This window comes from Artemia franciscana, chromosome 10 (assembly GCF_032884065.1).
Source record: "Artemia franciscana chromosome 10, ASM3288406v1, whole genome shotgun sequence".
Classification (NCBI taxonomy): Eukaryota; Metazoa; Arthropoda; class Branchiopoda; order Anostraca; family Artemiidae; genus Artemia; species Artemia franciscana.
The window spans coordinates 5,364,828-5,428,276 of NC_088872.1; the positions used below are offsets into that span (position 1 = coordinate 5,364,828).

At 33.5% G+C, this 63,449-nt stretch overlaps 2 protein-coding genes across 6 annotated transcripts; one reads left to right on the plus strand and one right to left on the minus strand.

Annotated features, from left to right (window-relative positions):
* Positions 1-23,483: 23,483 nt before the first annotated feature.
* Positions 23,484-54,522, plus strand: LOC136031693 (protein arginine N-methyltransferase 7-like). 5 transcript variants are annotated; one of them, XM_065711378.1, is made up of 8 exons: positions 23,484-23,521; positions 24,820-25,000; positions 28,344-28,446; positions 34,203-34,439; positions 41,847-42,014; positions 49,018-49,962; positions 51,554-51,713; positions 53,558-54,522. In XM_065711378.1, exons 2-8 carry the CDS (start codon positions 24,862-24,864, stop codon positions 53,912-53,914), a joined length of 2,109 nt encoding a protein of 702 aa, XP_065567450.1. In that variant the 5' UTR covers positions 23,484-23,521; positions 24,820-24,861; the 3' UTR covers positions 53,915-54,522. The 5 variants fall into 5 exon arrangements, with proteins under 5 accessions (XP_065567450.1, XP_065567449.1, XP_065567453.1 ...); XM_065711377.1 differs by having other exon boundaries at positions 23,492-23,614; XM_065711381.1 differs by having other exon boundaries at positions 23,492-23,512.
* A 3,956-nt stretch (positions 54,523-58,478) lies between these two features.
* Positions 58,479-60,191, minus strand: LOC136031694 (serine/arginine-rich splicing factor 7-like; the record flags this gene model as incomplete). The annotated part of the gene is given in 2 exon segments (XM_065711383.1): positions 58,479-58,641; positions 59,940-60,191. Coding segments are annotated over 2 exon segments (292 nt in total), but the record flags the coding sequence as incomplete, so codon positions are not given.
* Between the last annotated feature and the right edge of the window lie 3,258 nt (positions 60,192-63,449).

Genomic DNA, 63,449 nt, shown 5'->3' on the forward strand with positions numbered 1-63,449 from the left:
ATTAAAACTAAAAATGTATTTAAAAAACTTCTTAAAACAGCCCTAGCATCCTTACTTCAACGAAGTTCAACCAGGACTCCAGGAGTCCTGGCAATATCTTCGAAGCTTAACCATTTTCTACCTCCTTGAAGTCGGAGTTTCCTTTGAATCCTCTGTTATATCTTCTTAAAACGTCTTCCCTTCCGTAGACGCTATGCTTTTTATTTTATCCCGTAGCCCTTTAAAAAGAAATTAAAATGTTAATATATGTTCAGAAATTGCTGCTTATCTTCGCTTTTGCTTATAATCGCATTTTGAAACGTCTCTCATCTCAAGCTGCAAAATCAGTACCACTAACGACTCATTGCAGCATCAAGCAGCCTGAGGCCAAAAAAGCCTCACGTGCTCCTCGTCCACCACAATATGCTTGAAGCCTTATCCTCTACTCCTCCCGCGAAGTGTTCCTGTTTCCTTTTAATCCTTTCAAATAATCTCTACCCGTTTGTGGACGTTCTGCTATTTGTTCAGTCCCTGATAAACAGCCAAAAAGTGTAATCTTGCGTAACCTTTTATCCTTCACCCGTATTACGGGGCTCAACTATCTAAAATTTTATTTAGTAATAGCTTAAAAAAGTGTGATCAAACCCCTTTTCTCGTAAAACTTACATATATATCTGTTGAAATTAAAATGGTACAAAAATATTGATACAAAAAATAGGAAGTTATAAAAACCATCCCGCGACAAAAAAAAAGCTGTTCACCATCTATAAAAAAAAATGATATTTAATATTATCTGCATTGCCTTTGCACTTCTGACCACTATAGTGAGGGAGTTAAGTTTTTTATTTTAAAAAAAAAGAAAAAAAAGGTCTTGAACCATCGTTTCAGGTCATGCGCTCTTTGTGACAATTTTTATAGGTGAAATCATTTAGCATGTTGCCTAGCTGTGTGGCATTGCTTAGTAACTGTGATAGTAATGAAGAGTGGGAAATGAGGACAAATATACAACTTGTATATTCGTAAAAGATATATTAAACATTAAATACTAGTTCTTTTAGGAATGTAACAAGAAAACAAAGCGGAGAGATAGAAATACATAGAAGACATTTAAAACGAGGGTTTTAAGTATAGGCAATAAAGCATTAACTAATCACTGTTTCTTTTTTTAAATAGTTTTTTAATAAATAGTGTCAGCTTCGACGAAATCACAAAAATTTACTAGTGAAAATTTTACTTTTCATAATAACGTAGCGTATCTTCTACGTTTTAAAGTTCGATATATTTCGCTTAAATTACAGGATTCACAATTTAAAAACAAAAAAAGTCTATTTCTCTATTTCCACTCCCGCCCTATCTATTTATTATACGGTCGATGTCTACGTCAATATTTCGGTGAATGTTTATAATGGCTTGTCCTGTCAGTTTAGAGCTCTTCCTTAGAATTTCCTCTTCTATTCATCCTAAAAAATTCGAATAATGACCAAAATCGCCAGAAAAATATGAACTCTAATAAAGATCCATGAATTTGCTTTAAACTAAGTATATGAGTCGAAACTCTCCTTAAAAACAAATAATTATGTGTTAGTTATTTTTGTTTTTCATTGGTATAAATGGGTGATTTAAATTCGCAGGGTTCCAAGCTGTTGTAGATTTCTAATTTGTTTTTTTTTTTTTAATCTCGAGATTTTCAGATATTCAATTCAAACGTTTAAATCTCGATACGTCTTTTGAGCAGAAAAATAAAAATTGTAAATTTGACTCAGATTTAGCATTAAGTAAGAGAATTGTCCTGTAAAAATTTCGATTTATAAACAACTAATTGTAGAAATATGACTGGATGTCATGTATCAAAATAAGTATAAAATCCTTAGTGGTATATATAGCAGTTTAGACAATATTATGGACAAATATATGCAACCGCTAGACAAAAACATAACTTTATTTTGTGGCTGGTTGGTATTGAGAAGGTAAGAAATTCTGAAGTAATATTGTAGCCGCATTCCGTTTCCGTGGTCAACTCAAGTTGTGTGAATTTCCACTGTGAATTTCCTGTCTGAATCAATATTTTATTAGTAACTGTTTGAAAAAAAATCGATGCCTTTCCACTGATTCAAACTGAGAATTCAGAGACCCATCTATACCAGCTAAGTAAGAAAAAATAACACAATTATTTACCTTCTTATATAAAATTTTTTTTCGAAAATTAAATTTCTTAAATGATTATTCCGACCTTGGAAGGAGTATTTCGACTAAAATACTTAATTTTAAGTATATACTTATACGAACTTTTATTAAAGTTCTAAAAAGTTTGGCTTTTATTTTAATCATTTATGATGAACAGAAAAGGTGATATGTCACATAATACAGAGCTTTAATTAGATGAAAATAGGCAGTAAAGTGGCCACAATTTCCTCTCTAAAATCCAACTGTTAAATCAATAATTTTTGCTTCTCATACATTTACTTTCTATTATAGAAATCTCCTATAGAACAACAATGTTGTAAAATTCGCAAAAAAGCAAACCCAAAAGACCAAAACAGACAGCCAAAAAAAATAATGTTATCAATTTCTTCGCATCATCTACTCGATGACAAATTTTTGACAGTAAAGAGAAGTGAATATTTTGCTTTTCAGCCCCGTTGTGAGAGCACAATCCTGAAATCCTGATTATCATTTAAAAAGCCTGAAGAAGTTAGGATTTTAAATTTCCCTTCTTACATTCTCAATCTGGCCCTTGGACTTGTGGCCTTAAAATTGAATGAATATTGTGTGTTTTGAAGGATGATAAATATAGAGGGGTGTATTTTATTATTCGACGGACATGGCTGATCAATATAGTGATTCATTCAAAAGCCTTCTGAGGTTTATTTAATGATTCATAGAAGAGTTTATTTTATTCATATTCATGTAAGGGGTCATGTGTTCGTGATTCATTTAAGGTTCATTTAGATCGAAACCCATGACTTTTAGAAAATGTTGTGTAATTCCAGACAGGTTTTTGTTGTAAGGACTTATTGTACTGGTTTCAAAGCATTTGAAAACCCATATTCTTGCCCCACCCCCTGTTTTTGTTAATTTTGTAGAAATAGTATGCTCCTAGGAAGTACTTTTTTACGTTTCGAAGTTCAATAGTTTAGCGATTCACGTGACCGAATTACACAGAAATTAATCATAGAACTTGCAGTTAAGTCCTAATTGCTTTATGTCTGATCCTCCCCTCTCTTTCTATCTCTCTCGGGTTATCTATCCCTCTACCTCTCTCTTTCTCTGTTTCTCTCTTATCATTTATCTCCTCTCTCTATTCGTCTATGTATCTTTCTGTCCTTTTCACTCTACTGTATATCTATAATTTCTGTTCAAGGATTGCCAGATGTTAAAGAGTATTAAAATGTTTTTGTCTCTTTTTTTTCCTTTTTTTCGTTCCTCTTTATTTGACACCTTTTTTTATAATTATTGGTAGCTAAACTTTTGTTCACGTTTGTACTATTTCTGTCATTGTTGTTGTAACCAAATAATGCAAATATATTCAATTTCAAAATTGTGCCAAGTCGATTGAAATTCTTAAAGAATTTATTTTACTGCTGATGCACTGAATAAAAAAGGTAGCCATTAGAATGTTTGGACCCTATCGAAATTGTCGCATTTTCTTCTTTTTTGTAATATTTGAATTAATTCTTCATGGCAACTGGTTTCTATAAGATTATAAAATATACGGAGTTTTTCTTTTCCGTAATGTTTGAATTATTTCTTCATGGGAACTAACTTCTGTAAGATTATGAAATATATGGAGTAGCCAACAAGATAAATATATTGTTAAAGTAGATTGTTAAATCAAAAATATATCGACAGCGCTAACATTCACGTAACATAATAGCGTCTCCTCTTAAGAGATCCTACTTAAATGTCTCGTCCAAAAATACGGAAGCAATCTTCTTCATATGTTTAGGTCCAAAAATTTAAAAATCGCGTAAAAGTGTATTTTAAGTTTTTGGTGAAATTTTGCTCATATATATCAAAGCGGTATTGGGCTAAGATATATCCAGAAATGTTTCAAGAATCCAACTGTCTCTCTAGAACTGTCTGATCTAGTTCTTTCCCTAACATTTAATTTAAAAAAGAAAATAAATACTGCCTCTAAGTAGTCGTCTAAGCATCTTTTACGTCTGAATTATCGGACGTGTTTAAAAGGTTGTCAAAAACGTATATGAACTTATTTCGATGGTGAAGGGTGAATCTGTCAAACAGAAAAAAATATCGAAGAGATAAGCGGAAATTTTAGGAGTAATAAAGACATGCTGAGTATATAGGCCAGTACACATCGCCTAGTGGAGACAATTGAGAAACAAACAATATTCATCCTTTGCATTGTCTCGAGAATGATTATGCAACTATTTAGTTGCATATTCCTCACCAATTTCAATTTTGTTATACCTTTTTTTAAACTTTACGTCAAATTCATCACATTGCTATTGTTGTTATTATATAAATATTTAAGCAACATAAAATAGCAAAGACCAATCTTTTAAAATCAGGTTTTCCTAACAGCGTACCCTTTCTTGTCTACACGAAGTCACTAACTATTTAGTGAAGCTTCACGGTAGCTTTGGCGATATGCCTTGAAATTCCTTCTAGCCAGTGTCCAACTGAAGGATAATAATTATGGGTATTCCTAGGAGAAATTGCGACATTTTCTCTACGGCTCTTCATTCTTCGCGTGTTTTATAATTAAAATACTTCCTACGTGTCATTTTACTTTTATTATTAAAAAAAAACATATGTTTATCCGCTATTTCTTTTTTGGCATATTTATTAATTGGGAATCCTAGCTTTATTGCCTCTCATTTTTTTTTCGTCTTCTTTTGTTTTTAGTCTACCAAAGATGTTGACTGCAGCCTTGTGCTTGTTAAAGTGTGTTCCTTAGCCAATAAATATTGAGTTGTGCAGTGCCTTATTACCATTGTATGTGATTACCTAGTGTCGGTTTGAATTATCGCCTTATTCACTCAATGTCTCACTTTCCCCTTTGCTTTATTTCACTTATTCTTCTGTTTCACTTACCGCAAAAGTTATCATTTAGGATCTTCTAGCTTAGTTGCTTTGATGCAAATTGTTTCGAAATTTATTTAATAAAATACAAAGTGCCATTTATGATATTTGTATTTGGTTTATGTTTCTTTCTTTTTTTGTAACTAAATCTGTTTGATATATTTTTGGAATTAGACGCTGTGTTGTGAATACAATTGCCTTCGTTGCTCATCTTTATAATATCATTTAAGTCTCATTTTCTATGCACTTAGAGGATTTGAAAGGAATATAATCTAATAAAAAAAATACATTTCACCCCAAAACATATTTAAGGCCGAACTGCCCAAATTTGACAAAGATAAAAGAAAAAGAAACGCTGAATGCCAGGTCGTTAAAATCAATCACAAAATACATATACTGCGAATATTTCGCCTTTTTATCAATAAAGTTTCATCAACATCACGAAATGACAAGGATGGGTGTGCTTCACCCACCCTTGCCAAAAATAGAGCCCACTAGAAACGTTTAATGCGAAAACGCCTCTCCTTGCCAGAGTCGACCCAGCTCTAAATGGGTACCTGGAGAAATCTGGGGAAGGTAAACAGGAAGGGTGTGCGAAAGCACAGGATGGCTGGCCCCCAACCCCCCCATTGCACTTCCTGGCTGAAGGGCCAAGAAACGGAGATCAGCACCTTCGGTACGGACTGTAAAGTCTAATGCCGTATCCTTTACCCTTTTTTTTTCCTTTTTTTACTGAGATTGTTCGGGACTGATTTTAGTATGACACTTCCGGAATTGTGTCTGTCTGTTTAACTTCAAGTTTGGAGCCTTACAGGGGGAAAAGAGGGGGCAGGGCAGGTATTGTTAGCGTTAGCTCAAATGGTGTTATGTTGCAAGCTAAGCGCTTTGTCTTAAACAACTGTTATTAAGTGTTAGTTATTTCTACAAGTTATTAACTGCCAGTTATAATTCAAAGATACGAAAAATATTTGATATTAAAAAAAAATCCCAACTGCTATGCCTAAGAAAGAAAAATATCGCCTATTTTGGAATCAAAGGAGAAACCCTTGAGCATCCTCAGAACCAAATAATATCTTGGAAGCGGATTGAACCAGTTGATAGAGTTTAAGAATCTCAGTTTGGAACTAGGATTCTAAGTTGAGTAGGTGTCTGAATGGGGAAGAAGAGTGGCTAGACTAGACATATGCCTCCTTAACTCAAAAGGTAATATGTTACAGACTATGCGCATTGGCTTTAAAAAATGTTATTAACTTGCAGTTAATTTGAAAAGAAGGTTCTCTGGGCTTCAAAGAAACGAAAAAATTGTTTATAGAAAAAATTAAAATGTTTCCTAACTACTATGTATAAAAAAGTGAAATATTTTGGAATCAAAGGAGAAACCTTAATCATCCTCAGAACCAAATAATATCTGGGGAAACGAATTGAGTCGGTAGAGTTTAAGGATCTCTGTTTTGAATAAGGAATAAGCAACCTGAAGGTTAATAATCTCAGTTTGAAAACGGCACCTCATAACAGCTTTTAAGTGAACGCAGCTAATTTGCACTTTTCCTTTGATAATCAAAGAGTATATAAAACTTAGTAAAGTGCTGAATTTATGACATCTTTTATGGTGGGAACGTGCTTGGGTCATATCTGAAAAACACTTAAACTTTATCTAATCCATGGTTCAGAGTATAGATACTAAATTTTAAGAGATTGTCAATACCTGCTTGGTGTCTTTAGCGGAATTTTGGATCATATTGTGCCGTCTCTTGAAGGTTTGTGGTGATTGACAGTTCTTCGGTGATTCCTACCGATTGCTAAAATCCATAGCTGTCACAAATTGAGTCACATAAATCCTTTTATAGCCAGCCTTTGGAATGGGTTTGGTTTAACCATAATTAAGAACAGCGAAATATATCAAGTCTGTTGGGTGATCTTGCGTATAACATGAAAATTGAACAAGAAACGCTAGAGTCTGCAAAATATGTTTTGTACAGGAAAATTATAACAAGGTTTACTTTTCCCTTTTTTAGCTTTAAAATATATATGTAATTAGGAAATAATAGAAGTATGTTAATGAAAAACAAAATCAAAAATCTTATAATAGTTTTTAAAGAAAAATAAAATTCTAATTAAATAGAAAACCTGAAAGATCGGAAATAGTCTTATAATGAGTCAAACTTTGAACTTACTGAAATTATTGTAAATGAATAAATGAAACCGAAAATGAAAAAAACTACCATTAAGGTGTATATTGATCTCCGTTTTCTATACTTTTGAATGAAATGAAAAATAGCGCTAAAAAAATGTAGAACTCAAAAAGAAAAAAAAACGTTTAGCTTCTGCCTAGCACAAATCATTAGAAAAAACATCCTGAGTTCCAAACCCTTCTAATGAGAAAAAAAATAGAGCCCTATTTCTGCTGTCCACAAGAAGAGAATTATTGACAATCGTGTTTCTATGAGCTAACGTAAAAATTGTAACTAATAAGTGTTAGTGAATCAAACAGTTCGTGGTAACGAACTGTAGTAAGGAGCGACCCGGCTCAATAGTAAACGAAACTCTAAAAAACGGAATTTCGATGCTAAAAGATATATCAAAAGAATCGAATTTTTAAGCTGATTTCAAATATATAAGTTTTATCAAATTTAGTCTTTGTCATCAAAAGTTACGAGCCTGAGAAAATTTGCCTTATTTTGGAAAATAGGGGGAAACACCCCCTAAAAGTCATAGTATCGTAACAAAAATCACGCCATCGCATTCAGCGTATTAGAGAACCTTATAGAAAAAATTTCAAGGTCCAATCTACAAAAATGTGGGATTTCGTATTTTTTGCCAGAAGACTAATCACGGGTGCGTGTTTATTTGTTTGTTTGTTTTTTGTTTTTTTCCCCAGGGGTCATCATATCGACCAAGTGGTCCTAGAGTGTTGCAAGAGGGCTCATTCTAACGGAAATGAAAAGTTCTAGTGCCCTTTTTAAGTTACCGAAAAAATTGGAGGGCACCTAGGCCCCCTTCCACGCTCATTTTTTCCCAAAGTCAACGGATCAAAATTTTGAGATAGCCATTTTGTTCCGCATAGTCGAAAACCATAATAGCTATGTCTTTGGGGATGACTTACCCCCCACAGTCCCTGGGGGAGGGGCTGCAAGTTACTAACTTGGACCAATGTTTACATACAGTAATGGTTATTGGGAAGTGTACCGACGTTTTCAGGGGGATTTTTTTGTTTGGGTGTGGGGTTCAGGGGAGGGGGCTATATGGGAGGATCTTTCCTTGGAGGAATATTTCATGGGGGAAGAGAAATTCAATGAAAAGGGCGCAGGATTTTCTAGCATTACTATTAAAAAAAAATGAAAATATAAACATGAAAAAGTTTTACAATTGAAAGTAAGGAGAAGCATTAAAACTTAAAACGAACAGAGATTATTACGCATATGATGGGTTCTAAAAATACATTAGCATAAAGAGCGAGGTATTTAGAAGGAGATAAATACTTCGCTCTTTATTCTAAATTATTTTTAGTAATTTCAACTATTTATTCTACGGCCTTTCTGATTCAGGGGTCATTCTTAAAGAATTGGGACAAAACTTAAGATTTAGTGTGAAGAACGAGGTATTAACGAGGGGACAAACTCCCTCATATATATAATCAAAAATATAAGAATATAAAAGTTTGTTACGTAAGTTAATTCTTAAGTTATGTATATTTTTTACTAATAAAAACGTTCGTTAAAAATTAAAAGTTCTAGTTGCCTTTATAAGTAACCGAAAAAATTGGAGGGCAACTAGGTCTCCTTCCCCACCCCTTATTTCTCAAAATCGTCTGATCAAAACTAAGAGAAAGCCATTTAGCCAAAAAAAGAATTAATAGCAAATTTCATTTTAATAATTTATGTACGGAGAGCCAAAATCAGACATGCATTAATTCAAAAACTTTCAGAAATTAAATTAAAAAAACAAGTTTTTTGAAATGAAAGTAAGGAGCGACATTAAAATTTAAAACGAACAGAAATTACTCTTTATATTAAAGGGGCTTTTCCTCCTCGACACCCCGCTCCTTGTGCTAAAGTTTGACTCTTTCTCGCAACTCTACTTTTTAAAACAATAAAAAACTTTAGCGTAAAGAGCGGGGTGTCGAGGAGGAAAAGCCCCTTTCATATAAGGAGTAATTTCTGTTCGTTTTAAAATTTTAATGTCGCTCCTTACTTTCATTTCAAAAAACTTGTTTTTTTAATTTGATTTCTGAAAGTTTTTGAATTAATGCATGTCTGATTTTGGCTCTCCGTACATAAATTATTAAAATGAAATTTGCTATTAATTCTTTTTTTGGCTAAATGGCTTTCTCTTAGTTTTGATCAGACGATTTTGAGAAATAAGGGGTGGGGAAGGAGACCTAGTTGCCCTCCAATTTTTTCGGTTACTTATAAAGGCAACTAGAACTTTTAATTTTTAACGAACGTTTTTATTAGTAAAAAATATACATAACTTAAGAATTAACTTACGTAACAAACTTTTATATTCTTATATTTTTGATTATATATATGAGGGAGTTTGTCCCCTCGTTAATACCTCGTTCTTCACACTAAATCTTAAGTTTTGTCCCAATTCTTTAAGAATGACCCCTGAATCAGAAAGGCCGTAGAATAAATAGTTGAAATTACTAAAAATAATTTAGAATAAAGAGCGAAGTATTTATCTCCTTCTAAATACCTCGCTCTTTATGCTAATGTATTTTTAGAACCCATCATATGCGTAATAATCTCGTTCGTTTTAAAATTTTAATGTCGCTCCTTACTTTCATTTCAAAAAACTTGTTTTTTTTATTTAATTTCGTTAAGACTTCGAAATGTTTTCGGGGAAGTTTATTAATAAATTTATTCTCGCAAAATTATAACTAGATCCCAAAATAGCAATAAAATTTTCAAATTATTGTGATGTATTTGTTTTTATGAAATTCTATATCATTTTTGTGCCTTTCTTAAAGTTTGAAATACTGTTTTGAATATTCGTTCTTCTTCTTCAGATGTGTACGGGATTAATAGATATAATGAGGGATCCATTCATCTCTTGATTTTTTTTTTCATTCACGACTTTGTTATTAACCACAATGAGGAACCCTTTCATCCTTTAGAACAGCTATTGTGGTGACCTATATGAGGTTAGCAGACCATCTTCTTTAGGATGTAGATAATTTTTTAAGATGTTCTATTCAGATTGAGCGGGGAAATCACTAAAAATAACAGTACATGAGTTTTCTTGGATTATGCATCCAGGCTATAACATGTTAAGCCTCCTGAAGCAGATTGACTGCTACTATTACTGACAACTCATTGAAACAACAAGGCGTTTGAGGCCAGTTGACCTGCACACACTTCTTATCTTAATCTATTCAAAAATTTTTCTTTGCCCTCCTAAGAAGATCTAATTTTCTATAAATTCTTTCAAATAACCTCCTAGCACCCTATTCGGGGACGCCTTACTTTTCGTTTGTCCCTAGATGGTTGGCCAAAAAGAATAATAGTACTATAGAAACTACCAATTCTCCTCAACCTAGATCATCCCATCAATTCGCCCAATTTTCAATTCACACTATTTTAAATGAAACTTTCCAACATTTTTATACTTTATATATACTACCAACAAAACGTAGTAATTTAAAACGATTTAATATTTAATAGATAGTTCGATATCAATATCTATATAATTATTATTATCTTTACCTTTTCTTCGAATAACCTCAAAATCATACCTTTTTCTAATTTTTTAATTTCTTTGCAAATCTGCTGCCGTAGAATAAAATCGTTTTGGTGCAAAGATATCAACCACTTCACCTTTAAAATTAATAGTAATAACGATTTTATTTTCATATTTAGTTTTTACACATTTCATTATATTGATTGGGTATTTTGTTCCAATGTCTAAATCTTCTTTCCTAATAGTTTGACTATTTTTATTTTCCATTTTCATTTTGCTTAAAAGTTTCTTAATCGGAAAAAATTATCTAACCGAATGATTTCCGTCGAACTTTTAACAAGTCTTCGATAGCGCAAATGGTTGAAAGGTAAGAAGTTCTAATTTCCTATAAATTCGTTCAAATAACCTCCTACCACCCTCTTCGGGGACGCCTTACTTTTCGTTTGTCCCTAGATGGTTGGCCAAAAAGAAAAATAGTACTATAGAAACTACCAATTCTCCCCTACCTAGATCATCCCATCAATTCGCCCAATTTTCAATTCACACCATTTTAAATGAAAATTTCTAACATTTTTATGCTTTATATATACTACCGACAAAACGTAGTAATTTAAAACGATTTAATATTTAATAGATAGTTCGATATAAATATCTAGATAATTATTATCATCTTTCCCTTTTCTTCGAATAACCCTAAAAATCATACCTTTTTCTAGTTTTTTAATTTCTTTTCAAAATCTGCTGCCGTAGAATAAAATCATTTTGGTGCAAAGATATCAATCACTTCACCTTTAAAATTAATAGTAATAACGATTTTATTTTCATATTTAGTTTTTACACATTTCATTGTATTGATTGGGTATTTTGTTCCAATGTCTAAATCTTCTTTCCTAATAGTGTGACTATTTTTATTTTCCATTTTCATTTTGCTTAAAATTTTCTTAATCGGAAAAAAATTATCTAACCAAATGATTTCCGTCTAACTTTTAACAAGTCTTCGATAGCGCAAATGGTCGAAAGGTGCCAGGTTCACTTTTGGAAGCCTGCATCATTTTTAGTGATTCTATATGTCAAACGAAACACAAAAAGATTGTACAAAATCTCCTTACAGACCAGTATAGCCGAGTTGGTAAAGCGATTGACTGATTATCGGTTGCGATCCAACAGTTCGACTCTCACTGTTACTTCGTGTGGTAGTTACATCTCGGATGAACGATCAATTTTTATAAACACCCTTTTTATTGATTTTTATTTAGTTTTCAAAATAACTTTTTACTTTATTGTTCACTTCATTATAATTTCCAGCAGTTGAAATCTGTTATGATTAAAAAAAAACTAATTTCAGTAATATCTTTATTTCGCACACTACTATATTGAGGTTTCAAATCTGAAATAATTTTATTCTTTTATTTGATTTCAATTCCTAATTTTACGTTTAATTCAGGTTCAGTATTGTAGTGATATTGCTTTTTGTCTTTTTCTCTTTTACATTTCCTGACCACTGAATATAGTGATCGCATTTTGATATTTCATTATTAAGTGACAATTGATGGTATTGAATATTTCCTCTTTTTGCCAGTAATCTTTAAATTATGGTTTTTGACAAATGACCGCAGTTCATTAATTGTATAATGCGGTACTCATTTTTATATTTTGATGAAAATAGATTTCTATTGTAACCAATTATTAATCACTTCCGCAATGTCTCCCATTTATTAAGAGCTAATTTTATTAAACAAAATTGCAAATCTTAAAAATAGTCAATCCTGAGAAATTTTATTGCTTGCTATTCACTATTCTTGAGAATGTGGAAATCAGTTAGTGTTTACTAATATGTTTGATAATTTAAATTTGTGTAATAGATCGAGATTTATGGTATGCGATGTAAAAGAGGTACTGCAATCGAGTCTTTAACTCGGGCAGTTTCAAAAAGAAATTATGTGCCAGTGATTAAAGGTATTTTTGCACTTTGCGGTTGCTAGAAAAATCGTTTTTAAAAGAAGGAGGCAATGGGCAAAAACCATAGATAAAATGAAGTGGTATTTGTACTGTCAAGAGTAGTGTAGCAACCAAACTTTTAGAACCCTATTGTTTATACTTTTCAGGGATTGATTTTTTACATAGAAATTCTAAAGAATATTGTTTTACTGCATCAAAAATAAAAATCGAAAGAAGTGTTGCAAAATCAAAATAGTTATTCTTTACATCATCCAGCTTACCAAATATTTAAAAGAAGACGTGTTTATATTCATAGTGTTGATAACCAGTGGTAAGCAGATTTGGTTGATATTCAAAAATATAAATGTGAAAATAATAATTTTGTTTATATTCTTACAGTCGCTGATAGTTTTAGTAAATATACTTGACGTGTTCCTTTAAAAGATAAAACGGGTAAGGAAGTTATTAATGCTTTTATGGATTTATTTCGAAATAGAAACCCTAAAAAATTACAAACAGATAAAGGTAAAAATTTTGTTATGAAAAACATTCAATTATTTTTTAAGAGTAAAGAATTTCATTGATTCTCATCTGAAAGTGAATTGAAAGATCAAATTGTTGATTAGCTTAATCAAAGAGATGATACGGAAATATTTTACTCATAAAAATAAAAAATACTGTATAGATGTATCACCCTCTTTTATTAACAATTATAACAATTCTTACCATCGATGGATAAAAATGGAATCGATAGAAGCGAGTAAAAAAAGTAAATGAAAACAAGGTGTACACTAATTATTTCCGGATGTCTAAGTTAAAAAAAAAATATCCATAAGCAAATTTAATGTTGGTGATTTGGCTAGAATTAATAAAAGTAAGGGTGTTTTTGATAAATGTTACCTGCCAAACTATACAACTAAAGGGTTTAAAATAGCTGCAGTGAAACCGAAAACCCTCTATATCGTATGAACTCTCGGATAAAACTGGTGAACTCATTATTGGTGGTTCTTAGGAAAAAGGACTCTCGAAATTTATTCAATAAACACTTTCATTCTATAAGTGAATTCGACAAAGTTGAATAAATTGTTAGTGAATTTAGGGAAAAGTAAAAAAATGCGAAGAAATATAGTTTAAGAACGTGCCTTATATCAAGCTAGATTTCGCGGATATGCTTAAAAGGTGGTTGGTTCAATCGTTTAAGAAAAAATACAAATATAAATATGATTATTGACGAGCTACATGAAAATAACACTAATTAAGAAGAAGATTACAACGAGTTAATCAATCTTTAAGCAGTGCAGAACGTTTTCAGGCAAGCAATCAAGCTCACCCAGATCAAGCTATTTCACCCCCGAATAAGCCAAATTTCACTGACAATATCGATTTTAGGATAGATGAAGAGCTTTTGAGAGAATTCATTAAGGACTATGATCCTAAGAGATTTTATTTTCAAATGCCTAGTTTTTATCTAGAAGACTACCAATATTTAAAAGATGCTTTAGTTGAATCAGGAACACTTACAGTTCTTTCCTCATGAAAAATATTTGAAACAGGTAAAATTAAATGGTTATAAATATTGCAAATTTTGTGAAGTTCAAAAATAATCTTTAAAAATAATTCAAGAAATATTTAAAAAAAATTGCAAACCTCCCTCCCTAGGCCGTATGTAATTTTTTTTTTTTTTTTTTGGTGATCTCACATCAGCCTGGGTTCTGAGGAAACCTCGCAGGTTTTTGTTTGGAGGGAAGCTAGCTGCTTCTTACTGCTTGATCTGTGACCAGATCGTATTGACAACATGAACTGCTACGCGAGGTAACAATGAGAGTCAAACTGTTGGCTCGCGACCGATTATCAATCAATCGCCTTACCAACAAAACTATTCCTGCAAATAAGAAGATTTTATACAAATTCATCATGATTCCATTGATTGACGATTTTCATGATTTAGTTTTGATTTAATAAAATCATCAGCTAATAAATGAAGAGACTTTTAAGCGAAATGAAAATGGAGAATAAATATAATCGAATTCTTAGGAAAAAAGATTTAGATATTGGAACGGAATACGCAATTAAAACAATGAGATGTATAAAACTTAACCAACTCAATATTATGGAAACCAACTCAATATTACTTTAAAGGTGAAGCGGTTGACATCTACACCAAAACGATTTGTTTCCACATCAGCTGATTTTTAAAAGAGATTTAAAAAAAATAGATAGAGGTATGATTTTAAAGATTATTGAAAGAAAAGGGAAACATAATAAAAATTATCTAGATATTGTTATCGAACTATCCATTAAGTGTTAAATCATATTAAATTATTACATTTTATCTGTAGTATATATAAGGTATTGAATATAAGCGAAATATACATCAACTCTTATTTCAGAAGACTTATTTTGATCGTAAAGATAATGATGAGAAATTGCAAAAATGTCAGAAATTTTCATTTAAAATGATGTGAATTTGATTGAAAATGGGGTAAGTTGATATGGTCGTCTAGGCGGAGCAGAATCAGCAATTTTTATACTAATAATAACCTTTGGCAATCCGTCATTCACAGAACGTTGTCTTATTCATCCAAACCCTTTTTCATTATAGCCGTGGGAAGCAGGACGGAACCATATTTTTGCAAAATTTACTGTTTGAAATAGGGTCAGTCAAACGTAATAAAAAAATCCGGACACAATTCCTTTGGAAAATACCTAACAAGTCCTCCTCCGTCTTTCGTCTCTCCATGTTTCAGAACTATTCATCACCACTGTCTTCCATATAGCTTCCATATAGCAATGTACCAATCTTGGTTTGCAGGCTTATCTTCCTATGAAAAATACCCTGAGCCTTGGCTATTCTACTTTTAATATATTTTCTTTATTACTATCTTTACTAGCAATACTACCACGTAAGTGAAGCTACCTTCTTTTTCGATCAGGGAATCAGTCAGGACTAATTTTTTTTAGATATCAGTTGGTAATTAACATATTCTTTAAAAACCATCTGAATTGCTCGGAGCAGAAAGGATAGATTAATATTTGTGTATATAATTTTGTAACATAAAGGCTAGAACAGACAATACCAAAGGTAAATCCTGTGCCATATTTTTTTATTTAATGTATCTGAATAGAGGTCAATATGGCTAAGGAAATTTTAGATTTCTTCTCAGTTACTATTTGTTGCACCTCCTCTTTTGAGTCATATGCTTTGTCTCGTGGCAGGAAGTAGAAGATACAACACAGGGAACACATCTTCCAAGGCGGTGAACCTACAAAGATATCTTCTTCATGTCCTTTTCCATAAATTGAAAGATCTATGTACTCAAACGGCAGGTTCTTTCACTTTTTTATTGCACCGGCTACAGAACTGGGATATAATTATGAATTGGGGGTCGTATTCTTGGAGCAACAATGTAATCCCTCATAAATTTGTCCCTTCTTTAAGATGTTACTGGATAACTTGAATATCATCCTATCATGATGAGGTGCGATGTTATAATTCAGGATTACATTACATTTGAACATCCAATTTACAAATTACCCACCCATTTAATACATACTCACGAATTTTCAGTAATTATTTTGTTTTCAGTTAGTAATTGTGTTTCCACAAGCCAACAGAGAATTATTAGTAACCATTTGAACAGCAAAAAAGAAAGCATAGCTTTCAAAAGCTGTATCTGAAACAGCGTTGTTAACTTGGCATGGATTGTTAATCTGAAAGGATTTGAATGTAGAGTATAGGCTACAGTGCACATATCTATGTAGTAGGATTAAACTAGAAAATATCCGTCACCAAGTATCTCGGCGCTTACAAGAGTTCCTCCTATTTTTTTTTTTTTTTTTTTTTTTTTTTTTTTTTTTTTTTTTAGCGCTTCACTGTATATTTCTCAGTAGCTGGAGCATCTTTGAAAATGGTGCGAGCCTGAATTGCTTATGATTGCGAAAGCAGAAAGATTGGGGATGACCTGGTGAAGTGATTCGCTACTATCCAATCTCACAGATATGGCTTATGACTTGACTGAGTGCCGGATCCAAATTTTTTAATAGGGGGTTTTGATTTAATTTTAACAAATACTGAAATTTCTAGTGCTAAGTTCTAATCAGCGTTGCAACAGAAAATAGCCAGAATTTTGTAAATAGTGGGAGAGTGATCCACTTGTGGGGGGGGACTGTTTGATATTCGCCACAAAATGTTTTACCGCAAAGGGAAAACCTAATAGTTTTAGCACAGATTATCATTAAGTTTCACAATACTCTGTGGGTTTACTTTGTAACATTGCGCCATTGAGCGTCAAAACTTTTTTCTTCTCGGTAAGGAAAAATGTTCCCTTGAATTTTTTCTCTTTTATAATTTTTTAGGGCCATAAAAGTGTCCTTTGAAATTTAAGGGAGGACCTCTGTTTTTCTTCTAGTAATCGGTGGAATGGTCCTATCCAATAAATTACAAAACGTCTATTACGAACTGTTTATCGTGAAACATGGTATAAATTTTCAGAAAATTGAAGGACATCAAAGGAATTGTATTTGTATTATAAGAAGAATATAAAGTAATACTTTTTGTTATCATTGTTGTAAGTATTCTGCTACGAACTTGCAGATTACGTAAATCTTGTCATCTGAAAGCATCTTTTTATGACGCATTAATTTAACCCTTACGAATCTTTTCATTATCTTTCAAGGCTCGGGTTACGTCCAGTTGGGTATAAAACTTGAATATTTCAGAACTGTGTTAAAATTATTTAAAATTATTAAATCTTTCTAGTTACCAATTTTATCTTCAATTACTGATCAAACTTCTTTTTTGTCCAGGGTCTGTTTGGAGCCAAAAGGAGGGGGTATGGTCGTTACCAGATCCACCAATGTCTTTGCTTGAATAATTTGCAAATATGCTTTTGCACATAATTTGCATATATTGCATTATATCATTTGCGTATATATTTAGCTTAATTATAAAGCTTTAATATGACATAGCAAATGACTTTTGCTGATGCCAAAACAAATGATTTTAGTCATGCACATTTCTAGGGTTTTTATTTTTTGGAGAATGTAAAGGGTTGAGTTTTTTCTTCTGATTCTTTACATTCAGTTCTCTTGTTAGCTGTCTTGGCATAATTAACTTCACTTTCTAAGAAAATTGTCCTTGCTTAGACTCTGAACGGTAGCTAACATACTAGTACCGTTAATAGAAAAGGGCATTTATAATGACCTTTTCTTCTTTTAAATATCTTTGTCGTATCCGTCTGCGGAGCTATCAACGTTATTTGCCATCTCAACTGTCCCCTTCAACAATTTAATCGATATTTTTTGCGCACGCGTGCATATTACGAAGAGAAATTTAAGAATCGTGAAATCAGCAGATATCCCAGCCAAGAAAAAAAACTAGCAAGTAATTATTTTAGTTTTAATAGTTTAAATATTTGGTTATCTCCATTTTTCAGCAAAATTTTTAAGTTTTATTATTTCATTGTTTTCTTAATGAGCTCCTCAGTATTACAGATAATAAAAATCAAACAAATATCAATAAACATTTGTAAAAAAAAAAGAATTGACTAAATTTAATTTAGCTGCAAGTCTGCATTCATGCCGACCACATAATTTCCCTCTCAGAAAAAATTGATAGATCTATGGAACTGAAATGTCAATGCGAAGCACCAAACTTCCTAATGAAATATCATCACGTTATGTATTGTTCAAATAAATATTATTTTTTACCTTGATTATCCTTATAAATGTATTCTTTATTTTCCTTTCAATTCTAAAACCATATTATCATTAATTTTCGCATTATTACGGCCAGACCAATTATTTTTCTTTTTCTTTTTATCTCTTCAACGTATTGCATTCTTCCTTATCCCTTAGACACTCTATTTGTCCTATTTATTTTCCTGTTCTCTAGGCTGTGAATACCGATACCACACGCGCGCTACTTATGAAAAGATTTAATGTCACTTACTATTCTCATGGGTTGGATTTTCTCCAGAGGAGCTGTATCGTGGTCAATCTTTGTCTAATGGTTTGAGTAGAGAGTGATCGTATTGTTTAGATATGTATGCTGTGGGGTAGGCCGACAGTAAACATACAAAACGACACAATACTTGATTTTGAAAGGTTTCTTTTTTCGTTTTATTATATTGTATTTTTTTACCTCTAGGAATTTTATTGCTTAATCTTTTATTTTTGAGAAAATTCTGAAAAATCCACTTCTAAAGGAACAGGAAGCCAATGGAAAAGTTTTTTAAAGCTGAAAGCAAACTATTTCCTTTTCCTTTAATTGTAAAACCATTCGTAATGAAGAATCGGAACTCTTTTGACACGCCAGTTTTTTTCTAAAAGTTGTAAGGATCCTAATGAAAAGATGAAATGTGATAGCTTGGTTGAATAATTGCAGTGCAATAATAAAAATATTGAGCACTTCAAGCTCTTCTGTAAGTATCATTACGTGTAATCGCTAAAGCAAATGAGAATGTGGGACACCTACCAGTACCTAACCCTGAAACCGCCGGTGAGCCCATGTACCCGTTTGATGGCAGAATGATCTAACATTCTTAGTATCTAAATTGGCTGAATTTGGTTTAGTTTTTCGAAAGAATCAGATTGAAGTGAAAAAGGCCTAAAGCGCAAGGAAAATCAGTGGCAGGTGACAGAAGAATAATACTACATATCTCTACTTCTTGAGATTGTTTCAATTTTTGAAAAATGATTTATAGCCGATTGGTGGATTACTTTATAAAAACAGTTAATTTTTTCATTCAAGTCAATTTGTTTGAGAAAAATGTGTCTACGGATTGTCTAGATGTAGATTAAAAGTTGGCTTTAATTTTTATGTATATTGTAAAATGTTTCATCATGTTGAGCATGAGAGTTTATTGGCGAAGTTTGGGAACACTGAAATACGTTCTAAAACTCCTAAATTGATAGTATCATTTCTGGAAAAAAGAACGCCAAGAGTAAAGTACAATCTTGCTAGACAAGAAGATAGTACAGTGTGAGGTACCACAAGGATCTGTGCCGGGTACCTTCTTACTTCTTTTATATATTAATAATCTTTAATACATATCTTAAGACGCTAACAACGCTAAAGTGCAATGAAGGTTATTTGTGAATATAACTTCCAGCATTTGCTGATGACACTCAGTATAGAGTTGGTTCAAAAAAAGAAGTTGATTTCAAAAGTGGTATGAAAAAAAAAACAATGGTGACAATCGAGAAATGGATGCCAGGGAGCAAATGTTAATTAACTAGAAAAAGAATGTTCATATTATGTGCCACAAGTGCATACTACTGTCCCTGGATTGAAAGAAATTGAGTCAGAAAGCGGACATGTAAAATGAACAAACATTAAAAGGCATCTTAATGACATAGTAGATGTCATTAAGATGACATCTCAAATCAAGAAGACTCATTAAGATGACGTTTCAAAGATTATGGCAATTATGAATATTAAAATTTCAAAATATGTTAAAATTCTTTGGAAGTAGACTAATTTTTCCCCAAAAAAGTAATTGTAATGTATTTTTCTCTTATTCATCCATGTTTTTTGTATTGTGTCACAGTTTGGTCGTTCACTAGCCATTTATACCCGCTTTTTTTGTTACAAAATACAATAGTAGAAATGTCGACCAATGGTTTGCACTGAAATACATCTAGGTATCATTGGTTAAAAATTTCAGTGTTTTTGTTTTGGCTAAGTTTTATGTAACTTTGCTTATGTATATTTTTTCTAATTTATTATCTGTGTGCGTTTCAGCATTTTTTGGAGAAAGGTAGTATAGTTTTGAAACTAAAAACGTTAAAATAATTAGAACACTGGTTCCAGTTAGTATCTAAATTTTCCACTGGTATATAGGCTCTGAATTCCGGAAAGAAGGCACTTAAGAAATTTGGTGTTTATTTGGGGTGTATTTGTTTTAGTCATTATCCTGGAGACGAATTGAGTAATTACTTTTATATTGACCATTTTTATAGTGGGCTTTTAAAACAGAAATACATTCATATGTTTGATTTGGATGGTGAAATTTTGGAGTATGAGTGTGTGATCCACTTTAATGTAAATATAACTATTTTATAATTATTTATTAAATTAGTTTGAAAGGGATGGGGGAGAGGGAGGTAAGAATTTTTTTCTGAGGAAGTGCATTAACATTTAACCTGTGCTTTTTGGGTCGTCAAAATACGTTAATATGTGTCGAAACTTCTTTTAAATATAAAGAGCAATGTTTATTTCTGTTTTGTTAGTGTTATTGACAGATTTGGCTGTCTTGTGTTTTTGTGACAATATGTTAATAAAATTAAATAAAAAAAAACTAGTTTTTAAGCTGAAAGTAAGGAGCGACATTAAAACTTAAAACGAACAGAAATTACTCCTTATATGAAATGGGTTGTCCCCTCCGTAATCCCTCGCTCTTTACGCTAAAGCTTTTAATTGTTTTAAAAAGTAGAGTTGTGGCAAAGAGTCAAACTTTAGCGTAAAGAGCAAGGGATTGCGGAGGGGAAAACCCATTTCATATAAGGAGTAATTTCTGTTCGTTTTAAGTTTTAATGTCGCTCCTTACTTTCAGCTAATTTTTTTTTTATTTCATTTCTGAACGTTTTTGAATTAATGCATGTTTAGTTTTGGCTCTCCGCACATAAATTAATAAAATGAAATTTGTATATTAATTGTTTTTTTGGCTAAATGGCTTTCTCTTAGTTTTGATCAGACGATTTTGAGAAATAAGGGGTGGAGAAGGAGGCCTAGTTGCCCTCCAATTTTTGGTTACTTAAAAAGGCAACTAGAACTTTTAATTTTTAACGAAGGTTTTTATTAGTAAAGAATATACGTAACTTAAGAATTAACTTACGTAACAAACTTTCATAATCTTATATTTTTATTATGTATACGAGGGGTTTTGTACCCTCATTAATACCTCGCTCTTTACACTAAATCATAAGTTTTGTCCCAATTCGTTAAGAATGACCCCTGAATCAGAACGGCCGTAGAATAAATAGTTGAAATTACTAAAAATACTTTAGCATAAAGAGCAAGGTATTTATCTCCTCCTAAATACCTCGCTCTTTATGCTGAAGTATTTTTAGAACACCTCATATGCGTAATAATATCTGTTCGTTTTAAGTTACAATGCTACTCCTTCCTTTCATTTGAAAAAAACATTTTCATGTTTATTTTTCATTGTTTTCTTATAGTAATTCTAGACAATCCTGCGCCCTTTTCATTGAATTTTTCTTCCCCCATGACAGATTCCTCCAAGGAAAGATCCTGCAACATAGCCCCCTCCCCTCAGCCCCACCCCCAAACAAAATAAAATCCCCCTGAAAACGTCTGTACACTTCCCAATAACCATTACTATGTGTAAACACTGGTCAAAGTTTGTAACTTGCAGCCCCTCCCCCAGGGATTGTGGGGGAGTAAGTCATCCCCAAAGACATAGTTTTTATGATTTTCGACTATGCTGAACAAAATGGATATCTCAAAATTTTAATTCGTTGACTTTGGGAAAAGAATGAGCGTGGGAGGGGGCCTAGATGCCCTCCAATTTTCTGGTCACTTAAAAAGGGCACTAGAACTTTTCATTTCCGTTAGAATGAGCCCTCTTGCGATATTCTAGGACCCCTTGGTCGATACGATGACCCCTGGGACAAAGAAAAAAAACAAACAAACAAATAAACACGCACCCGTGATTTGTCTTCTGGCAAAAAATACAAAATTCCACATTTTTGTAGATAGGAGCTTGAAACTTCTACAGTAGGGTTCTGTGATACGCTGAATCCGATGGTGTCATTTTTGTTAAGATTCTAAGACTTTTAGGGGGTGTTTCCCCCTATTTTCTTGAATAAGGCAAAATTTTTCAGGCTCGTAACTTTTGATGGGTAAGACTAAACTTGATTAAACTTATATATTTAAAATCAGCATTAAAATGCAATTCTTTTGATGTAGCTATTGATATGAAAATTCAATTTTTTAGTTTTGGTTACTATTGAGCCGGGTCGCTCCTTACTACAGTTCGTTATTACGAACTGTTTGATATGAATAAGATTAAAAATTTGATCCATATCACAAGTTTTTTTATATATAAACTGCCATTTGACTGTGATCTAATTTGGATATGGAGATAAACTAAGTCAAGTGAAGAAAGACATGGTTTTCAGTATAAGCACTTCGGTTGGTTTTATATGGCTATAGGCATTTGAAGATAAATAGCTTGGTATATACTGTCACTTTAATCCGGTTGCCCTACAATTAAAATTCCAGGGACCCTCATCACCAGACCATACCATCATTCCTAACCACGACTTATTTGCGTTCAACAGAGCTTATTGCAGCTAATTTTTGTAAATGGTTGAATAAGGCTGTGCCTTTCTTATAGCTCTTTTACGCAAAGATGCCCGTATCTTTTTAATGATTCAGTAAGCCCCACTCTCTATTGGTACTTTTTGCGGCTCAGAAAGGCAAATGAGGCGCATTAGAAGTGTTGTTTTTTTTATAGAAAATTATTTTAACCCTACCAACTTCACTTAGAAAAACCATAAGGAAGACGGAACTTAAGAGTAATTGTTTTGCTCTATTAATTTCGGTTTGGTTTGCACATCAAAATAAATTTCGTGCAAAAAAAACCTTTAATACTGACTGAAAATGTGGTCAGCATATAAGGTTAATGATACATAAGTGTACCAAAAATTTTATCTCAGTGAAAGCAAGAATATCAGTCAATTGAGCTCTGAAGCACAATACACAAATAGATTATTGGAATAGGTTTCAATAAGTGCTTTTGAATGCAAATCGATAATCGTAATTACCTATTGAAAATTAATCCTTCGCCAAGCAAACGTGGGAATGGACCTTAAGGCAGAAATTTGAAATAATTCTAACGTGACAGTTGGTCTTGTAATGATAGAAAAAATAACATATTGTGTTGTTAAAGAAGAGCTTTTGAAGTTTTCTGGGAAAAAAGTGGTTTCTAATAAGTGTATCTTGATTGTAATTAATTATCTTACTGCAGTTGTCCTATCAATAAAACCTTCGTTTTTATGGGACTTTCTTGATTGTGAAGATTCCCAAATATTTAATTTTATTACTTCTTTAAAAGATAAAAGTATTATACCAGAAATAATAGATGTTCTTGTTTGCCAGTATAACTCAGATCTTGACTCTTTTGATACAATAAAGGAGGTTTATGTCTATAATAAAAATGCTCTTCAGGTCCAGAATGCATTACCACAGTTCTTTTCTTTACCATTAGGGAATCCCATTGAAATAAATTATGTTACTCACATGCTAGACAAATTTAGAGAAATAAACTCAGTTGCTTGTAGCAAAAGCAGTTCAAGACAACTTTTAGTTTTCCACTGCCAGCCTAATTGTCAAGTTACACTTGCTGGTTTGTTCTTAGGCTATCCAATAGTTTATGTTTTATTGGAAAATGCCTGTTCCAGCAGCTTAGACTTTGCACCAGTCTGTATCCAGTTGAAATATTTTGACAAAGTCATCACATCTTTTACATGTCCATTCCCTCATTATGATAATTACAGGGAAAAAATTGATATTTGGTTTCAGGAAATTAAGCAACTATGTCCAAATATTTGTATAAACTTAAATAGGGTAGATGACTTACAATCTGTTTCCATTGCTCTCTGAATGTAGACCTATTAAAAGTCTTAAAAATTAGAAATAAAAATGATGATGATGGATTATGCTAGATCTGTTATTAGACTAATAACAGCTTTGTGTTATAACCTTTTTACAAATATTCAGCTTTGTGTCATGTAGATAGAGTTTACCCATTTAGTTAAAACATACTTTTGTTATGTTAAGAAAATATTTTGACACCCTCTTGCAGCAAGACTTATAGCTCAAACTTAATTTTAGGCAAGAGTTTTAGTATAAGATAATAAGGGCTATATATTCTAATTCAGCTGATTAAAGACAGATTACAATATCTCTTGGAAAGTTTAAGTATCATAGCAAAATTATTTGAAATCCTGCTCTCCATAAGAGTTACAACCTTCTGTCTGGTGTCCTGGTGACTAAGCTCATTTGATGCATATTGCTTCTAATCTTATGAACACAATTTGAACAACAGAGTAAGAATTCTTTTCAGAAACTTGATAAAGGTCTATGTAAGCTTAGGTAGCAAATACACTAATAATACTAGAACTAATTTTGACTAATTGATGCTATTAAAGAAGAAAAAATTTCAAGAGAAATCAGACTGTTCCAACATTCAAATGGTTTTTCTGCAAGGAGTCACAAACCTTATAGAGGAGAAAAAATTTGAGGAGGCATTAGAATGTTTTGCTGATAATATTTCAAAAATCAGCTATGCTCAAAGAAGTATTTATGAGGAGGAAATTGTTATCTTGGCAGGTAAATTTAGGCTTTGTATTTTATTAATTTATATCCTATCATCATCTTTATCATTAAAACTTTAAAAAATGTTACAAAATTTACCAAAGTAAGATAAAAAAATAATACTTTAGAAACAAATTTGGGCTATATATTTGCATATTAGGGGCTGGAGATAATGTATAGTGGGTCTGCATGTCCAATGTGTTATGTACATTTATTCTGCACGTTATGTAGGAAGAATTTTTTCTAACTTCACACTATCTGAATTGTTTACCCCCACCCCCTCTAATGTGCAAATGTATAGCCCAAATTGTATATTTTCCATCAATTCTGTCACTTCTCTTTGCCTTGTCTCATGCTAAGCTGAAAGGAACTAATAATAAAAAAAAAAAACAGTTCTATAATGAATCAGTGAATGAACAACACAAGCAGTTGGGGGTTTATCATACAAGTGCCAAAGGATGTCCTCAAATCTTGGCTTTTGCTAGGTAGAGCATATTTGATCTAATCTTCTGTTGCAGGTATTCACATTGAAAAGTACAAATAATGTGCTTAAAGGGACATGGTTGTGTTTTCCAAGGAAATGGTCATTTTGTTTCAGTATTCTAAATAGGCCTATTGCACTCATCAGTAAGAATGCTGGATCTTTAAGTCCATTTTTATCACTAAAAGTCACAAGTGTATTTTGTGAGGAGTTTTTACATATGTGAAGTAAAGGATACCTAATTGTAAAATTAAAAAAAAAACTTTTTCATATGCTGACCAATGGCCTGTGTTGTGCAGGTACTGATTTCCTGATTCAATGCCTTTGGCTGAGAGTGCAATGTGTGTTTGGTGGCAAATCACCCAGCACTTTGGATGTTTTTCCCCCAGATTTCTCCAGGTACCCATTTAGAGCTGGGTTGACTATGGCTGAGCTTACAGGGTCACACCATTGGTCCCCATTCTGAACCAAATAACCAGAACTTGAACCCTGACCTCATGATTTCAAGTCCAGAGGGCTAACCACACAGCTGGGGGGGCTCATGCCCTAGTTGTAGCTTAGGAAAAATATTCATTAATTTTTTTTGTTGTCCTAAATTAAACACCTTTACTTTTGCTTACATTACATAGAATTCCATCTGTATCTTCTATTAATTAAAAATATATGGACCTGGTAGAACCTGGTATGTTAATTAAGTGTCTGGTGTTTGATTTCCTTTGTTATTTAGGAAAAAAATTGCAAAATCAAATAGCATATTTGAAAAGGCATCATTGCTTTCTTGTTTTCTTAAAAATGTTCTAGAATTAGCAAGTGACCAGTTGACCTGTCAGCCATATCCAACCATTAAACTCATTTACTGCATGTGCCAAATTACAATTTCTGAGAAAAGTGAAAAATCCTAATATAATTGTGCTGTTCCAAAGCTTTATGGAAAAAGTCCCTAAAAGCTCAGATGTTTGAAAGCCATCATATTAGCTATACATCTTTAAAACAGATGTTTAAGAATAGTTTGTGTTAGGCTAAGTTTTGAGTTTTCTTTACATCTAGAACAAAAGAAAAGTGTCTTAAATGAAAATAAAGATTGATGTTAAAGCTTGAATGTCAACCTGAAATTGTGCTTTGCATGAGAGGGGCTATAGTCTGCTCGACACTCAACTCTTTATGTAGAGTTTTACTGGTACATTCCTAAAAGCATTTCTAAATCCTGTAAATGAGACAGCTAATAATTGTATACTGATTGCCTTTCAACACATTATTGTATATTGTGTTAATTAAAGCAAATCTCATTAATGGGCTGTTTCATTCTTAAAGCATTATGTAAGCTAAACTTCTATTGCATTGCTCATGTGTTGGAGTATTCATTCTCAAAGTAGTGAGATGAAATATTTAAACTTTACAACACAGAGAAAGGGCTGAAGAGGCAGAGGGAGCAGCGAATTTACTCATCATTTGCTGATAATTTCTGTTTGTTCCATGTTTTAATAATATCCTGAAAATCATTTGAAAATACAAATATTTCCCCTATTGATTTTTATATCTCTTATGTAATTTTATTGGGGGTTTGCAGGGGGCAGGTCTAAAACAGTAGTAATGAAACTTCTGGTGATATTTTTGATTTTTTTTTTCAAGAGAGTGCTTTATTTGGTCAAATTTTGTTCTCTGCAAAAGCCCCCAAGCTCCTCCTTTTTTTTTCTACAGGTAATCAGATGAAATGAAATTAGTATTTCCTCAAAAAATTTTCTACTATAAGAGAGTTCTCTTTTCTCAGCATTCATATAGCATGCTTAGTCCAAATCTACTCCTCTAAACAAAGAGGGGCCCTGTAGGGATTGCTCTCCCTCCATTTTTATCTGAAATGTCTCTGTTGGGAGTTTCTAAAGTCAGGGCATAAAATTGCATTGATTAAGGCTTCTAGCATCCATTGCAACAAATAAATCCACTATAGTCCCTGAAAATAATATAGGGTACTGTTTTTGATGCCTTGAATAAATTAATTAAGCTGCTAATAAATCAACCCAGCTGAATCAAGATTACAAAAAAATGTCAACCATTCATTTCATACAGGCTGCATTTATGTTTAGAGGTGAAGACATCATCTAATCAAGCTACAGCCTCTGAGAAATTTATGGTTTTGGGTGATAATGTGATAATTTGGGCAATAAATTTTAATATTGATAAAATGTCTGATTTAGGATAGTTACTACAATGTCTACTACAATACTACAATGTGTTGACAAAGTAATATTAGTTTGTCAACACAAAGACAAACTAATATTAATATCTATACACTTTATAAGAACTTGTGTTGTAAATGAAAAGTTAATAACTATTTAGTGTAGATGCAAATTTTTCAGGTAATCTACTTTCTTAGGAAAATACATATCCCACCCATTTGCCCTCTCCTGGGCTAGCCAATGGCCATGGTTAATTTTTTTTTCTGTAGAATAAAAAAAACAGTTTTCCTTCTTGTCTTAGCATTCAAGTAAATTCTTTTTACATGTAACATCATTACATTCTATCGAGTAGATGTGAGATGAAATATTTATTTAGGAAAAAAGTCTATCACCAACCTAGATGGGCGGAATTTGCATTTTGGAGTAACAAAACAAAAATAAAACACACACAGAAGACAACAACAATAAACCACATGCCAATAAAGTGAGAAGAAGGGAAAAATAATTTGACATCAATAACACAAAATGGTTATGATAACTCATAGATTCCTAATAGTTTGTTGTTCTAGGGTGATGAGTGCAATTTTTTTTTCTTTAGTTGTTTTTAAAGACTGTTATGATAGTTTCTTACATACTCTTACTAACTGTTTTAACAGTGTGCCTGAATTTACCCTAAGACTAAAATAATACAGTTAAATTTCAGAAGTTGTTTCAACATATTGTGATGATGCTTATTTCCTTCAAGTACTTCAATTGTATCCACAACACCCAAAACTCTTATTTCTTTATGCCTGCATTCTTTTAAGGTAATTTGTATATATATAAACATATTATTGTTTATATTACACAAATCTATTTATGCTCTGTAATTTTTATTTGCTCCTAATTCTGAAAAATTAGAAAAAATGAGGTATTTTTAAATTACGAACGGGTGATCAGATCTCAATGAAATTTGATATTTAAAAGGGTATCATGTCTCAAAGCCCTTATTTTAAATCCCACCGGATCTGGTGACATTGGGGGAGTTTGGGGTGGGGGAACCTAAAATTATGGAAAACGCTTAGATTGGATGGATTAGGATGAAACATGGTGGGGAAAATAAGCAGAAAATTTAGATACGTGATTTACATAATTGGAACGGATCCGAGCTATTGGGGGGGGGGATAATTCTGAAAAATTAGAAAAATGACATATTTTTAACTTACGAAGGATTGATCGGATCTTCATGAAACTTCATATTTAGGTTGGGGGGGGGGGGGTAATTTTGAAAATTGAGGTACTTGTAATTTACGAAAAGGTGACCAGATCTTACTGAAATTTGATATTTAGAAGGATCTTGTGCTTTAAAGCTCTAATTTGAAATTCCAACCAGATCCTGTGACATTGGGGGGAGTTGGAGGGGAAACCGGAATTCGAATTCATGTTTCAGAGCTCTTATTTCAATCCCGACCAGATCTTTGACATTGGGGGGAGTTGGAGGGGGAAATATTGGAAAACACTTGGAGTGGAGGAATCGGGATGAAGCTTGGTGGATAGAATAAGCAAATGTCCTTGATACGTGATTTGCGGAACCGTACTGGATTCGCTCTCTTTGGGGGAATTGGAGGGCAGGGGTTCAGTGATTTGGCGAGTCAGATGCTTCTGGACGTGCTAGGACGATGAAAATCGGTAGGCGTGTCGGGGACCTGCACAAATTGACTTGATAAAGTCGTTTTCCCAGATTCGACCATCTGGGGGGCTAAAGAGAGAGGAAAAATTAGAAAAAATTAGGTATTTATAACTTACGAGTGGGTGATCGGATCTTCATGAATTTTGACATTTAGAAGGACATCGTGACTCAGAGCTCTCATTTTAAATCCTGACTGGCATTAAGCCTCTTATTTTCCTTTTAAATCAATCTATTAATTTATAGAATTTTATTAGAGCTCATACCATATGATCTCTTGGCTCTTAGCTCTTCTTGCCTTGTCACAAGTGCCATATGAGCTCTTAGCTCTTGTTTAGAGAAATGAGGAAGATTTACAGCTTGGAAAGAAGTTTTATCATATTTCCAGCTCTAATTTTTTAAATTCTCGTTCTTATCTATGTTTGCTTTAATCCTATTTAGTCCTGATTGGGTTTTGTTTCTTTTTCTTTTTTTATGATTGTGGTTTTACACCTTTTCATGGTTTTGTTTTCTTTAATTTCTTTATCATGTTTTTTCTTTGACTGTTTTTCATTGCTCTGAATGTGTTACAGAGAAAAAAAATATTTGTCATTTTCCTAAATAGCCTATTCCACTGGGTGTGAATTTTATGTCTTATTTTTTTGTCTGTTTTCTTTTTTCATCTTGATTCGGCTTCATTTTCCACGAACAAAAAAGTCTTTGGTACCTTATTCCTCTGTCCCTCCCCCACGCCTAATCCCTTAATTCAAGGTACTACATGTGACATAACTGCACAAACTTTGCCTATGTCTAGTTATGTTGTCAGCTTAAATGGATAAAATGTAGTTATCTTGTTTTTTTTTGCTGTTTTATATTTTGTTCAAAAAATTAAGAGAGGACTTATAATTTGGTTTATTTTAAATTAAATCTGCTGAACTACCGCGAAACGATTTCAGCTGCAAGTTTTTTCAAAAACAATTAACGATAAAACTCATCTCTGAAAATAATTAGTTTTGAAACAATCTTTTTGGGCTACGTCAATTTTAGAAACATTCCTTCAAGTTAAAAAATATTAAAAGATACCAATTAGAAGTCTACTAACTGTAACAGCAAAGATTTAGTCTAACGTAGCTAATCATTTATAAATCAAAATAGCTGGACAAATTTAGGATATGTCTGGTTATGTTAACAGTTTAGATGGATCTAATTGAATTATCGCTGTTTTACATTTTGTAAAAAAAAAAAAACATTGATAATTTGATCTCTTTCATCTTAAATCTATTTTCTTATAATTAACGATAAAATATATCTCTGAAAATCAAGCAAGCTAAAATGTGTTGATGGAATTAAAAAGAAAATACAAGAAAGTCCTTAGAGCTCAGTGAATTGTATTCTACTAAAACAATATATTTGAACCGATTTATGAATCAGTTTAATGACCATTCAGAATAAAATTTATTTAACGGCGAGACTCAGTAAATTTTTGTACAGTTGTTTTTCTGTTGTGCCACTAGCTGCTCGGTGTTGCCGTGAGTTTTAATGGTAGTGGAGTTTTTATTTTAGTAACGCTTCCAGACATATCGTATTGTTCTAATAAGTGTATCTGGATCGTAACTAATTATCTTACTGCAGTTGTCCTATCATTAAAACCTTCGTTGTTATGGGACTTTCTTGATTGTGAAGATTCCCAAATATTTAATTTTATTACTTCTTTAAAAGATAAAAGTATTATACCGCAAATGATAGATGTTCTTGTTTGCCAGTATAACTCAGATCTTGACTCTTTTGATACAATAAAGGAGGTTTATGTCTATAATAAAAATGCTCTTCAGGTCCAGAATGCATTGCCACAGTTCTTTTCTTTACCATTAGAGAATCCCATCGAAATGGATTATGTTACTCATATGCTAGACAAATTTAGAGAGATAAACTCAGTTGGTTGTAGCAATGTCTGGAAATAGTTGCACTTCCAGACCTATCGTATTATTATTTAGGATGTAGTAATTCTTTACATTGTAAGTGCCAAAAAATAATTTTCACCTAAAGTACTATGTACAAGTTGCATAAAATGGGGCATTAGAAAATCCCGAAATGGTCTTAATATCAAAAGAAACTACAGTTTTGGTAATAAGCCATGACGTGGGAAATTAGTGTACTCTATTTCGACATACTTCTTCAGGGTTTGGGAGGCGGCTAGTGTCAAACATTTTATTTTAAGAATGGATGTCAAGAATTTTTATTTCATCTGCTTTGAAACCTGTTTTAACGCAAATTACTGGTTGACAAATTAGTGTATTTCAGTGTTTGGTGTGTCAGTGTTCAGTGTTTGTGAGTGTTTCAGTGTTTGTATTTCAGTATAAAAGGAACATAGAGCGAGTCCAATTGTATAAAAAACAAAAAATGTGTTGATTTGTATATATTCAACTTACTTCCAGAGTTCTTTTCATCTTGAATGTCAAAATTGATTCAATTCCAATTTTAAAGTGGGTGCGGGTGAATATCCCCACACCCCTTTGTTTTCTGATGGTTTGATAGAGGTCCTCTCGAATTGGCTGACTTAAGAGAAATTTAAGGAACTTCTAACAAATTAAAATATAGGGTTGTAGGTAAGTGAAGGGGGACATTTTTGAACGATAACTCTCAAATCTTTGGTATTTTGAGCCTATTGATGGATTTGTCAAAAGTTTATTAAGGATGAGATTCAATTAACAGCAAGATGCAGTAAATTCGCTCCAGAATTCAATCAAACAAAACATCTTCTTCGACTTAAAAAAGTCTGAAATATGAATAGTTATTGAAGCCATTACAGAAATCAAGAATTTTATGTATCCTCTGAGGTCCAAGGAAACTAGAAGGCATCTAATAGGAGAATGCCCAGCTGGGGTCAGATACAATCTGGAGACATTTCATAAGTTGAATGTTCAGCTGGAAAATGTTGTTGCGGAGGGTAAGGTTGGATAGCTGACAAGTTATGGTAAGAATGAGGTAATTTCTCTGGCAGAAAAAGCTGCAAGAAATCACAGATAAAACTAAATGTGGAGGAGGCTTTGGCAGCTATTTCATCGCCGGAAGCTATATTTAAGTATGTAAGACCAGTTAACAGTTTGATGATGATTTTGTTGCCACATTAGGATGTTTGACGTACTAATCATAGACCACTGACTGATCAAAGTCCACGTCAAATTTATTACAAAATACATTGCAACTGTCACTATCTGAATCACCTCTATCCTTCTATGCAACTAAGGTTTGACGATGAACCTATCAATTTGTTTGGCCTTTTTTCCCATATTATGATGTATGACGTCACAGTTGAGCTGTCCATAAAACACTGGCCGATCAACATCTGATTCTAATGCATCCCAAAATAGTCCAAAAAAGTTACCCTCCTTCGCGTTGCAACTGTCACTCTCTGAATTACCTCATGGCATATAGCAAAATACTAAAAAAAAGGTGAGATGCTCAAAAATTATACAGTAGCGCCTCCATACTAGTCGAAACAAGAAGAAAAAGTGTCACTCAAAGCCGGCTACGCCATCTATTTATTCTCCAATGGCTGGTCATAAATAAATTCTAAAAAAGTTCCAATAAGTTGAATTTCCCTGTTGGAGGTACCGAGAAAAAGCACGCTTTTGATCGATGCACGTCAAATCATGACGAAGTTACCTCAAAATTATGTTTGAAGTTATTTACGAATTAGTCTAAGGTCTATTCAGATCATGATTTGTTTAACGACGAGATTTAGTAATTTCCCGTACAATTTGTTTCTATACAGCTAAGATTTGATGATGGAGCTCTTGTCTTTAGGTAAATTCTAAAAGAACAAAAAATAAAAAAAAGCTCTAATAAATTAAATTTCAACACTGTAGAGGCTCCATGGAGGGGGGTGGCTTTGGCCGCTGCCTCTCTGGTCTTATGTATTTTACTGAATAGTATTCTGAATAGAATAGCTCTAAAGTGTAGCTAAATTCTTTTTGACGCTGGAAAAATCTTGGTTTCAGCTATGTTTTGATTTAATTCAAATAATTTTATTAGCATAAAGAAAACTCAATATGGCAACAAGTCATACCAAGACAGAAAAAAATATTTGTAAAAACGATTGTTGTGCATGATTCATGCCAATTAATATTCGCAATTCAAAAAAAAAAAAAAATAAGACAAAAAGACAGGGTAACAACAATAAAAATAAAGAAGGAAAAAAGCCAAAAAATTGAATAAGGGAAAACACTAAAAAATATGAGAAAATAAATAAAACCTAAATGAAAAAGAATCGATATATCAGACAAAAAACCTTCTCTCGAGCCTTCAACATTACCACCACCCTGAAAAAAACGTTTCAATGCGTTTTTAAGTTATGGTACACTTTCTGTTCGATGAAGGAAATTTGAAAACAAATTCCAAACTGATAGACCTGTGTGTCTGGTCGTATGGCTCACTCTCGTTGTGTTCCGTGGCTCAGATGTAAGATTAGTAGTATTTCTAGTCAAATAATAACGATAAAATGAATTAGGCTCAAAAATATTCATACAAAAGTCAGATACAAGAGCATTCAAACACTCCTATTTAATAACCTGAATATTCGATTATGGATAGCCTTAAGTAATTATAATTACGAAATTGGATGTAACTATAGAATTTATCTGAACTTTTTTATGAAATAGTATTTCAAGCAAGACAATAGTCATCCATGGGGGGATACCGGGTTTGACCCTCTCCCCTCATTTTTTGTCTGACTCGTAATAAAAGTAACAAAACTGCTGTCTTTTGACATTTTGACGCATTCTTAATAGTTTTTGTACCCCTCCCTCTCGGGAAATGACCCCAACCCTCAAAAAAATCCTGGATACGGCCTTGCCTTCTGGCCTGCATCGTTTAGTTTTACTCTTGTTTGCTTACACTTATTCATTTGAATTCTAGAGTTGGGAAACTTCCTTTTGCACGCCGTGTCACTGAAAAAAGCCTATCTGTTTATCCAACTGATCTTCGCCTTCTTGACCTTCAAGAGAGGATTCGTTTCAAAAGTGTTGACAGGTGGCACTTTCGAATGTTAAACGATAAAGTCAGGAATCAATGCTATTATAATGCTATATCACGGAAAATATCTGGAGGATGTAAAACAGTACTTGACATTGGATGCGGAACAGGCGTCTTAAGGTAGGTTCAAATCATTTAATGTTATGTTTAGTCAGTATCGTAATTTTTGTCTTTAAAGGCTACCATAATTCATTGTATTCACTGATTTAATGGTTGTTTGAAGGTTCAAGGTTCTTTATTAAAAATGCTAATAAATTAGAAAATTCTACGTTTTGCCGCTGGCAGGGAGCAGAGCTCGTATACCACCGAGAAAAACAAAAAGCAGTACACCCTATCATTAAAAAAACAGAATAATCTGTGCCTAAAATATGTTTAAAACATTGACATGCTACTCTGACCTACCGCCAACGCACGCCCATTCGAGATAACATTTACATGACAATATCAATTATCAGGCAATAGTGGGCAGGAAGTGCAGAAAGATCTTGTCCTATCAATAACAAAATGATAAGAATAATAAATACAAAACACCTTCCTTCACCAAAAGTAAGTTATTAATAATAATAGTCGGGAAAAGTAGAATAATAATTACACAAAAGCGGATGAAATCCTCAACCTGCTGAAATGAGTGAAGTACTTCGCCTGATCACCAAAATATTTTCTTGAAATAGAAAAATTTAGAGGCGCATAAAGGTTGTTTTGGTCTGAAAGTGCTGACATCTGCTGCTACAAGTCTTTTCTGTTACTTTTGCCCCACCACCAAAATACGTTCTGGGAATAATAGATAGAATAAATTGTAGAGATTCAAGATCTGTCTTTTAGGTGGCCAAAAACTGCGGGTATCTACTGTTACATGTCTTTTGTGTTAGTGTCCGCAAAAATAGATTCTTGGAATAATGGATATAAAAATTTAGATGTCCAAAAACGGTATTTTCAATGCTTCAGACGTGCTGGCATCTACTGTTACAAGCCTTTTCTGTTAGTGATTTTGGTTGAGTCTTCCTAAACTTTCATAGTTTTCTTATTGCTAAAGAAATTAGAGGAAATCCTTTGTTACAGGGTGGGACAGAAATCCTTTGTTACCGAGTTACAGAGGCCCACAAAGTGGGCCCCTGTAACTCCGTCATTTCACCTCCTTCCGTCAACTGTCGAGCCGAAAGGTGGGAATACTGCAACTTTTTGAGATTTAATCGTGCAACTTTCTGAATCTTTTCTATTAGAGGCACAAAGTGGGCATATAGACCCTACAGCACACCCCTTCTGATGCAGGGGGAGTGAGTAACTGCAACACTTCCTTAACTAACTTTTTATTAGAAAGGTAAACAGGTTAGGCTTTAGTTTGAATCTGAATCATCCAAGAATTATCCATCTCAACGATTGTAGCATCGAAGGAGGTCCAATACCTCTCTAATGATTCCTCCCCCACCCCACCAAAAACTTTTCAAGTTAAAAGTTGGGTATGTGACACCTTTTTAAACCAAATCATGCATGAATTTTCATTCATTATTATTGGAGGCTACGGTTGGGCCCAGTTTCCTCCAATACCTTGTCCCTGTCATGAATCGCCTATGTATATACTTCTAGCTGAATCCTTTTTCATGTCAAGTCTTTTTCTGTGTGTGATTGTGTGAGTGGCGAAATACTGAACTCGGGGTGTAATGAATTTTTATTTGATATATTTGTTAGTTGCGATTTGTCTGTTTAGGAATAAAGAATGGATTTTTTGTGTTTGGATACTTTATTTGAATAGGTCGAAATTAGTCGGCACCAGTCCCCCGCCCTGTCCCAATCATTTTTGTTTGCAGTAAAACAGACAAGTTGCACCTTGTTTGAAGTGCAGTCAGAAAGATCTTTAATCTGATTACTGGAAGGATAAAATGGGAATTCATCTGCTCCACCCACAGCCAAATTCTAGACAGCAAGGTTGGCACGCTAATTTTTGTTTGAACAGGAAACATGTTAAGCAAGGATTTCTAGCCTGGATTATCGGAGGACCAAATTGGGTACATTGCTCTCGAAAAATACCTGCTCACCCCTACACCCTTTTTTTGAAGAAAGTTATGAAGGACTTTTAATATCCATGGTTTGAGAACCAAATTAGGCCCAGGGACTCTTCAAACTGTCGCCCCTCCCACCTCCAACTTTTAGCAGATAGGTAACCTTGTTCCACTTTGTTGGATTGAAAATTTAGTATGTTTTTCAGCCATTGTTATAAAAAGGACAGTCGAAACAATCGTTAACTGTTGCAGATTTAATATTATAATTAATATTAATTTAATATTATGTTCGTTTAATATAATAAAAAGTTGCACTTGAGAAACTTTTAGAAGCTGGAATTTGCCAAGCTATTTAGTGTGAGTTCTTATTGGGATTGAATTTCTCTTCGGGAACCAGATCTCCTGTCGTCCAATAAAAAGAAATTCAGTGCAAAATTTTTGTTTCAATTGACCAACTGTATATAAAGCAATTAATTGCACAAAAGTTGTAGTTTGATCCCATTGTCTCGGTCTGTAATAAAAGAAAAGGTAAGGCATCTAAATCATGTTTTCGGGTCTGATTTTGGTCAGGGTTAAAGTCTGTCTGTATTAGTCTCTGGTGCCTTAATGTTGCGGTGAGTAGATTAAAAACTCTTAAATGGACATTTAAGCTTATTTCTGTTTTAGATCTAACTGAAAGAATTCGTTTTTCCGGCCAACTAAATTTGGTTGTTCGGTCTGCATCATTAATTTTGGATTCACTTTTTCAGTATCTTAAATGAGTTTCTGTGTATATGCTGATAAAAAAAAATTCACGGTATACTCTTGTAGCCAAGTATTTAAGTAGCGTTCATTCTTTCGAGAAAATTTCTAGGAAGACATAAGATTATTTTGTTTTCAATCATTTTGCCATCATAGAGGAGTGGAGCAAGAACTCACAATCATAGGCATCGCAATAGCGCTGCCTAAGTATAGAACGATGTTGGCACAATATATTATTTATTTGTTTGTTTTTTGGTTTGTTTTTACCAGGGCACTTCGTATCGATGGAGTTGTCATAGAAACTTCGAAAAGAGCTCATTCGATTGGAAATTGAAAGGGCTAGTGTCCTTTTTAATAGTCGAAAGTGACTGGAGGGCAACTAACCCCCCTCCCACGCCCATCATTTTCCTAAACACTTCCAATCAAATTTTGTGATAGCCATTTTGTTCAACTTAGTTGAAAGGTCAGGAAATTATGTCTTTGAGGATGGCCACCCCCCGGCTCTGAGAGAAAGCGTTGTAAGTTGTGCCTCGGGGGCATATAAATTTCTTATAGAAAGCGTGGTCGTATAAAATTCGGAGGCGGCTGAAGGTGAAACTTCCGAGGCATCATGCAAGCGATGTTCGACTGACCAAAAGGCAATATGCATATGCTAATACCGCTATTAATAATGCTGCTACCCCTGCTAGTACCACTACTAACACAACATTAACAGTGCAACTACTTCTACTACCACCGAAACTACTGTGATGATAGTACTATCAAGGCTGCGTCCACGAAGGAAAGTGAGAGAATATTGACGGCCGATTCGGACTAATAAAAGACACTATTTGCATCTAGATTGTCAAAATAGCGTATCTACAGAATTGATTTGTGGATTAAGTTGGTGCTCTCAGAGAATACTTGAAGGGGAAGATCAATTGATCAAAAGGCAATATGTGTACACTAGTACTAATACTAATGCTACTGCAATATTTACTAGTTCTACAACTACTAGTACTATTACTCCAACTACTACTGTAGACTCTCGATTATCCGTGGAATTGGGTAGCGTGAGTGCCACGGATAACTGAATTTCGCAGATAACCCAAATATTAGGAAAAAAAGGTTGTAGGGACATAGAAAAACAAAATTACGCTTATTAAAATGTGTATTTAAAATAAAACAAAGGGAACAAGCAATAAATGGAATGACATTATAGTAATCAATCGAAAAAATAAACAGATCATAGTATTTTTATGATTTTGTATTTATAACTCTTTTTTTAAATTTACATTGCTGTGGTTACTCCGCATTGTGGATAATCGGGAGTCGACTGTACTTTTATCGCAACTACCTGTATGGTTAAGAGCATTAAAATGAAAATTTAAGAAGTATATGAATATACAGGTTATCAAAAGAGCAAATCGACGATATCGTAGCAATTGTTAATTGTATTAAGTTGAGTGATTGTACTGCTGCTGTGACTACTATTGCTACTATACCTAAGGGTATAAAGATGAAATTTTCATAGCATATTTCTGAAAATTCCTATTGTACGAATGACAACCTACTATTCGTATGCACGATGTCAAAAGGACATATCAGCAATATCGTAAGAACAGTTTCATGTGTGAAATTAAAACTTGCAATGCTTGTTGGCGAGGATGTTGAACAAACCAAAAGCCAATATTTACATGATAATACTACTGCTTCTGCTCCTGCAACTACTACTACTGCTAGTATTATTGTTACTGCTACTGCTACTAAAGCTAATGCTACTACTATTAACTCTACTCCTACTGCTACTACTTTAACTGCTGGTCCTACTACTACTAATAAGCCTAAGAGTATTAAGGCAAAATTTTGGGCAATGTTGTAACTGTATTGAAATAAATCAAAACACACTGTGCCCACACAGGTTGTAAAGAGGACGTACCAGCAATGCTTCAGGACCGGTTGATGGTATTAAGTTAAAATTCCATCATGCATTGAAGGGGATGATGAAAAAAAGGTGCTATGTACAAACCACTAATGCTACTACTGCTACGACACATCCTAAGGGTATTAAGGTGAAGCTTTCAAGGAATATATAGGTGGATGCTCAACTAAATCAAAACGAACTATGGTCATGTAGATTTCAATAGGGCGACAAAGCAATATAGCTATAACGGCTTACATTATTAAGTTAGGACTTTTCAGGGTAAGTTGTGACAGATTTTGAACTAAGCAAAAGACACTATGTATAGTTTTGACAATGCTTCTACAATTACTGTAACTAATGACACTGAGAGCAATAAGTTGGAACGTTTAGAGGGAGTTGGAATTAAACTAGAAAGCTGTGTGCATGCAAGTATTAAAAGGGCATGTAAGCAATATCATAGGCAGCGCTACTCTCTTTTAGCTAGTAATACCATTGATATTTCAAAGGAGGTAATTTGATTGGAAATTCAAAGTTATAGTACCCTTTTTAAGAGTCAAAAGTGTTTGGAGGGCAATTTGCCCTCTTCTTTAGCTCATAATTTTCCAAACACTTCCAAGCAAAATTTAAGATATCTATTTTGTTCAGCGTAGCCGAACGGTCTTGTAACTGCATCTCTAGGGCTATTGCGTAGGTCAACCCCCCCACTGTTATGCAATTTGCCCATTATGTTTAAAAAATAAATGTTGCCTTAAGATTAAATAAAAATGTACTGTGTATATGCTTAATACCAAGAAGACATCTCGGCAGGATCCCAAGAACTTCTATTACTTTTTCTTCTCTTAAAATGTAACTGAATCGAAGTAGTATAAATGTATTCGAGCTGTCTAAGAGTATAGATCGATTTTTTGTGTGACAGTTATCAAGTTTAATTTTTTTAGATCAACTAGAGGAGTTACTTAAACACTACTATTTGTGTCCAGATTTTTAAGAGGGTGAATGTTGTTAAAAAATCTTGAAAAATTTTCTCCAGCATACGAATAGCTTTACAAGCTATAAATTCTTAAAGGAAAAATCGAAAAGATTTAAACTATTACTTTTTTTCCCTTAAAAGACTATGTCAATATAAAACCAACAGAAATTAATTGAAAGCTTTTTTCTACAAAATAAGATTTCAAAGAAAAGTAAAGAACTCCATTAAACCAAAACGAGCAAAAATAAAATCAAATAATCTACCATGCGTATAACTTACCACAAACCAGCATCGATAAATAAATGAAACTCGAAACGAGCAGAAACTACAATAAATAACCGAGTCAAACTCAAAACGAGCAGAAATTAACATGAGTAGGGTTAAAAATTATGTCTTTCCAAGCCCAGAAAATAGTTTGCACTTTACTGAAAAAAATAAATGTTTTCACTTTTATAGCTTTAATAAATCAACATCATTAACATTTTAAAGAGCAAATATCAGCATATGTATATACATATATACATATATATATATATATATATATATATATATATATATATATATATATATATATATATATATATATATATATATGTATATTCATTTTTTTATTTTTTCAGTCAGGTGCAGATCCTGTTTTGGCCTTGGTAAGGTATAGCTTTTTAGCCCTACTCATGTTAATTTCGGTTCTGTTTTCCTCGGTTATTTATAGTAATTTCTTTTCGTTTTGGGTTTCATTTATTTATGGGTGCTGATTTGTGGAATTTTTATGCTTGTAGATTATTTGATTTTATTTTTGCTCGTTTTGGTTTAATGGAGTTTTTTACTTTTCTTTTAAAAACCTATTTTGTGGAAGAAGTTTTTTTTAATTAATTGCACATAAAGAACCAGAGCTTTTTTGAACAAAGACGCTTAAAGGCCCAATCATAATAAGGTTTTACTAATTTCGATATTTAGCTAGTGCTAATCTTGAGCCTATTAAATTTTTCATAACATTTTGTGATTGGTTGAAACATTCTTATTAGCTCAAATTTGTGCTAGTTAAGTATCTGTGAGTGAAAACTCATTGTGAATGGACTTTAAGGGTAATAGTCATCTCTCACCCCGACTGGAATATACAAGGGCTGCTGTTTTGTCAGCTGAGAGATAAATTTGACGCAGGGGAGAATGGTGCATCCCCCAATTGAATAAGTAAGTATTAAGTAAAAGAGCTCTTGATTTAAATCTGGGATTTAGAACACTTGGATAAAATTGATCGTTCAAGCTTTCAGCCGAGATCATAATAATACTGTTTGCTCGAATTTATAACTAAAAAGTGTACTCATCTTTTTCTTGTAAATTTGGCTAAAATAGATTAACTTTCCTACTTTTGCTTTCTCATTTAGTATGTGCCAAGTGTTCATCAAAATTTTGATTCAACCGTTCCAAGTAACTTGAGTGAGATAATTTAATGCCATGTATGACTTTAAAAAATTGTAATGTGTGCAGTGTTGTCATATATCATTTATTTTTTTAGTGAATGCTTTTTAACAATCTTAATGACTTTAATTAATTGAAAGAATACCAGCAGTGCCATATATAATATATTTTTGGAATGGCAGCTTTTCGGTTCTACACTGTTTGCCAATAGTGATTAAATTTACTTATAGTCAAATTAAAAACTATGAACCTGCGACAAAATAATCTGGTGGGATAATTTTAAAGCAATATTGTTACGAATTTTTTAAACAATTTCTGATCCATATATAAATCAAATTTAAAATTAATATTGCATTATTAATCCTATTCTATGAAAGAATTCTCTTTGCTTGAAGAAGTTGAGCTTTGCTTCTTATCCTTCATTGGCATCTTTGTATTGCTATTAGTGGATAAACCACATTCTGAATTTGAGTAAAATACTGACTAAATTATTTTAGCATTTTTGCGACAGCACTTGGAGCCAAGTTAGTTTACGCATGTGAAAGTTCGCAGATTTTATGCTCCGTGGCTAAAGATACCATCTGCTGGAATAAATGCAATTCAAGTATCCGGCTATTTTGCGGGGAATCCTTTCAACTGAACATTCCAGATACTGTTCCAGAAAGGTAGGAAAGCAATATGGAATTGTGGGTTTTAACCAAAGACCTGAATAAGGGCCAGATTCCACCTAATTAGTGTTATATATTCTATTCTTCGATAGAAAATTTCTATTCTACATGTGTTGTGTGGCTCCTAGTTAACGGTGACATGTGACCGGGAAATTTTTTTGAATCTGAGCTCTATTCTTCTCTATATCTCTACTCTTAGAACTTATTCATGGTTGTACCTGTGATAACATGTCTTAGTCAAAGTATTTAAAATCCTTTGAAGGCTATAGATACGTATAAGTACTTAAGAAGGAGGGTGTATCACAGTTTGTCTATGGGTCAGATAGTTAAAACACAAGAAAAGCGTGTCTTGGACCAAAAGTTTACTTAGGGAGTTGGTTTTAGACCTCAACCACATTATTGCTTCTCAGTTTTAAATACCGGGTTTCCAATGTGAAGTTGAGAAGTCTTTATATAATATATTAGGTTTTTGACCAAACTTTATCTTTTTAATTTTGTTTGTGATAAGAGAAGGATAACTGAGACAACGTAATCAATATAATAATTTAATTTGAAGGACGCACATTTCAAGTTTATGGAGCACAGATCCTATTAAGAATCTACAAGAAAAATGAAACTGCCCCCTTTTCTCCTTTTTAGAATGTTCCAACGTTAAAGTATTTGGCCATTTTGCTAGTGTGTTTTACAGTAAATTGTTGAAAACTCAAGTTATTATAAGCTTAATTAAGATTGTTGAAAATTATATTTCTGGTTATAAATAAAAAATTACTCCAGACGCAAATTTGAGGATAAAGCTTATGTCAAAGTGCTTTTGGATTCTTCAACCTTTAGGGAGGACTACCTCCATTAAAAAGATTTCTTAAGTTTTAGCTGCTTCCAAATTTCGAATGACAGCCTTATTAAAGTGTTGAATATCTTGAAAATACAGGGAAAACAAATTAGGTCTTGGCTGAAAATTGCTTCTGAAACGTTGTGAAAGAATTTAGGTAACGTTGTTTAGGGAAGTCGCTAACGTTGTTAACGGGACTAAATTCTTTTTTTTTTTGATGTCCTTGGTGCTTTAAGTTTAAGAATGATTTTAGCATCACGACCTTCGTTTCACTTTATTATTAAAAAACGTTGTTAAAAATTCAAAATACCAAGAGCAGCAGAATAAAAACAGTTTTGCCTCCCTGGACCCACTTTAAGTCTATTTATGTGTGAAAAAGAGATGATAAAAGATTTTTTCTTTTTTTCTTTAAATTGCAAAGTTTGTAGTGCAGTAATACATTTTCGTCAGTGTTTCCGTGTTGACCCTCAAAAATAAATAAGCAAAACTGGTTCGTTAAATTCTTTTGGTTGTTTTCAAAATTACAAAATTTAAGTGCTGTAACATATTTTTGTCTATGTTCCTGCGTTGGACCACAAAAAATATAAGTAAAACAAATTCTTTAAATTCTTTGGGTTGTTTTTAAAATTAAAAAGTTTTTAGGGCAGTAACACATTTTTGTCTGTGTTCCCGCGTTGAACCGCAAAAATAAATAAGCAAAACTAATTCGTTGAATTCTTTTTATTAAATTACAAATTTTTTAGGGCAGTAACACATTTTCGTCTGCGTCCCCGTGTTGAACCGCAAAAACAAATAAGCAAAACCAATTCGTTATTTTTTTTGTTGTTTTTAAAATTACAAAGTTTATAGGGCAGTAACACATTTTTGTCTCTGTTCTCGCGTTGAACCGCAAAAATAAATAAGCCGAACTAATTTGCTAAATTCCTTCGGTTTTTTTTTATATTAAAAAGATTTTAGGGCAGGAACACATTTTCGTCTGTGTGTTTCCGCGTTGTGCCGCAAAAATAAATAAGCGAAAGTAATTAGTTAAATTTGACTACGCTTTCCGCCCTTAAAAACTCAAACATTAGTAATGTGTTGGTTCTCAAAATTAGCTCCACCACCTTCAAAGAAAAGCTACGACTTTTTAAGCAATTTCGTGCCCTTTTTCTTAAGCTTTTTTAAATAATCTGTCACCAACTTACCTTTTAAATTTGGTGCCCACTACTATCAAAATCCACAAAAATCCATATGTAGGGTTTGGAATGTGTGCAGTGTTGTCATATATCATTTATTTTTGAATGTATGCTTTTTACAATCTTAATGACTTAAATGAATTCAAGGAATATCAGTATTGTCATCTATAATATATTTATACGAATTTTTAGAACAATTTTAAAAAGGCTTTTGGGTATCAAAATACACAAAACTCCATATGTAGGTCTTGTTCGTGAAAAACATGACGTATTAAAACTATAAATAGGTAGGAGAGATGGCCAAAAAAAATCTATTATTAGACAAGGAATGATTTTCATTTTGAACAAGACTGTATACTTACGAAATAGAACTAACGCTGCAGTAATTACAACAGTAAAAAAGACATAGTATTTTCTATGAATAAACATAAAAAGGTATTTATTTTAAATAAAATTCTAGAATTCAACTTGTCGTCATGCCACCTTTTGATCCTTTGACTTTTCATTTAATTGTTATACCCAATTAATTTTCTTCTTCTCAAAGATGTTGCTATCTTATCTCACTTTAGTTAGAGCCTGCTCTAAACTTTTCGCAAAAAAATATTGATTTTAGGGTGAAAAGAGGTCTGGATCTCATCGGTCATATATGTACACAAGAGGTGGGGCTTCCTTAAATTTTCAAGATTTGTCGCAAATTTTCTGTTATTTGTATGTAATTGAGGTATATCTACTGTTTTTTCCTAGTTTTCACTCCCTCCTTTCAGTTCTTCTTCAATAAAAATGTCCAGATTTGTTGCATTTTCCTTGTGTTTTCTGGAAAAAAAAATTCAGGGATGCGGTTTTTTTCAAGTGGCTTTGGAAAGAAATCCATTCTGTTTATAATTTTGCTTCTTAGTCTGTTTAAGAATTGTTCTAGAAGAAGAAGAAAAGAAAGATCGATCGCTGTTAGGCAATAGATATTCAAATGTCAATTTCTTAACTTCTTTTCTCCTTTCTTAAGGTTGGATTTTATATTTTCAGGAGTTTTTTTTATGGTGAATTGCTGGGCGAAAAATGAGATTTATTGCTGTTGCTCTGAACTGTAAAATGAGGAGAAAAAAAAGCTGGAGATGCAACTAAGGTTTATGATCTTTGTGGAGCATGTGGTTTTGTGACAAGCCTGTTAAACCGAAATGACAGTGTACTTATATCATTTAGTTCTTTTATTTCAGTTCTATCCATTCACCTCGACAAAATTAAGAATAATCAAAAGTTAATTAAAATATTATTATTATAAAGTGTTTATTCTTATCCTTTTCAACATGTATTTTGATCCAAAAAAGAATTCAAGCAAATTTCAAAATTCAAGTCGATAGGTGGACGGAAGTAAATCTCTGCTTCCAAAATGTGGAAAAATTGTCGTCTTAGGCTAAAACAATAAACTCTACGGGTGCAAAAAAAGTATACCATAATGACATATATGAGATTATATATGTTTTTCAGTTATCTGTTTTATAGGCAGGGACCTAGACAACGAAACTCTTAACATCACAGGCTTCAACGAGCTAAAGAAGGTTTGAGGATTTGTAAGAGGGCGGTTGCTGATAACCAATATATGCGGGCACAACGACAATTTTGTATATCTAAGGAAATATCACCTCATTTGCATAATCGGTGACGTCATCAGCTATATTTTCTGTTTTTCGACCTAGATGAGAGGTTTGAACTTAGAATATGAAACAAAATAAGGTATCGAGAGAGAGAAAAAAAATGATGAGCAAAATCAGATCTACCTTCCTAACAGTACGTTATTAAAACATACTTACGTGGTGACACAAGAAACCAACTTTGAAAGGGGGAGAAACAGAGCAATTGGGGTGCGCAGGAAGGTGAAAACACCTTTGCAACTCCATTTCGTTAGTGGCTTCAAAACAGGAGTCACTTGGAATAAATTAAAGTGTACAGATATTGAATCCTAGCCTCGTCAGAAGTACGTCCAAAATAAAAAAATATTGCTGCAGAAATAGAGCTCTTGATGAAAAAAAGGAGAAAGAAAAATAATCTAATGAAAATGACCACAAAATACGCATATGTTATGCTTCTTTGGGTGAATTATCACGCTTTCTGGCACAAGCACACAAAACAACACAAAATCGAGGAAGGTACAGTTCTTGGTGCACTTTTTACTACACTCACACAAGAGTTGTGAATATCCCGACGCAAACGAGGAAGTGCTCGAAACAACAGGAACAACATCTTGTCTAGAAAATTGGCATCCATAACTGAAAGGGCTTGGCAGACATGGTCATGTAATCAATAAGGCATTCCAGATTGCAAGCTGATAGCAAGAACGCTTACAATGTTCCACAAGCGTCTCCTCTGTAGAAGGCAACGCTTTCAGCTCCTTCTTACGAGGGCATAAGTGTGCTCTTAAATCATTGAGGGCAAACTGATTAGGATCCCTTCCATAAGCGCTGATTATCAGCTTTATTGCAACATCTTGGAAGGAGAACATGCTGGCTTCTGTGAAGGTTTCAGCTCTCAACTTCTGTATGGCATACTGAATCTTCTTGTACAGACTGCTCTTCTTGGCGGAAGCTAAGAATGTTTGTTTTCCTTTGGAGAAAAAGTAACTCATTGTGTCACACCCCGAAATGCAGTGAATGAACGCCAGGGAGTTCAACATTTGCTTCTCCGTTCTCCCCAGGAAAAATGTTAACGAGACGATGGAATTGGCCCACTAGTATCACAACTATATCAGTGTCATAAGCACAAACAGTCACCCTTTCAAAGCCGTTCCTGGAACAAAAGGCAACTTGCAGAGCCATTCTCGTGTCCGCTTCCTCATGTGTGCTACACAGAAATTCCTCGAAACTGAGTGAATCAACATCATTGCTTAAAGATCAAATCCTCTAGATAGTCATACACGCAAGGTGTCGGCAGTACTTAAGCTGTCTATACAGTCAAACCCATTTGCTTCACATGTTTCATAAATTACTTACATCAAATTTGCTTTGCTCTTTGTATTTTCAACAATATTTGTCCAGTTTCTAATTTTTGAGCTCGTCGAGAAGCAGTAGATTGTCGAGCAGCAACCACGTAACTGGTAACACCCACTGCAGTTCTTCAGAGATATACTGCCACCATTTTGATCAGTGTGACCAAACAGTCCGTCATACTTGTCACCCACGATATGAATTTCACTTGCTGTTTCAAGTATCCCTTTCAACACAGTTTTAAGCAATCGTATGGCATAGATTTCGACGGTTTCGTGTTCAGCTGGTGGCTTTTGGCTAACCAGTGGCATAAAGTAGATAACAAAGGTTTCACGCCCATACAAGCAGCGTTCCTCTTCGATTTTCGGGTTTTCAGGCCATCCAGGCAAACCACTGGCCTCTCTCAGAAAAATTGAAGGAGCATATGAGACGAGCTCTCTCAGGTGCAATACGGACACGGCCGTTTTTAAAGCATCATCTGCTTTTCGATACATTTTGAGCTATCTTCGTGGTGTGGAAATTACTTCGTGGTGTGGAATCAAACTGTAAAGTTTCATTCATATTAAGAAGGTCATACAAAGCAGACGAATCTGATTGATGGTGGATTCAACAGTGTGATCTGGCGGCTCAAGGTTAAGGAGCCTGGTCGCCCTTTCACAATGAATTTTATCTTTGATTATCAAGAAGGCTATAGCATTAACGTTCGCGCAATGAGATCGCATTGCTAGGTAGCGCGTAAAATCTTCGCTAGGTGCACAAGTTAAGCGCAAAGAGGGTGTCCTAGCATGGAAAGATCTGGATCACATCGGGGGTGTTAGGTTGGGGGGATGGGAGAGAACTTGCAAATACTTAGTATTTCACAGAGTATAGCTTTTTCACGCTAATGTCGATCGGTTGAAGAACTCGTAAATTCTTAATGCTTGCAAGTGCAAATTAAAGCAAGGTAAATGTGAAAATTAGAGTGGAAATATATTACCCCCCATCTACTCTTGAAATCCCTCATTTATGGAATTGAATCTGAAATTGCACTCAAGGAGAAATATTCTACTAGACAAAATGCTCAAAAAAGCTTCCCAGAATAAAAATATACCTAATCATTGTTTTTTCCCTGTTTCTGCAGATACGCTCCTTTTGCCATTGGCGCAAGGAATTTTGAATGCGCCACCAGATTTATTCGTTTTCAGTGCTTTTTTCTGCCCTAGATTCCATATTCAAACCGTCTTTAGCTGGTTGAAATCTAGTAACTATTTTTTAGTGATCTATGAATGTGCTACCAGATATATTCGTTTTCAGTGCTTTTTTTCTGCCCTAGATTCCATATTCAAACCTTCTTTAGCTGCTTGAAACCTGGTAACTATTTTCTAGCAATCTCTCTTTATCTCGGGTCCTTGACTATTAGTCTGTTCAGATTTGTTTTCAAAGAAGAAAAAGCGTCAGTCGACTAATATTCGTGACTAATAGATCAGACGATTTATCAGTTGATTCATGAATTTATCAGTGCATTACTTTTTCGGTTGATTCGTCAACTTTTTTCTTCTAGGGTGGTTTTGTTAATTTCAGATCCATGGTGGATTGCTGTGTGAAATTGCTTGAAAGCATTTAAACATGCAATTGCTCGCTTTGGATTTGTTCCAAACAAGTTTCACCAAGCAATCCACCATCAGCAATTTCTAAAACTGTCAAATCCACACTAGAAGAAACAAGAGTTGATGAATCGTCAATTTGGTTCATCAGTTGATGATTTCTAACTTGTTTCATCCATTTTTTTTTTCTTCTAGGGTGGATTTGATAATTTCAGAAATTTTTGATGGTGGATTGCTTGGTGAAAATTGTTTGGAAGTATTTGAAGATGCAATTACTCGCTTTGGAAATGTTCCAAACAAGTTTCACCAAGCAATCCACCATCAGCAATTTCTAAAACTGTCAAATCCACACTAGAAGAAACAAGAGTTGATGAATCGTCAATTTGGTTCATCAGTTGATGATTTCTAACTTGTTTCACCAATTTTTTTTTCTTCTAGGGTGGATTTGATAATTTCAGAAATTTTTGATGGTGGATTGCTTGGTGAAAATTGTTTGGAAGTATTTGAAGATGCAATTACTCGCTTTGGAAATGTTTCTTATTCCTCACTAATTATCCCATATAGGGCAACATTCTACGTTGTCGGTGTTTCTAGTCTTAAAATACGGAATGAAAACAGAGCTGTAATCAACGATGGCGCTCTATATAGCAACGTGACAGACGCACCATATAACCTTGAATTTCTAAATCCGGAAGACTTTGAATGCATAACTGATGAATTAAAGTTATTCCAAGTGGATTTTAGAAGTCTTGACTCAATAAGGAGTTGTCAAAACTATTCTGATAATATTAGTGTAAAGTGTATTAAGGATGGTTTAATTGATGCTTTTGTTGGTTGGTTTACGTTAGAACTAGATGAAGTAGAGACTTTGACCAATTCCCCAGGGACAGAGTCCTGCTGGGAGCAGGCAATATTTCCAACAAGAAAATTAGTTAATATTCAAAAGAATGATTGTCTCCCCTTACTTGTGAACATTTTAAAAGGAAATAAAAGCCATTTCGTAACTATTAAAGTAGATAGAGATGATGAAGTACTTGAAAATAAATTATTTGCGAGTTCTTTACTAGTGCACAGGCTAAATGATCCTACTTTGATGAACTATATTAAGGAATGTTTGAATTACTTACAGCAGATTCAAAACAAAAACAGTATTGTGAAAGTTTTGCTTTTAAGTACAAGTTTTTTAGTGTTAGAAAATGATGTGAACGGTGTTGATTTTTTTGTGGATAGTTGTGTGGACGTACTTTTTAGTAAAAGTTTTGCAAGAATCTCGAGAGAACAGGCTATTAAAGCAGATTTAAGATTCGATTTGATAGTTACTGAGTTGGTGCGTGAATCAGGAACATTGTCTCCAGAAGGATTTCAGAACTTGGAATTTTGGAGGTAATTTAATATGATGGGATTTTTTTTTTCTTCACATACAAAGCCAAAACACATCTTTTACAAAATGCTGTCGCACTAAGAAAAACTTTACAGTTTTGTAGACGTACGGCAATAACAATTAAAAATATATATTTCATTAAAAATGACAACATAACCATAGTCAACTCAAACTTCAAATCAATCTCTCTCATTAAAAAAAAAAACAACACAATATTTACTCCCCCCCCATAAAAAAACACATGGCAAAAAACAAAGGAAGACATTATATTCCTAAATTTTATTAGCATGCATGACACTTTTCTCTTTCTATTAATACGTAGAAATTACGGTCAAACGACGGATTGAGTTAGACAGAAAAAAAAATTCATGTTTTAAAGATTCTTTGATAAGCTATCGTTTTTAGTTCTTGTAACCCTAGGTGAAAATCTTGAAAAATCAAGGGAAGGGGCAGGCACCTTCGCAGGTTTTTTTTGGGCCCAGTAACAAAGAATAATAATTTGAAGAAGAAGCTCTTAAAAATTCAGTAATTTTTAGGATTTGGGGGAAGGGGGCCATGAGCCCCCTCCCTCACCCTGTATACGTCTCTGGGAGGGAGGTTCAAACCACGAATGGAGTGTATTTTCGGGTCAATATTTTTCAATTCTCCAGGGCAAAGAACAAAGAGAGAAATCTCAATGAAGAAACAAACAAACGTGACTATGGCTAGCAGAAAGAAGAGATAAAAACCAAAAGGATATTTGGCTCGGATGAAACCGAAGTGTCTTCAACGCTGATGAAACAAAGATAAAAATTAAAAAACCTAAGAAAAAATTGAAACCAAACCAAGGAATAGTTGCTTTGGTGTTCTCATCGAAGTAACTCTATTAGCTTCTGTGACCTATGAGGTTCATTTGTGACAATTGTAGATATTTATATTGGTTGTTTTGATTCCTTGGTTTTGGTTTTTATTTTTTTTTTAGTTTTTATCTTTGTTTCATCATCATTGGAGATACCTCGTTTTCATACAGGCGAAATATCCGCCTCGTTTTGGTCTTTATCTTTCCTTTCTACTGGTCATAGTCCCTTACATTTGTTTCTTCATTGAGATTTCTGCTATTGAGACGTCATGGATGGCCAGTTCGGCTTAAGATCTTTCAATTTTGCAAAGTTTTTCAAGTAAGGAAAAATATTTCAAAGCCGAGATTAAGCCAACTTATTTATAAGCCAGTTACTACTATCATTTGATATTCTAGAAGTTTTATTTGTTTTACAGAATGACTAGAACAGATTTGAGAGGATTTTTCAAAAATACGGATTGAAAAGTTTATCCCGCTTGCACGTTTTTTGTGGGTGGTGAGGGGCATAGCTTAGGGAGTGTCTTTTAATTAAAAAAAAATATATTCACGCATCATTTTCAAGATTAGAAGGGGTTGGGGTCTGGAATCACCCCTCTGTTGCTTCAAGTGTCTATTGCAAGTTAAGTTGAATTGTTCTCTTTTTCCTAGTTTAACGTTTTTGTCAACCTATTTTCACATCAATCTTTGCAAAAAGGTTACAAAGTATATTTTTATCCTTAGTCCTGAGTTGTTCAACCATAGTTCAAATCTTCCAGGAGCCATCTTTCGACTGGTGGAATCTGCCTAACAAGGAGGCTAGTTATCTACATTCTACCTGTAAGATCAAAGTATTTGGAATTGAATAGTCGAGTCCATGACCCTGTTCTATTTACGAGAGAAGATTTGAAGTTCAGCAACAGTATTAATGAATATAAGGTACGGCGAACTTGTTTCTTGGCACCTATCTAGGAAGATGTTTTCGTACCCCGTCGTCCTATAAGAAAATTGTGATCTCTATAATGTTTCCTATAAACTCGTACTTATCCATTTTGGTTTTTATCGAAGTATGCCCCTCTCGAAAAAATCTGTATACTGGCATGCATTTTTTAATACCTTTTTTATTGTATTTTGCCTTTTTTGATCCTATATCATTTCTATTTTAAAGAGTCTTCATTATACAGTTTCGTTTCTTTGATCGACTTCCTCAACATTGAGATATCGAAATGACATCAGACATTAGATTTAGAAATCGACTAGGGGTAGATTATACTGCAAATATGGCAACGTGCTTAATTCAGCAAGATTAGATAACCTGACAAATTCAAACTATCCTATTACGCCTCGTGATGTGACGGTTGTTGAAGAACATTTTCTAAAGAAAATTGTTCAATGCATGCATTCCATTCAATCTTGCTTGCTTTGATTTTTCCACCTTCCCTGACTAAGGCAAAAGCTCTTCCCGTTTCCATTGGTGTTGTTATTCCGCTTAATATTGCTAAATAATAATAATAATAATTTATTTATATAATTATTTATTTATATATATATAATATTTATAATATATATATTATACTATTATAATATTTATTTATAATATTTATAATATATATTTATTTAATATATATAATAATTAATTTATATATAATAATACTTACAAAAGGGAAAAAGTGGAGTACAAGGAGAAAAACAAAGAACTACAAATAACACAAAGAACACAAAAAAAAACAAAAACAAATAACACAAATATAAGAAAAAAAAACATAACAATTTAGCAAAAGAGGCGGATAAGATGATTGTTAGGACCAAGACAGATTGGCGCTTCATCAATTAAATTTGAACTTCGAAAATGTAAGTATCATTTCCGTTAATTGCTATCTAAGCTTTTTAAATTTCCATATCCCCAATTTTGATGATATGTGATGGTTGAATATTACACTCGCAAAAAGAGAAGTGAAAATTCGTACTCCAAAATTGTAGCCCTACAATTTTGTATGACAATACAATTGTCTACTCTATTTAGATTTTTTCATCGTTCCGTTTTTAACCTCTCTGACCTTTACCCTATGCTAAGATATAAGTTATCACCTATTCTCAACCTTCTTACTTTTTGTTGCTGAATTTCGAAAAAAAGTCAGAACCGGCGTATCCTTGTATTATTACGGTTTGATCCGTTTGTTTAATCATTGTTTTTTGTGTAAGCTTTTAGTAATCATACTTGTTTTCTCGCTATACAGTTATTAGTTTTCATTAAAATTGTGACAAATTTTGTACGTAATTTTGGCAAATCTCCCCTATTTTGCCTCTTGGTTGGGGGATCGAGTTGAAACTTTCTGATTTTTTTTGTGGAGGGGTAGGAGGTGACAATATATTTTGTGTTGGAGGTAAGGGGGCAAACATTTTTTCTACCATTCTTCCCTCACAAAAGAATGTGCTCTGTGGTCATTTTGCGTCCAACAGTCTCTGCTGCTATATATATATTTTTGTGTATATTATATATATATATATATATATATATATATATATATATATATACATTATATTTAAAACTATATTTAAAATTTGTGTATATATTTCAAGTTTTAAGTATATATTTTATATTTAAAACTTATATAAAATATGAATGTTTTATATTTAGATTAACGTATTTATATATATATATATATATATATATATATATATATATATATATATATATATATATATATATATATATATATATATATATATATTATTTAATATATATATTTTATATTTTCTGATTTGTTTCCTTATTCTTTTAGACTAGTCACTTCGAAGATATCGACCTGAGCTCAATCGACATTCTGTCTTTTTCAATACCGAAAAAGGCTCTAATTTTAGAATATGATGAATTTTATATTGATAAATATACCTCCTGTAAATTCAAAGTGAACAAAAAAGGACAACTGGACGCATTTTTATATTGGTTTGAAACCAAGTCCTTTTCGAATGTATCATTCAATACAAGAAATAGTCGAAGTTTCAAAAAGGCTGCTTATATAGTAGACCCTGTTGAAGTTGAAGAAGGAGATGTATTGAATATTAGTGTAAGATATTCACCGGGATATTTGAATTTGAAATTGATTAGTGTTCAGAAATGTGATAAAACTAAAAATTGATTTCTTGTCTGTTTAGTGCCTTGCCAAAATTAAATATTCCTGAATGTGTATAATTGGTTCAAAAGGTTGATCGCTAAACCAGCAGGGTAATGGTGAGTATAATGTATTTTCCATTACTTAGAGTACGACAGTGTTACCAAGAGTTTCAGAGTTGCCAATAGATCCTTTCGCATGGCTTACAATCCTGTCACTGAGTTTTCAGACCATAGAGATAGAAAAAAGAATATAGTCCAGATTCGCGCAGAAATTAAGTTTTTGGGGAAAATACTCCTATAAAAACTAACAAGCATTTGTCGGAAGTCTTTTACTAGGATGTGCTACTACTAGTACCCATTGCAACAACAAGCCTCCTAAGGCCACATCGGCTACGCATGCTCCGCCCCGATCTGTTAAAAGCTTCACTCCTTCCTACCTTCTACTAAGTTTCAGTTTCCTTCGGACCTCTTCTTTCGAATGCATCATTCAAGACAATGGGTGATCGAAGTTTTAAAAAGGCAACTCATACTGTTGGCACTGTTGAGGTTCAGAAAAGGGAATATTTTGATATTAGTGTAAATTGATGAATGTTTAGAAATTTAAATGAATAAATTTTCTTTTTTGTCTTTTTAGTTGATTGGCAGAATATCCCTGTAAGTTGATGAAGGTTTAAAAATGTAAAGGAAGTAAAACTGATTTTTATTTTGTCTTCTTATTTTATTGCCAAAATTAGATATCCCTGCCAAAATCTGTTAGAATCAAAAATAGGACAGGCAAAACAAGGAGGTACCGTAAGGATTATGTATATCCCAATGCTTAGAGTAATATACCTATTACGGGCCGGCTACCATTTTGCCGACACTTATTGGTATTTTTTTTGTCAACTATTGGCAGTTTTTGGGGAAATTTTCTTTAGTAGGGGTCGGTAGGTGGTTGAATATGCACATCTACTTCGAGACTATTGGAATTTAGGCGGCAATACTGTAAAAATTGCAAATTTAAATTGCCTCCACTTTACAATATTATATTTTCTTGAGTTTTAGTAGCCTGTATGAGACTTGTGAAGCCAAAACCACGTTATTATCTATCAGTAACTGGCACATCGTTTTTCCTTGCGTCAGGGTATATTGAATGGCGTCTACATTCTGCACACCCTAGAAGCTACCCATGACACGTGTTTAAAGTAAACATGTATCCTGGAATCAGGTTAGCCAAATTATAAGGATCGCCATGTAAACAAAATTTTTAGAAAAAAAATACTCATTAAAATTATCTCGCTGAAATTTAATATCCCACAACGCACGAATTGAGGTTTCATCTTCTTCTATTTTAAGTTTTAGGTTGATTTTGTAGCACGAAATCAATTTTTAACTTAGGCTCTAAAAAAAAGAAGTTTTGCTACTAATCAAGGTTTAAGGTAGTATGTGCCATTTCCATTTAAAAATCCTTTAAGGTGTTTTGGAGGGGGAGGGGTATTAAAGTATTTTCTCCGTCACAGGCTAGTCATACTTGCATACAAACTATGTTGTATTTTGATCGTGTTACGTTCAAGTAGGAGATATTCTGCAGCTATTTAAGATACTCTTAACAAATGGTTAACCTACTGTATAATAATGTAATATTTTACTATTATGAAATGCTCAAGGACAAAGGAATAATAAAGGCCGGTCTTCGTCTTATCTTGTTTTTATCCAATGATTGGAATTAAGTATTCTCCCAAAGTTTGTGCAGACGATAGAACACAATTTGATATAGGGCACACGGCTTCTTAACCATCCTCTAGTTTTCGAATTTTGGTAAATTCAAAGACTTTCGATCCCTTTTTTGCTCGTTACACCAAAATATAAAACACGCCATTTACTTCAAAATCCATTGCTAAGTCGATATTTCGAAGTTTGATAAATTTAGGAATGTTTAGACTAATTCGCTAGTTAAAAGATGAGCAAATCAACCAATGCGCGGTACTACGCTCTTTACAAATATACAAATCACTGCTGTCGTAAATACCATTTTAAGCCCCTGAAATAACACTGTTTCTTTTTTTGCTTTTAAAACTAAGATAAAAACACACCATTCAGTTCAAAATTCATTGCTAAGTCTACATTGCACAAGCGTCTATATCAAATGGATGTTGAAATACCCATCGAGTGGTATTTTTGTTCTCTGTTACAATACATTACACCTTCGATCCATACCTATGTGATTGCATACAAGGCAATAGCACAGCAGTATATTTATTGGGAATCGTCAAGTCGGAATTCTAATAGTATTATCGATTTACTTTTGGCGGACCACAGAAAAGCATTTGATCTTATCAAACACCTGACCTCACTAATAAATCTGAAAGAGATTGGAGCTAAAATTCAAGTACTACGATTAGTGAGGATAATTTCTACAAATGAGATGGTAATCAGTTTACATTTTGCTTACCGAAGAAACCTGCTCTGAGTGGTCAGAACTAACCTGCGGAAACCCCCAAGGAACGAAACTAGTTGCTCTTTTAATCCTAGCTTAGTGAGGATAATTTCTACAAATGATATGGTAATCAGTTTACATTTTGCTTACCAAAGATATCTGCTCTGAGTGGTCAGAACTAACCTGCGGAAACCCCCAAGGAACGAAACTAGTTGCTCTTTTAATCCTAGCTGTCATCAACCAAACCGTAGCAGAATTTGAGGAGCGTTTTAAGCTAGTTGACAGCTTGTCTATACTTCTGAAGTACACATTCCAAGGTGTTGTAGTAAACAGGATTTTGACCCGACTCTCTTCACGTACTTTATCAACAAGTGTCAATCAAATAGTCTACTAGTCAGAAATCGAGATTTATGCGACATTTATTTGTCTCTCACACAATTGTACTATCTGTCTTGACTTTTCCTACAATTAACCATGGCTTGATGCCCATAACTATTCGATCTTAATCCAAAATCAACGGAATCCATTGGACCATGGTGGTTACGGGGGACGATCTTTCTCTGGAGGAATTCATGGGGGAAGGGGATTTTTCATGAAGGGGGTGTCGGATTTCCCAGCATTATATATCCACTCAAGCGGGAAGTTATAATCTGGGATGTGCCGTTTCACTCTTTCCGCTGCAATAATACTGGGTGTGACATTTACAAGTGGTTGCTCGTCTAAGCTGCATGTAGACAATATTGTCCGCCAACGTCACTACTGAATCCAGAGTTTAACAAGTCTGGGCAGGCTAGGACTTCTCGGATCTCCAACTCCTGCTGGGATATACAACCTTCATTAGGCCTATCTTCGAGTATTGCTGTCCTCTTTGGGTTTCTCAAACTTCAAACACTGCTTACATATCAGCAGAACTAGAAGATGTCTAAAAACACCTTACTAAAATAATATTTTTACACCGCTTCAGCGATTACGAGTGCCCTTGAATTTGTAAATTTGGCTACTCCATTCGCAAACGAGAAGCACCGATCTATTCTTCCAACCGTGCAGATCAGCAAAAATTCTAGGCATTAAAACAAAATACGACCTGTGAAGTGCCGTACGAGCATATTTGTAAACTCCTTTGCGCCGCATTTTGCAAGTGTATTTAAGCAAATACCTTTTTTCGCAAAAATAGCATAATTAGACGTTCACTTTTGAGTGCTATGATAGATGTCTAAACGAACGAATGTCCTCCCTTTAGCAAGCAAATGAACGTGAAAATTCCCAAATTCAGCCAAAGTTAAGTCAGAAATTAGAGATAGCATTGTCATTTTTTCAGTGGCGGTTCCAGTCTTAGCAATAACCAGTGAAAGGGCATATTTCAACATGAGATTTCTAGACATTGTAAATAGCTCGATTTCCAACATTCTCTTAAATGACCCTGTGCTTTGAGTTCCATTCTGATAGGCGCTTAACCAGCCATCATTAATTTTGACCAATCAGTTTCTTTTCTCAAAAGTGTTTTTAGTTACAATCTAGATTGTAACTTTTTGCTTCACTTACGGATCCAAATCAACTCTTTTGGATTCAAAACGAGGGTAGGTAATAACACTTGTTGAACACCCAGCACTATGACATCTAAAATGCACCAGCCGGGTCTGGGAAAGCTACAATGGCAGATGGACTCTGTCAGATTTAGAAACTGTTTTAATCCTCCTCTTATAAAAAATTGGAAATGTGCCAATGTGGCTTTACTTCTAGACTGCAAAGAAAAAAACATCTGTGCCTATGACTAGCTAGACTATCCAATTATCTCCACAATTCAATTAAAACACCATTTGGATTAAAAACTAACCATTTCCTTTCCCCTTTTCAAAGTAAAAATTTATATCCTGCAACTCAACACTTTCTGAACTGAAGCCACACGAATGAAAAAACGTATACAGGGCAGGGCTTGGACATTTTGTGTTTGGAGAAATGTTCAAGAATACTTTTTTCTGCGATTGTTCTTTTATTTTTGCTTCTTTTTTTTTACTCGATGACTTGGGAGAACTGTAAGTAAAAAATACACAAAAGCAAGTTGACCCCCACTCCTACCCCTGAGGAGACGACTTTTCCGGTATGCAACTTACCGAAACAGACATAGAAAAAAATTAATGATAATAAAAAACAATATAGAAGACAAAGACATAAGAACAAGGTGACTTATATATTCTATAAGTGGAGTATAAAATGTGAATCCTTAGATAAAATTACAACACACAACTACAACCATAAGAGAGTGGTCACCGCTTCGAAATAAATTATCTTAAAATGTTCAGTCACGTTCATCATCAGGACGGCTTGGGGACCGGGATCTAAAAGAGAGAGAGAGAGAAAAAAGGATAAAATCTAGTCAAAATTTGGGCATTTGGACACACAAAGTACAGTCATTTCAAATATCTTACGACTACTGATACAATTACAAGAAGAAGTTCAAATGACACCAGTGGCGGCAATTCACAAGAACTTAAAAGGGAGGAGGGGGGGGTAGAGATTTTTTCATTGAAAATACCAAAAAAGACATTTTCAGTGAAAATACCCCCTCAAAAAAGGTATTTCTTGAAATATAGAGGGGGGGGAGTAGTAGATATTTCCCCATTCCTTTAGCTAATGTCACTGAATGAGACAGTACAGTAATCGTATTTTTACATCGTAAGGGTAGGAGCAGAAGACAGGGAAGCAGCAGCAATCTAAAAACATTAACACAACACTCTTTAAAAGTGAGAAGTGAGAGGAGGCTTTTCAATGCCTAATATAATCGTATAAATTTGATTTTGTTGCGAAAACTCATTTCGCTCTTTAGAACAACGGTTTTTTCCTCATGTGCTTGGCAACCTATCAGATATTTCCTTAGGCTTGACCCCCCCCCCCTCAAGCTAACTTCCCAAATTCTCTTTCTATTAGCCTCTACTAACTCATCTTCAAGATCGTATATAGCCCACTGAACATTGGGATTGCTCTGAGATGAAATTCAACTTATTTTTAATAAAGTTGATAATGAAAGGTATTTGAGAGATCCGATGGTTTTGTTTGCCACAAAATATCTATGCTCAGAAAACCTCTTCCACTGGTGTCTAACCTCCTTAAAAAAGCAACTAATTCTGTTATTAGAAACTGAAGTTGAAAACTGAGCAGCATTTATTTAGATCCTCTTGACAAATATCCGATAAATAAATTCACACAAAAAGGATACGTCAAGATTTTCCCAGGGAAGATTTTGAATAGTCATTTTTGACGCCCGCAAAAATGAGGTAGAAAACTGAATTTTAATCATAACCAAAAACCTAACTTGCGCCATTGCTGACAAAAAGTGAAATTCATAGACCCTCATTTAATTTTCTTGGACATTCTTAAATAACGCCTCAAACGACATTTTCAGTTTTTTTTTCTCTTTCAGTGATATTTTTTTAGTCTATATCAAGTTTCTAAAAGTAAATTTCTAGCAAAGCGACCAGGCAGAAAGGCTGGAAAGCTGAGTTTTTGACTAGTTACGAGCCTTCAAAATGCACCTATTATAATTTATATTCTGATAATCACCAGTATAAGACTGCTAGTTTCCAAATACTTACCATAAGCAAATAGATACTTCAACAATGAACTACCAAAAAACTACCTGCTTCTAGTTGGGGATCTCCTATCAGGAGTCTGGTCAGCTGAACGTCTGTCTTCAGATCTTCTTGCAGATGCTCGCCTAGTTGTCTTCTCGACGCTTCCATTACGCTCATCCCTTGTTCGAGAAGCACTACGGTCACGTGATCGTGAGCGACTTCGTGACCTCGTTGGAGAACGGCTTTCAGACCTTCGGCGAGAACGAGATCTACTGCGACGATATCGGGAAGGACGATCGTAAGAGCCACTTCGCCGTCTATTAAACATAAACAAGTCATAAAACATCAATATTAGACAAAAAAAGAACATTACTATCAAATTTCTTACAAATAAATTTAGCCACAACAGCTGTGCAAAAAGTATGGTTCTATTCCATAATGAGAATACACTTGATATTAAAAAAAAGCTTTTAGGAAATAAATAACTTTTAAAAATACTAAGAAAAACAGATCAGTTTCAGCTGTCTAGAAATTAAAATGCATTATTGGTGATGCCAAGGTAACTTGACCAATTCGCACGCGATCAATGCGGCACATTATGCAAATATTCAAAACCAGACGTTATTACAATGTATAACCTTAAGCTTAATAAATCTGGCCATAACAACTATGTTCTCTTTTTACTTGGGCTAGGTGTCCCCACATCGACTGGCACACAAGGAAACAACGGTGCCTCTCTAACATGACGTATGAAGTGCTGCAGACCAAAGATCTTCCATTGACAATCTGAACAGTACAACATCCTTCTCCAGCCATCGCCATACTGTAGCTTTTTACCGTCCACACCTTCTGATACTGGGAGACTCAGCACCGAACATCGTGAAGGAGGCGGCCTTTATCCATACGTACATTGTGACTCCTGTATCGACATCGACTACTTGCGACTTTACCAGCCACGAGCAACTGTTTCATTTTTCACGAATGAAAGCGTTTATGATCTGTCAGTTCATTGAATCCCAAGGATGCTTACAAGCATATTAAAAAAAAAATGCTTATTTTTATCTTGATATCCTTGTAAAACATCAATAGCTGCTTACTGTTGAAAACATGATGTCTTTGCAAAGGTTTCTCTTGTGTGGATAGTAAGAAACAAAACATACGGGTAAATACGTCTGGAATAACAACTTAAGTTATTTCAGTCGTTTCATACAATGATAGTCAGAAATTTAATCTATTGAACCCACGGAAATTCTAAAGCGGATGTTTAAAGAAGAGTCCCCCTCTAGCTTCCACAACAGGAAAAATCCAACAGCATTGACAGAGGCCAAACTTGTTCTTTTATTCCAGCTACTACTTAGTTTTAGACAGCTATTTATTGTCTGTATACCTTAAGATAGAGGGAATATCCCCAAGATTGGGCAGACACATCTTCCCCTAAGGAGATTAAGACCTTAAACAAATTCTTTTGGATAGAGGGAGAAGAATCATTCAATGTTAGATTTTATACAAAAAGAGTATCTACTCGTCCATTATTTGTTGATAGCGCATAAGAATGAACATTAAATATTTAAGAACCTGCAACCACCTCTCATAAGGATTCCACTAATTTGATAAAATAGGCAAAACTAAAAGACGTTCATGATATCAATACTGATTTTTTGATAATAAGAGACAAATGTTTACATAACTAGTTAAATGTATTTATTATTTTTCAGTCTATCCTATTGCTCCTCCTTGCATTTAATTTCAATTTTATTTAAACTGAAATAAATTTATATTCAATTGATTTATACTTTTATTTAAATTCAGTAGCTATTCTTAGTATAAGGCCCATGATACTGACTGATCTCTTTGACAAGGCACAATACCAATGTAATAAATTTAAATAGAAATAAACACACAAGGACACGCCAAACACCCCACTAATTATATCATTACAAGCAATTCAATGTTTTCAATTAAATTACAGTGGAAAGTTAATTGTTTTCCATAGACAAAAGTAACTAGGTTCGAATCTTCTATTTCCTGCAACTAGATTGTCAATTATAAGAGGAAGAGAATAATTCTAAGAAAAAAACAAATCTGTTAATCTGAATTGATCTCTTCCGTGAGATATCAAAATGCTATCGAATTTTATCTGAACATAAACATATTTTTTGTTAGCATTCCTACTAGTCTTGAATGGAAAAAAAAATTAAACGAATAAATACATAATAAAAAAGAGACAAAGATAAACGTTCATCTTACACTCAAAACGAGCACCCGTAGAAGAGTTACAGCTTCTTCAAGCTTTCATTCTCACCCCTATTAATTAAAAAAAAAAACTTTTTCCACAAAATAATTTTTTCAAAGAAAAGTAAAACTCCATTAAACCAAAAAAGAGCAAAATAAAATCGAATAATCTACCAAGCACAAAACTACCACAAATCAGCATCGATAAGTAAGTGAAACCCAAAACGAACAGAAATTACAATAAATAACCGAGTCAAACTCAAAACGAGTAGAAATTTACATGAGTAGGTTTCAAAACCCCTATGCTTTCTGAAAGCCAGAATAAAATTGCACTTTACTGAAAAAAATTCAAATGAACGTGCATTGCCAGTTTAATTTACATATGCTGATATTTATTCCTTAAAATCTTAATTAATTTTTGATTTCAAAATTTTAATTTTGGGCTCAAAACCCATTTGCCTTCCCAAGGCCAGAACATAATTTGCACTTTACCAGTTAAATACACACATGCTGATATTTAATCCTTAAAATGTTAATAATATTTGATTTATTAAAGAACAGCTTAGGTACACTCACATTCTTTTGATTTAGTTAAATTTTGAGAGCAGAAGCAGTAACAGAAATATTCCCGAAAGTTTGAACATGATACCCTTAGTCGTTCTTGGGATACTGCTAAGATGTCTCATTGGCAACAGCATACCAACAGTGCTTTTTGGTTTAATCTTAAGGCAATAGTTTTTAAACATAATTGGCAAATTGCATAACTGTGGAGGGGGGGGGGAAGGTGACCAACGCAATAGCCCAAGAGATACAATTACAAGACCACTCAGCTATGCTGACAAAATAGCTATCTTAAATTTTGGTTTTGAAGGTGTTTAGAAAATTATGAGCTAAAGAAGAGGGCTGATTGCCTTCCAATCCCTTTTACCCTCAGTCGTTCTTGGGATACCGCTAAGATGTCTTATTGGCAACAGCATACAAACAGTGCTTTTTGGTTTAATCTTAAGGCAACATTAGTTTTTAAACATAATTGGCAAATTGCATAACTGTGGAGGGGGGGGAGGGAAGCTGACCAACGCAATAGCCCAAGAGATACAATTACAAGACCGCTCAGCTATGCTGACAAAATAGCTATCTTAAATTTTGGTTTTGAAGGTGTTTAGAAAATTATGAGCTAAAGAAGAGGGCTGATTGCCTTCCAATCCCTTTTGACTCTTAAAAAGGGTACTAGAACTTTGAATTTCCAATCAAATTACCTCCTTTTAAATATCAATGATATTACTAGCCATGATAGAGCAGCGCTGCCTATGATATTGCTTATACACCCTTTTAATACTTGCATG

Coding starts and splice junctions, on each gene's coding strand:
- LOC136031693 (XM_065711377.1), top strand. CDS start 23,525: ATGATAGAAAAAATAACATATTGTGTTGTTAAAGAAGAGCTTTTGAAG. Junction 25,001..28,343: donor GGAAATTGTTATCTTGGCAG/GTAAATTTAGGC, acceptor GTTAAATTTCAG/AAGTTGTTTCAACATATTGT. Junction 51,714..53,557: donor ACAGTATTAATGAATATAAG/GTACGGCGAACT, acceptor TTATTCTTTTAG/ACTAGTCACTTCGAAGATAT.